Below are 72,089 nucleotides of genomic sequence, written 5' to 3' on the forward strand. Positions count from 1 at the left end.
CCAGCTCTAATATACACTTAAATGTTCATGAATACCGTACAGTTTTCAATTTCCTTCATTTAGTTCTCTGAATAATAATGATCATTTCTTATCATTACCTCTCATTTCTTTAAAAAGAACAGGAGTACTTGAGGCACCTTAGAGACTAACAAAATTATTAGAGCATAAGCTTTCGTGAGCTTATGCTCTAATAAATTTGTTAGTCTCTAAGGTGCCACAAGTACTCCAGTTCTTTTTGCGGATACAGATGAACACGGCTGCTACTCTGAAACCTCTCATTTCTTTGTTGTTGTTACCAAACAAGGCGATGATCTCTAAAAATCTGGGCTAACTGAAACCAGCAAGAATACTGAATTTTCTAATCCCAGCATTTAATATGGCCTGTCGTGCCTGGATATTACCAGCCTGTCTGAAATGCATCTGCTTTTTAGCAAGGTATGAAGGAAATTTTTGCCCTACAAAGGGCATCAGTAACATTGATTGTTCTATGACAGGTTTCAGAGTAACAGCCGTGTTAGTCTGTATTCGCAAAAAGAAAAGGTGTGCATCCGATGAAGTGAGCTGTAGCTCACGAAAGCTTATGCTCAAATAAATTGGTTAGTCTCTAAGGTGCCACTAGTACTCCTTTTCTTTTATTGATTGTTCTGCCTCTTCTGGGCACATGACAGCATGTTCACATTAAGTAAAGAGAAGATGCCTAAATTGCACAATAATCTAATTACTCTCATGTATAAGTACCATTCAAGCCCTCAGCCTCCATACTAATTCAAAGTTCTGTAGTGCTAGCTTGCCCCAGCAGTAATTTACATGATTTACTTTATTTCTTGCTAAAAGGAGGAAACCCCTTTTGTTGGAATATTATCTTCCGCTGTTAAAAGTCAGTTAAAGAAAGAAAAATACAATTGAAGTGGCACAATCATTTACCACAGATAAATGTTCAGTCTTCTTCTGCATGCTGGGGCCTCAGCAGCCCAGGCTGAGCCTTCTGCTGCATTGCAAAGAGGATCCAGGACTCTAACCTTTGGACCTTTTGCAATTTGCTCTGAACTTTCTAAACTATTTGGCTCAGCTGCTTGCAACACACTATATAAATGCAGGGCCAAGTGAGGAGGCTCATTCTCTCCCTGAAACTTGGGTAGAGGAGGTGAAGGGAGGAAGGAGAAGAACTGAGGGGACAGCAGCAATAGGGTCCGGTGCTCACCATGGGCCCTCTGCAGCTCTGGCTGCTGCTGCTGTTGCTGCTCAGCAGTGATGTGCTCACTCGTAAGTAGCTTTTTGCAGCTTTATGTGAAAATCTATTAAAATATCAGGGAGGGAAAAATCTATGGGACTATGAATCACAGAATCAGAGAAGCCAAGGATGGGAAATATGTAATCTATTCCCTTTTTGGGAGTGTGTCCTAATAGCAGGATCCAGATTAAATCCATAAAGGAAATGTTGGAAATGTCACCATTTCTCTGGTTCATTTTTAATGTATTTGACAAGTGTAGTGGTATCATCGTCCTTTATTTTTGCCTAGCTGCTTTTCTTTACAGTGATCATTGCTCACCTGCAAGGAGACATTTTATAGTATTCTGCAGATTTCGTGTGGGTGTTGCTAATATGTTTTACTGCAAGTGTGATGGGATATGAGTGATAAAACATGATGTGTCTGGTAGGAGGCACTGTATGTGAAATAGTGATTTGTATTAAAAGATGACAGTAGCTCTGTAGTAATTTTGGTTCAGTTCAGTAAAGATAGACCTGGTATAATTTGGGGAAAAAAATGAACGTGGTGTGGTGGAGTTGTAAGATAACTCCTTCATTGCCTAGGAGTGTCTGTTTAGATTGTTCAATGGTACCATAGTTTGTAAAATGTTTTGGGATCCTTCAGGAGGATAGAACTATGGGTCCAATCCTTCACCATTGAAATAAATGGGTGTTTAGCAGGATCTGGTCCTATATGCAGGTAATGATAATATTCACCCCCAATGTGCCTTTATTGACTTCACCGGAGTTACACTAAGGATGTATTTGGTCCTATATATTGTTACTAGTATTGTTATTTTTATTAGATTATGTGAAATAAGTAACTTTTTTTCTAATACAAAACAATATGAGTCTGATCAGTTAAGTCAAAGAAAGGACTGTGGGCTTTGAATTAGGGCGCATGGAAGAATAAAGTCTCAATATTCAAACTAACCTTAAGTGAATGCATAGCTTTATGCAATCCAAATATCGATTAAATTAAACACCTTTTTCAACAGATATGTTTACCCTCTGTCATCAATACAGCTGCCTCTTACTTATCTACTTTTCGCCAGTCCACAAATTTTATAATTCAGACACAAAAACGGAGGTCTCTCCCTGCTTCTTAGTCAAGATTTAATAGCAGAGAGTTGTACAGAGGTCTCATATAGCAACACTATCATTATTTTTACAAAGGAAATATTACCGCAGTACAGTTATTAGTCTACTATTCAATATTTTCATAATTTAAAACTAACCTATAATTTTCAGTGTTGTAAAGAAAGCATATTCTGTGATGCATTTGGTCCGTTTGTCATCTATCAACTGTACTACTTCCCCCATCACATTTCTTTTTATCATTATGTTGTACATTTAGTGCCTGATCATACACCATTAATATCAAGGAGCACTTTGCTACTGAGTTCAGTGATCTGAGGATCAGGCCCTTGCTTGCTAATTCACAAAATTCAGTCATTTGCAGTGTTTTTTTAATGCTCGACTTTACCATTTAAGTAGATGGGAATTTTGTCTTTTACCTCAGTGTTTGCAGAACTAAACCCTTAGTTGTTAGTACAAATTAGTGAGGCCCCTCTGTGTCTGCATATCCATCTCTGGACTGTGATGCAGAGTGTACATATGAATTTCTATTTTATTTGTTTGATATTAATCATTTGTAAAAGTTTTATTTTATGCTTTGCTTTTTTACAGAAGATGGGCCTGAAAATGGAAATCCAGCTTGTTCAAGTAAGGGTTCTCCCTTTGTATTCCTTTTGCTCTACTATTGTTTTAACTGACTATACCTCCCAAAGTTTTTGGTTTTTTGTTTTCCATTTCCATATATCTCTTCCTTTAAAACAGATGTTTACTCAGGCAAAACTCCTGTTGACTTCAGGAATTACAGAGTCTCAGGGACTTAGCCCTATGAATTTTAAGACTTTTCATCAGCCTGAAAAGCAATGATTATCACTTTGAATTTTAAAAAAACTTTCCAAAAAGAAATACCACATTTATTTGCTTGATTGATTTTAAAGGTCCATTATTTTGGAAGTCCCCTTTCTCTAACTTTGAAGATTTAACAGGGAAATCGTATGCATTTTATTTCAATGTACACTGGTAATCTCACTCCTGATTTACTCCTTTCGGTTATTGCTACACCCAAGTGTTTTACTCATATAGCTAACTAAATACCTACAGAATACTTTATGTCAATAACTCTGTCAGCCGGGATAATAATTTATTAAACCAACCTAGTCAAGAAACAGGAAATGCTGACTTTATGCACAACCTTTGTAATGAACCCTGGTTGGCCCTGACAGCTTGCTTGGATACAGAATGTTCCTCTGGAGGGTCAGTGTCCATGAGTTGTTTTGATCTTTGTCTTTGATAAGCTTTTGCTTTTTCTTATTTGACACTCTAGCACCATCTACAGGTGCTCAGGATTAATTCATCCATCTGAGACAATTCAGAGAGTTTTTTCTGGGTTTCACTGTCAATTTCTCAACTTTATTTTTATTTACTATTTTCATCATTATTTATTCCTTTTATAACAGATAAGGTTCATGTTAAACACTGGAAATGAAGCAGTAGTTGGAGAGAAATTATGTCTCCTAGAATTAATAAAACAGATATCAGAATTGTGAGAATTGATCAGAGTATACAAACAATTATAGTATGGTGGAGTGTAAGATAGCTGAAGTTTACATGGATAGCCTTCAAACCATTTGTATGATTGTAATTAATATAATTGGCTGATCAGATTAGTTAAATCATTGGGGATGAAGAGAACTATATCATATTAAGTATTTATTGCTATCATATTCATATTTATTAATAATTAAATTAATGGTGTCTAAAATAAAATACTTGACATCAAGGGGAAAATAGATAAGGCTTACAGACTCTGGAAATCCAAGGAAAAAAGAGGTTACTTACAGCAAAATTCTACTCTCATTTACAACCCCAATGATGTCAGAGTAAACTCTCGGCCAGATCCTTAGCTGGTGTAAACTGGCACAGCTTGACTTCAACAGGTCTATGCTGATTTACACCAGCTGAGAATTTGGCTCTCTGATTTGAAATTATTCAATTCGCACTTCCATAGCTTAGTCCGTCTCCTATATTCCTCTTCTAAGATGTATAGCTTGCTTTTAAGAGCTCTCTCTTTTCCCCTTTAGAGCGTAATTCTTGTACCAAAATATAAAGAAAGCAGTCAAAATCCCACCAGATTCTATTGAGACATTCCCTGCTGACATGATAAAATGTGTTACAGGAGCATGGCTGAGAATATAATACACTTCACTGAGCCAAACACAGTGCTGGCATAAAGAGGCAAAACTCTTGATTTCACTGGAGTATGTGTGCTTACGCCAAGATGAAGTTGACTTTCCTTCCTCCCAAGGAGGATCAGGGTTAGTTTCCAGTTCTGCCTGCAGACACAATGGCAGTTATCTGTGAACAGAATTTGGCCCACAATGTCGAGGCCTGCCACTGGAAGATCTCATATCCCTGTGAGACAGTGAAGGAAATTCTGCTTTCATCTACATCTACGTAACCTCACTGATTTTTCATTTTATCTGCAAGCAGAATTCAGTATGCTGTTCGTGGCATCATTTTTGTTCTGTGTTATACAGCACCTAGCGCAATGGGGTCCTGGTCCATGACTAGGGCTCCTAGGCGCTACCACAATACAGATAATAAATAATAATAATGTTAAATCTGAATCTCCTTTGCAGGCAGTAGGGACAGATAGGTGAAATTCTCCCGTGTGAAGAGATCCAGCACAAGGCCTGTGTGCCACTTAAGTCCTCTGAGCTCTTAGGAGAGGCTTCTAAACACATTTCCTCCTGCCTGATGTTGTCTCAAGGACTTAAACAGTGCACAGGCCTGATCTGGGTCCTGTACACATAAAAAAAAATGTCCACTAACATAAAAAGGAAGAACTCCAGGGAGTCCATGAACTCAGGTGTGAGTTTGACTCAGAAAAATATCTCATGTTCCCAGAAAACTCATAGAAACTTTTGGACAGGAGGACGGTTCTTTAGATTCTCACAGAATTAGAATTAGGGATTCTGGTTTGAGGGTTGTTTTTTTCCACTCCATTTCCACATTTATCTTTGTAAACTTCAACCATGTGAAATTCCTGGACAAATTGGCTCTTATACTTTTCTTTGAATTGTGACTGCACAAATTTGAGCTGAACTCTGTTGTTAGCAAGGAAGCAAACACCACTTTTAAAGAAACCTAATACATGCTTTTTAAAAACAATCTAATTAATTGTCTGCATAGAATCATAAAAAGGTGGAGCTGGAAGGGATATTGAGAGGCCTTTAAGTCCAGCCCACTGTGCTGAGGCAGGACCAAGTAAACCTAGACCATCCCTGACACATGTTTGTCCAATATGTTCTTAAAAGCTTCCAATGATGGGGACTGCACAACCTCCCTTGGAAGCCTATTCTAAAACTTAATTACAGATATAGTTAGAACAATTTTCCTAATATCTAGTTTAAATCTTTTTTGCTGCAGATTAAGCCCCTTTTTTTCTTTTCCTAGTGGACATGGAGAACAATTGATCACAGTCCTCTTTACAACAGCTGTTAGCATATTTTAAGACTATTATCAGGTCTCCCTTCAGTTTTCTTTTCTCAAGACTAAACATGCCCAGTTTTCTTAACCTTTTCTCATAGGTCAGGTTTTTAAAACCTTTTCTTATTTTTATTGCTCTCCTCTGGACTCTCTCCAATTTGTCCACATCATTCTTAAAGTGTGGTGCCCAGAACTGGATACAGTAGTCCAGCTGAGGCTTAACCAGTGCTGAGCAGAGCAGGACAGTTACTTCCCGTGACTTACATACAACACCCCAGAACGATATTAGGATTTTTGAAACTGCATCACATAGCTGACGCATTCAATTTTTGACCTACAATAACCCCCAGATCCTTTCCAATAGTATTACTGGCTAGCTAGTTATTCCCCATTTTGTAGCTGTGCATTGTATAGTACTTTGCACTTGTCTTTATTGAATTTCATCTTACTGACTTCAGAACAATTCTCTAATTCATCAAGGTCATTTTGAATTCTAATCCTGTCTTTCAAAGTGCTTGCAACCCCTCCTATTTTGGTGTCATCTGCACATTTTATAAGCATACTCTCCACTCCATCATCCAAGTCATTAACAAAAATATTTAAATTTGGAAGGATTTAGATTTAATTTTTTTCAATTTGACCATACACACAGAAACCAATGAAAAAATATTCCCATCCATAATATTCTAATTTTACCAATAGGTAAAGTAAGAAAAGAGCTGCTTGAGAATTTATTAGAGTTTGATTTAAGGATATTTACTTTGTATATTTTGACATGCGATGTTGACAATTTGTATTTTAATGGCTATAATGCTTTAACTTTTTAAAATCTCAATATCAAATGTCATTAAATAATTATTGTCTAAATATCCCCCTTAATTTCATGTAACAACTGTGCAAATTTAAACCATTTTTTTAAATGGCTTAAAACCCATAATTTTGCAAAACTGTGAAAATTTAAATATTTTTTAAAAATGCTTAAAATAAACATTTATATTATCCATCAAAATTATAAAAAAAAATGGATTCTGTCAAACCTAAAAATATTGAATAGGGTCAGACCCAGGACAGAACCCTATGGGACCCACTAGATATTACCTCCAAGTTTGACAGTGAACCATTGATAACAACCTACCTTGGACACCAGGTGGGTCAAGGAACTATCAGCCCCCTACAGGCCAAAGTGGATGCTATCCAAAAGTGGCCTGTTAGTCTCTAATGTGCCACAAGTCCTCCTTTTCTTTTTGCAGATACAGACTAACACAGCTGCTACTCTGAAACCTGACTCTTTAAGTATGGTCTTTCAACTAGTTTTGCACCTATCTTATAGTAATTTCATCTAGACCACATTTCCCTCATTTGCTTATGAGAATGTTATCTGGGACTGTATCAAAGGCGTTCCTAAAATCAAGATATATCACATCTACAGCTTCTACCCTATCCTTTAGGCCAGTAACTCTGTCAAAGAAGGAAGTTAGGTTGATTTGGTATGATTTATTGTTGACAAATGCATGCTGGCTATTCCTTATAAACCTATTATTCTCTGGGTGCTCATAATTATATTGTTCAAAAAATGTTTAAGTATCTTTCCAGGTATTAAGTTAGGCACACTGGTCTATAATTCCCCAAGTCCTTTTTGCTCATCTTTTTAAAGATAGGTACTATGTTAGCCCTACTCCAGTCCTCTTGGACTTCATCCATCATCCATGAGTTCTCATACATAATTGCTAACAGTTCCAAGTTTTCCTCAAGCCATATTGACTTGGATACATCTAATTTATCTAAATATTCTTTAACCTGTTCTTTCCCTATTTTGGCCTGCATTCCTTCCCCCGTGTTAATATTAATTGTGTTGAGTATCTCATCACCATTAACCTTTTTAATGGACACTGAAACAAAATAGGCATTAAACACCTCAGCCTTCCTGATGTCATGAGTTTTAGTTCTCCTTCTCCACTAAGTGGAGGACCTACACTTTCCTTCATCTTTCTCTTCCTCCTAATATATTTAAAGAACCTCTGTTTATTGCATTTTATGTCCCTTGCTAGGTGTAACTTATTTTGTGCCTTAGCCTTTCTGATTTTGTCCCTACATGCTTGTGCTATTCTTTTTACTCCTCCTTAGCAATTCATCCACATTTCCACTTTTTGTAGAATTTCTTTTTGATTTCCATGACTTTAAAGAGCTCCCGATGGAGCCATATTGGCCTTTTATTATTCTTGCTATCTTTCCTTTGCATAGCTTCATTTATCCCTTACATTTTCTTCTGATGGGGCCTACGTTCCCAACTGTGCTTACCATTGACTTTAATGGGGAAAAAAATCTGAGATGCATAGACTTTAAAGCCAGAAGGGATCATTATGATTGTCTAAGCTGACATGTTGTATAATACAAGACAAAGGATCCAATAATTTGTGCATCAAGGCCATAATTTCTGTTTGAGCTATAGCACATATTTTGGAAAAAACATCCTATCTTGATTTAAAGGCTTCAAGTAATGACATCTTACCATATCTCTTCTACAGATTTATCTTAAAAAAACCCCAACTTATGTACAAAACCAAAGAAGAAATCAGCCATAGGGATATGCTAATATTTCCCTCATTTCTGGCATTATTTCCAGTTTGCACAATGCTATCTTGAACTGTATTGTGATGATCTAAATATGCATCTGTCTGTGCTATTCATAAAAATGTATTTGTTTTTTAATTGCAGAAGATGCAACCAGATTTAAACATCTCAGAAAATACATTTACACCTATGAAGCAGAAATAGCAAGTGGAGTGAAAGGAACAGCAGATTCACGAAGTGGCTCTAAAATTAACTGCAAGGTAAGGAAAGAGGAAGAAAGAACTGACTACAATCAGAAAAAAGATAATGGGCAACATGGGGATTAACAATTGGAAACTCCTCCCCCATATCTTCCTATGGCCTCCATCTCCCTTCCCCCTCCATTTTGTATTTAGTGAATGTAGTGCTTGTGAAATGCACACATTTGACAGCCCTGAAGTCTGAAGCCCTTTATTTTCGGACAGAAAAGGCAGTGACAAGATTGGCAGAGTTTCTTCACTCCTGCCAATGCACCTCGAACCTGACCAGGCTTTTCTACTCCTAGAGAAGAAATAGCAGAGTTGGTAACTCGGTGCATGGCTCATTCAGTATTTGGCTTTTCCTCTGGGTCTGTCAATAGAAGCACTCAACGCTTAGCCACTAGAGCCTAAACTGAGACTGCTAATTGATCAACTGATTTCATGCAGCACACTGAATACTCACCAGGTGATGACAACTTTCAGTTGTCATCTTCCTGGGTCAGGATCTGGTATCCTAGGGGTGAAAGGCTCCATAGGCCATTAGCCCGATAACCTATCCTATTCTCCTTCCAACTTCCTCAAAATGTCACATTTCACAATATTACTTCATTAACTGGGTAACTGGGCAAATAGCTTTTGGGTATTACAGTGTTCTGTCCAGTAACTAAATACTCCTCTGTATAATGCTCAGATTTCTTCACAAGTTTTGAAGCCAATGTCAAGACCACACTGCAGATTGCTGGTTTACAGTGAATATTGCTGGTCTTTGCATCTAGCATGCAGTATGGTGCGGAGCAAATGTTCAGTGTTTCTCATTAGTCATCTTCATGCTTGTTCTGCTTGAAATGTACTCACTTTTGACACATTCCATATGTGAGAAATCTTATAAATTAGAGGCCTGATTCTGCTCCAATTAAAGTCAATGGGAGTAAGATCACATGTTATCATCATTACTGTAAGAATACCCATAAATACTCTGGTCATACCATTTCAAATTTCAACATTTTCTGACAAAAAAGTTTTTGCAAAAAAATTCTCACTTTTTGACCAGCTGTAGTTATAATATTATTTGATTAATAATAATTCTGGACTTTATAATAATGTTGGACCATGTCATACTCACTTTCCTTAGTGAAGTAGTTCTATTGATATCAGTAGGACCAGAATAGAGCAAAGAGGACTTGGTCCATTGTGCATATTTTCAGGAGATAATATGCAGTCTCTCTTTTAAAAAGATTTGAGAGTCTAAGGTCTGTATCCTCAGCTTGTGTAAACAGAACTGCAGAAAGAGCTGGTTGGATAAATGGTCCTCCCACCCTGTGGCAAATTTTGAATTTTTGGCAAAAAAAATCTAAATCTGAAATATTTTGGCCAAAATCCAAACTATTTTAGCCAAAATATTTCTATTCCAGAATGTCAGTGCAGTGTCTTATGGGTGTTGTAGTTTGGATACCTTGTGCTCCCATTTTCTTCTACAAGTTGGGCTCCCTGGTTGGACTACTCTCCCCTATTGGTGAGGAGAGGTTGTGCATCATGGGAGTTGAATGGCCATGATGTATCTGAGGAGATAAAACCCGGCTGGGGAACCCAGTCCTTAGAGGAGAATAGGGAAGTGAGCCAACCAAACTACCATTCCCATGAGACAGCATATCCAAATAGAAGTATTTTGGGTTTGGAGCATTCATTTTTTTAATAAAAAATCAAAGTTTTCCATGGAAAGCAGACACTTTTTCAACAAAAAAGATATTCAATTGAAAACCCAACATTCTGTTGAAAAATAGTTTTAACTAAAAATTCTCTACCAGCCCGAAGTGAGGAATTGATTCATATCTAGTTTGGTGAAATGGATGGAGCAGGCGACCTGGGTACTTGTTCCATGCTTTGCCATTGACTTACTATGTGATCATGGGAAAGTCACGTAACGTGTCTGTCTCTCAGTTTACCCATTGTTAATATAAGGAATATATTATTAATTATTCATATTTCCATAGCTCTTAGGGGCCCAAGTCATAGACCAGGATCCCTACATACTAGGTACTCTACAAATCTATATGACCTTTACGCCACCTGGATATTGTAAGATTACTTAAAGCACTCTTCGGTCTTCACACAAAAACTGCTATACAAGTGCACGGTGCACACAGTGTTACTTTAAAAATAAATTTAAAAACATCTCCTGTATCTTTAAAAATAAGAACCACATAGTTCTGCAGGAGTGATAGTGAGAGAAGGAGAAAACATGTGCTGTGTATGTTTTCAGGTTGAGCTGGAGGTCCCACAGCTGTGTAGCTTCATCCTGAAGACAAGCCAATGTACCCTGCGAGAGATGTTTGGTGTGGATGCTGAGGGAAAGAGTCTCCTGAAAAAGTCAAAGAACTCGGATGACTTTGCCAGAGCCATGGCCCAGTGAGCAAAAACTTACTAGAGCCTTTGCTAACAAACCCATTCTTATTTAATTCGGGATAGACTATGACTTTACAACCTGCCCTGTCCTTTAGAAGGGGCGGTGTATGGCAGTGCTGTCCCAGACTCGGGAATGAACTGTGATGCTGAGAGAGCAGGAGCTAGTTGCAACTCCTTGATTCAGAGCCACCTGGCTGTGGCACAATTTGGGGCTGCATGGCGACAGCCTTGAATTGTGTCACTGAAAGCCTGAAATCAGCAGAAATCATCCCATCCACACTCTGACGCTGGAATGTTCACAGCCTGCTCCCTTCTCTCCCTCATATCAGGAGTGTGGGGAGTGCTGGTGTAGGAGTCAGTGTAGTCCACTCTGAGTTTTCTACCAGAGGAAAGTTCCCCTGAACATGAGGAATTGTCAAATGGACGTCTCCAGCCACTTTCAGACTGCTTTGCTCGGCTTACACGGCACAAAGTAACATTAGCCCACCTAAGCAAACAGCCCAGGCTTCTGCTACTGACCTTTAATGTCCTTCCCAACTTAGCTCCTCCCTACTTACCTGCACTGGTAAGTTATTGTGTCTGCCCCCTCTGGTCCACCAGTGAAACCAGCTTCCATTGCTTGTTTGTCCATGTCTCCACATGAACCTTCACACTTGTTTCAATGCCTCCCTTTATGCATGGAATGCCCTTCCTGAAGATGTCCCTAATGCTATTACCCTGTTCTGCACATCACAAGCGATAGAATTGCACCCAGGGATTCTTGCATCCAGCAAAATAACTTGAGGTTTAGGAGCTAAAGCATATTTGTTAGAAAGATATCCAGTCTTGATTTAAAGACCTCCAGTGATGGTAATCTGTTCCAATAGTTAATTACCCTTACTTTGAAAACATCACATCTTATTTCCTATCTGAATTTGTCTAAATTTAGCTACCAGCCATTGGATTTTGTTATGCATCTGTACACTAGATTAAAGAGCCCTCTAATATCAGAAATCTTCTCCCTGTATAGGTACTTACAGATCCATCAAGTTTACCCTTAGCCTTCTCTACAATAAACTCAATAGACTCAGCTCCTTAATCCTGTCACTATAAATTAGGTTTTCCAGACCACAAAGCATTCTTGTTCCTCTTCATTGAATGTCCTCAAAGTTTACAACATCTTATTCTTTAAGTGTACAGTATACATCAGAACTGAGGAGGTATTAATGGTCAGTAGTTTCCTACTCAGTATTCAAAGAGAAACTAATAATACCAGGTAGAGTCATGGTTGGGGATAGTCTATACAGACTGTACAGAACTGGGGGAAAGAATGGAGCAATATAAAATAATAAGCAGAGACCCCAAGCTCACTATTTCTCATGAAAAAAAGGGAAGGGAGAGATGCAGAAAGTGGTTTATTAGGGAATATTTTAAATGCTGTTTTAAATTATTTGGAATGTGTGTATTTGTACAGTCCTTGGCACAATGGAGCCCAATCTTGACTGGGGCTTTGGGGAGCCACATTAATACAAGTGAATAATTCTATATCTAGATGTACATGGAGCATTCGGCAATAATCAAGATGGTAAGCTCTTGGCTAGCTTGTTTTTATTTTTGTCTCACACCTACTGTTTTTTTGGGGGGCAGGTATGAACTGAAATTTAGCACTCAGGATGGGAAGAAGGTCCAGCTGTATGCAGAGAAAAATGAACCAATGAACATTCTTAACATCAAGAGGGGGATCATCTCAGCACTTATTGTGCCAATGGAAACAGAAGACAACCTAAAAACAATCTCCATGGTAGGAAGCTGAGCAACAGTTAATTTACTTCTTTAACAAATGCAGCAAAACCCACTAAGTGGGCCCTGTCCTGAAGTTCTTACTCAGACAATGGGATTTCAGACTAGACTTGAACTCATTTGGTAACATGAATAATGATGTTAATTTTCCCCGCTCTCCAGGATACCATATATGGGAAGTGCGACAGTGAAGTTGAAGTCAAGGATAGAAAAGGGAACACAGCATCAGTTATTTCAATTAATAGAAACCTGAAAACCTGCGATAACTTCAATCCCATCAGAGACTATGTCAGCCCAATTGCCCTCATAAAGGGACTGGTAAGTATAGCAGGGCAAAATGTTATTTAAGAAAGTGCTTCATTATATTATTTTAGTTCTTCAGAATCTGACCCTCTGCCTTTGCTTCCTGCCATTAGTGGAAGTCAATAGAAAAATCTGAACTTTGGGAAATGAATATCATCTCAACTTCTTTCACATTGTTCTCACAAATACTGCAAAGTGATGTGCGTTTTTTGTTTGGTTGGTTGGATGGTTGCTTTGGTTTGGTTTGGCTTTTTAAGACACTAATGGGGAATAACTGATTTTATATATATATATGTAATCACACTTTCCCATGGGCTTAGTACTGTCAGGTGTGAGGCACCTTGTCAGATCAGGCCCAAGGTTTTCTAGATAGCCCATTAAACTTTATTGGCCAAATCTTCCAACATGCATATGTACATTGTATGTAACCAGCATATGCATGCAAGTAGCTTGATGTTAATGCTGAGGTTTCTGCATGCACCAAGATAAATCCTTTGACAGGCCCCATCCTCAGAGGCACATCAGGGTATTTGTGCATGCAAGTAGGCTGAGTGCAAACGTGCACACACACACACACTGGAAGATTTGTTCCTGGTACCGAATGCTCCCGTGCTTATACTTTTAATGTTTGTTCTTGATGGAAATCTTTAAACCATTTGTAACCATAGGAGGACTGTGAAGTACATCCACTATTTTAAAGTGTCTAAATTATTCTAACCATTGCAAATTACTTCATAATGATAAGGGCCAGTGCTTAATTTGTGCCAGAGCTTGCCAGGGCTGAGTGTGGGCACCTTTAGGCTTGACAGTTCATAGCTCTGGCACCTCTAGGTTTGCTGCATCAGTAATGAATGTAAAAACATTACTTGAGCCCTAATTGCTTGAGCCCAGGCAACTTCTTTCATGACAAATGTACCCTCAGCAAGTTTGCAGATGACACTAAACTGGGAGGAGAGGTAGATACGCTGGAGGGTAGGGATAGGATACAGAGGGACCTAGACAAATTGGAGGATTGGGCCAAAAGAAACCTGATGAGGTTCAACAAGGACAAGTGCAGAGTCCTGCACTTAGGACGGAAGAATCCAATGCATCGCTACAGACTAGGGACCGAATGGCTTGGCAGCAGTTCTGTAGAAAAGGACCTGGGGGTTACAGTGGACGAGAAGCTGGATATGAGTCAACAGTGTGCCCTTGTTGCCAAGAAGGCCAATGGCATTTTGGGATGTATAAGTAGGGGCATTGCCAGCAGATCGAAGGACGTGATCATTCCCCTCTATTCGACACTGGTGAGGCCTCATCTGGAGTACTGTGTCCAGTTTTGGGCCCCACACTACAAGAAGGATGTGGAAAAATTGGAAAGCGTCCAGCGGAGGGCAACAAAAATGATTAGGGGACTGGAACACATGACTTATGAGGAGAGGCTGAGGGAACTGGGGATGTTTAGTCTACGGAAGAGAAGAATGAGGGAGGATTTGATAGCTGCTTTCAACTACCTGAAAGGGGGTTCCAAAGAGGATGGCTCTAGACTGTTCTCAGTGGTAGCAGATGACAGAACAAGGAGTAATGGTCTCAAGTTGCAGTGGGGGAGATTTAGGTTGGATATTAGGAAAAACTTTTTCACTAGGAGGGTGGTGAAACACTGGAATGGGTTACCTAGGGAGGTGGTGGAATCTCCTTCGATAGAGGTTTTTAAGGTCAGGCTTGACAAAGTCCTGGCTGGGATGATTTAGTTGGTGTTGGTCCTGCTTTGAGCAGGGGGTTGGACTAGAGGTCCCTTCCAACCCTGATATTCTATGATTCTATGAAATTAAGCACTGATAAGGCCATGTCCTTTCCTGTAGGTTATAAGGGCTCAGTCCTATGGTACATTCTCAGGCAAACACAATAATAACTTCACTGACACTTAGGACAAGATATCTGCAGGAGTGGTGGCTGTGAAGAGACTGCAGGATATGGACTGAGATATTGGCACAGTTTTTCTTTAGACAAGGATGTGATTTAATTATGAACCAAACAGCAGCACCACTCCCAATGTGCTGTAACTGTTAATGTTGCAGCCCAGTAACCATAGCGATCAGAAATGTGCTTGTTTCACTACAACAAAATATGCTAAATGTTCCTCAAACTATGTTTTACAGAACAGCCCATTATCCACCCTGCTTAGCAGCAGTCAATCCTGTCAGTACACTGTAGATTCAAGGAGAAGGCATGTGGCTGAAGTAGACTGCAGAGAAAAACACCTGTTTCTGCCTTCCTCGTACAAGTAGGTGGCATGTTATATATCATTACCCTTCCTTTGTAAATAGTCATAATGAATGATAATAGGTCAAATTCTGCCCTGATTTACTGCCCATGCAATGGCGGGCAGGATTCAGCACAACTAATTCGGCCACAACTAAAGGACTGTGTTTTTCTTTTATTTACTAGAAATCAGTATGGTATGATGGCACAAGTCACGCAAACTCTGAAACTTGTCGAAACCCCCAAAATCAACAGCAGAAACTTTGATGAAGGTAGGTCTGCAGTACTGAAACATTTTTCAGTTTCACCGTGGCACATTTCTGGCTTCCCATCTCAGCATGCACTCCTCATAAAACATGTCCACTGATCAAGTTAGATTAGCTTTGTTAAGAAATGCATAACCACCTACGATAAAAAAAAGCAGCATATCACTTTCAGGAAATAGCAATGGTGTGTACTCACCTATACGTGAAATAATTCTAGATATGGGGAAACAAATGCACTATTCAGCTACATCAGTACCTATATAAAACTTCATAAAGATCCTGTTATTTAAACAGGAAGGATGCTTCAAGGAGTCAGAAACTAAAATGTCTCTGTGATGTCTTGCCCTTGTGGGCAGCGTTGCCTAATGGTCAGGATTTAGGCCCTTAGATATGCAGTGGTTGGGGAGTGTAGGGGAGCCTGGGCCCTCCCACTCCACCAGGCTCCAGCTCAGGGCCCTGTGAGGGCTATCAAAGGTTTGACATCCAGGAAATCCTTAAGGCTGCCCTCCCTGGGCAACTTCCTACCACCCCACTATGGTTCAAAGTTTGAAGTCTGTGAGAAGAAGGTGTGAAGGGGGTCAGCTCAGCACTGGGCACTTCCTCATGGCTGTGCTTCGCACAGCAGTGCTCTCTATCTCTCTCAGGGTAGCAGCTGCCTCCTCGTGTGACTTGGCCCCCTGGCCAGGTCAGTCTCCAGTCTCTCGCCTGTCAGGGTAGACTACAGATAGCACAAGGGGAATTAACACAAACAAACTGAGTTCATATGAGAATGAGAAGGAAATGCCTCTCCCTCACGGTACATCTGAAGCAGGTCCTTGTTAGTATCTAGGCTTGTTTGTCAGCCTGAGATAGAATTTTGAGTCTGACGTTTTGAAACTCATATCTTATACTAATATGTGTGAAGAAGAATGAACAAAGAGACTGTGTTGCATTTCCCACAACCAGATGGGGCTTTTAGTACAATGAGAAAAGATAAGGGATACAGCTAAAGTGTTACTGGGCATGGTGGGGATGTAATGGATGAGCGCACGCTTAAAGACTGCCTCAACTCCTTATCTCAAGGCAAGGTCAAGCAACCAGTTAGGAGGGGCAATGGGGGTTGTAAGGGGGGGCATAAGAAACACTAAAAGCCAAAGAAAGGCCTGGCCTTGGCCAGAGCACAAACTCACTCCTTGCCCCTTCCGTGGGGTACAAAAGGGATGGAATGAAGACCCCAGCTCACGACCCTCGAAAACAAAACAGGACCATAAGTTGTAAGGGGTGTGACTAGGGGTGTGCACTCCAGGTATATTTAGGGCTGCTAAGGAGGAGGAGCTGGGGATGGGGAATAGGGGAATGGGGAATGGGGACACAGGCAAGGCTCTGTGGCATCAGAGCTGGGAAGGGGGATATGAGGTAAAGGCTCTGTGGTGTCAGAGCTGCGAAGGGGGACACGGGGTAAAGGCTCTGTGGTGTCAGAGCTGGGAACGGAACACTGAGAAACAGACTGCCAGCGTGTAGAGCTATGAATATGATTGCTTGGCACTAACCCCAATAAACATCAAATTGCCTGCACTTCAGACTTCTGATCTTCTGCTTTCTGTCTGCGTGACAAGAATCAGGGGAGAGGGTGAAGGGAAAGCCCTCTAACAGTCTTCCCTTCCCTCAGGAAGTTGTTGTTGGGAGAGGTCCTGCCTTCCCTCAGCCCTTTCCTCAGGAGCTGCAAATTGCAGGTCCACTCTCTTCCCTGGTCTTCCACCAGTGAACTGTTCTGCTCCCTTTTAACTCCTCCTCCAGTCTGTTCATGTCTTGCAAGTGTGGCAGGGCGGGGCTAGCTGAGCCCAGAGCAGCTCCATAATCCCTGGTTGTCCAGTGTGGGGTTTGAGATCACAGTGCTTACAGAAAGAAATAATGCTTTTCCTGTTTGTTAGATAAACTGGAAAAGAAAAGTCTTTCCTTGGAAAGTGCTGATACCAGATCCTTCCGGCATGGGGACGCTGTGCTGAAGGTCCTCCAGGAACTGCAGAAGTTGTCAGCCTCCCAGCAGAACCAGCAGAGAGCAAGTCTTTTTTACAAATTTGTAACTGGACTTAGAGGCTTACACAATGACACGCTAGGGTCTCTTGTACTGAAGATGATGGAGACCTCAAGGTAATGTATAAAAAGTGTAGCTCTCACATTGTGTAAACACAATGCCTGGTAATGTGAATGCAAATTTAATTCCAGAGGTGATGTTCTCCTGTAAACAGTTTTAATCATAGCCTAAAGTAATATCTTAAAATGCTGTAATAGTTGGCGACTGGGAAAGACCGCTAAGAGTATGTGTGTTTGAGGGAGAGACACAGAACGCTATTTAAATGTTATCCCACAAACAAACAAGTCCAGTGCGGTAATAATTTTCTTCAACAGGTTTATTCTTGCCTTCCACAAGGTAGTAATATTTTTCATTTTCTCATTAACTGTTATTTTGATATATATAAATCCTAGTATATTTTGGGGGGAGTAGACTCCTAAGTGTAAACCATACTGCTCAGTATTATATGGGATCAAATCCAGAACTTGTACCAATTGTCCCTCAAATGGTCATGTAATAAATGCTGCATAACTGCATAATAAGCCTTTATCAAAGACATCAGCAATCCCCCTGTGACTCCTCCCCTCCCCCCACAGTCCCATGAATAGGTAAATTAGATTAGACTTTTAGGCTATTCAGGGAGTAGATGTGTTAAAATACACTGATTACAAGCCCTGGCATGAGCTGCTACCACTACCAAATCTCCAGTTGCGGAGAGCAAATTTTTGGAGGTCCAGGACTGGGCCACAAATCTACTGCTCCACCATTTCCCTCCTGGCTGCATTTTATTCCATTTACACATACACAGGAAAAAGCAGCCTCCGTTTAACTCCGTTTAACTACGGCCCGCGGGCCACATCCAGCCCATGGGACCCTCCTGCCCTGCCCTTGAGCTCCTGGCCGGGGAGGCTAGGCCCGGCCCTTCCCCTGCTGTCTGTCCTCCCCCACAGCCACACTGCCACACGGGCAGCACTCGGTGTGGCAGGGCTGCGTGCTCCAGCAGGGCAGTGTGGCAGCGTGTCTAGCTCCAGCCAGGGGGCGCAGCTGCTAGACATGCTGCTCTGAGCAGCATGGTGAGGAGGCTTGGAGGGTGGATAAAGGGCGGGGAGTCCCAGGGCAGTCAGTGGACAGGGAGCAGGGGGCAGTTGGATGGGGCGGTGGTTCTGCAGGGGACGGGGGGCGGTCAGGGGACGGGGAACATGGGGGCTTGGATAAGCGTGGGGTCCCGGGGGGCCTGTGAGGGGGCGGGTGTGTGGATAGGGATCAGGGGATGGGGAGCAGGGGGAGGTTGGATAGGTGTGGGCTCCCGGGGGGCCTGTCAGGGGGCAAGGGTGTGCATAGGGGTTGGGGGACTGGGAGCAGGGGGGTTGGATGGGATAGGGTCCCAGGGGTCGGTTAAGGGTGGCAGATCCTGGGAGGGGGCGGTTAGGGGACAAGGGGCAGGGGGGATTGGATGGGTTGGGGGTTCTGAGGGGAGCAGTCAGGGGGTGGGAAGTGGGAGGGGGCGTATACAGGGTGGGGGCCAAGCTGTTTGGGGAGGCGCAGCCTTCTGTACCCGGCCGTCCATACAGTTTTTGCAACCCCAGTGTGGCCCTCGGGCCAAAAAGTTTGCCCACCCCTGTTTAACTCATTATATTACACTGTATCACTGAGGATTGTGATTGGTTTGTGGATGTGAGGAGGGCGAGATAGTCAGAGAAAGAAACATGTGACTACATGTCTTGGGTGTTCTGTGTTTGTACAGTGCCTAGCACAATAGGTTCTTGGTCCATGAATTGGGCTCCTAAGTGCTACAATAATAAAAATAATGAATAATAATAATAACAGTAATGTAATAAACCTTTTGTTGTCCATAGCTGGTTATGATATTAGCATAATTTGTAAAAATAATATGATTTTAACTGATTTTAATGGCCATTTGTGTGATATATTTAGAGACACACAGCGAAATATGTATATATCACTCACACTAGAAAGCATACAAATCTAGATACAGACACAGAATACATAGATATAAAAGATATCGATGATACAGACAGGGATGGAGAAGGATACGCCTGAACCAAAATCCCAGTTCCAAAACCTCCTCTGGACTTTGTGGAGTTTGGATCTAGATTTGAACTTCAGGTTGTGGACTAGTCTCTACAGTGGACCTGACTGGAAAACTCTTACTCTGAGACACTCCAAATTTCACAAAGTTCTGATTTGAATTTCATGACTCCATAGAGACCTAAAAACATTTCTCAGTTGTAGAAAATATCTATCTTCATTTGAATATAGTTGTAACACACTGGCTGGATGTTTCTTTCTAATGTGCAACATGGACATATGCTCAAGAACATTGGGCTAATGTCCATAATCTCTTTCCCTTTCAGTTCCATCACAGTGCAGGGTCTGATTCAGTGTGGTACCCCAGATTGCTTCGGTTCTATACTTCAGATAATAAGAACTGGAAATGTTGATCCTCTGGTGGCGGATGCAGTCACATACAGCCTTGGACTCCTGCCTTTTCCATGTACCAAAAGAATACGGGAAATTCTTAACATGGCCCAGTACCAGCAAAGTCGAGCTACTTTTTATGCTTTAAGCCATGCTGTTGCCAAGTGAGTATATGTGCATATATGTGTACAGGGAAAATGTTAGGACAAACTCTGACAGCAGTCATTATTTGGAGATTTAATCGTTCAGATTGCTATGTTTGTGCAAATTGACTTAGAAAAGGATTCCCTACACACACCTAAGTAAGGTGTTTCTAATGGTTTTTGGTTCATTTCTGTCTTCCCTTAGATTCTATGAAGACAAGAAAACGGTGACACAGGAAATAACGGATACTGCAAACTTTATGGAGTCAATGATTGGCAATGAGTGCTCTGGGAATGACGAGTTAACCTACCTCACACTTAGGGTATTTTAATTTCCCTGTCTCTTTATATAAGCTATTATTTTAAAATCACAGCGTGGAGTATAGCATTCTTATTGACTGGGAAAATATATTTATTGCCTTGTTTTCATAATCCACAGGCTATTGGAAACATGGGCAAGGCAATGGAGGTTGCTAATCCGAACCTGAAATCTGCTCTGAAGACATGTATCAAAAGTGAAGTTGCGTCACTTTCTGTTCAGAAAGCAGCCATCCAGGCACTGAGAAGAATGACTATCACTGATGAGGTAAATCAGTCTTTAAGAATTTGTACAGTTCTAGCTCATCTCAGTTATATGCTTCAAGTTAATGATTAAACAAAGCAGGTTTCCTCCATCCATGAATATTTTATGCTATTCCCTCATTATCTATTCTCCTGCCTTTCTTTAGAACTCCTTCCTTGATTTTACTGGGTCTGATACTCCTCTCACAGCAGCTTTCTGCTGATATAACTCAATGGGCCAGATCTTTAGTTTGTGTAAATCGGCATAGCTCCATTGTGTTGCACCTGTTTTACACAGGTTTAATTACGTGAGACGAGAATTGGATCTGTCCATTGCTATTGGATGGGGTCTTCAATGAAGTAATTACAATGATGATGTGGCCCAATGACTTCAAGAGAGTTACCTCTGATTTACCCAGGTTTAATTATAGTGAGAGGAGAAGAATCAGGCTCATTGCTTTTACTGGGTGGTTATTTGTTGTGGTAGTGTTGCCTAGTGGGTAATTCACTAGACAACCACCTGGGTTCTGTTCCTGGTTCTACCACTGGCCTTCTGAGTGACCTTGGGCAAGTCAGCCTCTCTGTGCCTCATTTTCTCCATCTGTACAATGGGGATAATGGTACTGACCTCCTTGGTAAAGTGCTTTGAGATCTATGGATGAAAAGCACAGTATAAGAGTTAGGCATTATTTGTATTTGCACTACAGCAGCATCAGAAGGTTTGTTTCAATCACACTGGGGATGCATCGTGCTAAACACTTTACAGAAATGAAGAAAAAGCCCGTTCTAGCTCCAAAGAGCCTACAGCCTACAAGACAGGACCTTTTTTCGTGTTTTAAATAGTTGTTAAGATGCTGTACATCACCCCAAACATTTCAGAGATTGTTTTTCTTGTGTACTGTGAAGGTGAAGTAATCAGAATTACTATGCAATATATATGAAATAAGTAGAGCTGGTTGGAAAATAATTTATTTTTCCCTAAGAAAAATGTCAAGCAAAAACCTTTTCATTTTTCATCTAAAGTTTTCTTCAGAAGTTTTTGGCCTTTTGTTGATAAAATAAAAACTAAAAATGTTTGGGTTTTCAACAAACAACAAGCAACAGTTTTCATTTTCAGTTGCCAGAAACCAAAATGAATTTCAGTTTTGACAAAAGCAGATTTTGTTCATGAAAATTTCCAACAAAACAAAGTTTTAATGATTTTTTTTACCAGTCCTAGAAATAAGGGGTTTCCCCGCTCTATAACGCCAATAAAGTTGCAACAAGGTTACATGGGTGTGATTTAAGGAAATAATTTGACCCAACATGTTCCAATCAGAGACTTGGCAATATCATCTGCTAGCCAGATTATCAGTGCACTAATGTACCTTTCATTGTTGGTGCAGGACCGTGCTGTGCTTCTTAAAGCCTTCCAAAATGCCGATGCTCCAGTTGACAAACGTCTGGCAGCCTATCTCATGCTGATGAAAGGCCCTTCCGCATCTGATCTCAACAAGATCACTAGAGCGCTCCTAAGGGACAAAAGTGAACAAGTGAAAAGCTTTGTCGCTACCCACATTGCCAACATCTTGGACTCTGAGGAAGTAGGCATCGACGAGTAAGTACAATTAAATTGTACATTGTTGACATAGGAACAAAGTTATAACCCTAACTGGAATTCAGATGATCCTGTTCTGTGCTTTTTTCCAAAGACTAATCGTGAACTGAAATAGCCTTATTAAAACAATTTTAAGTCAGAGGGCCAGATAATCAGCTGGTGTAAATCAGTGGCTTCAATACAGATATGCCAGCTTACACCCACTGAGGTCCTGGCTCACCCTCTTACCCTTACCTTACGCTTACCCTTGCGTTTACTACATGAACAAGTACAGAGCATTCACTAAATACAATCAAGACACGTGGCAGAAGAAATCGTTATTGTTTGAAGACTAACTGATTTCTGGAATGTTTACTAATTGTATTCCAATTAATTTCCTTTTTTCTTAGTCTTAAAAACAAAGTACAAGAAGCTCTTAAAGGATCTCAGATTCCAGCAGCCAATGACTTCAGAAAGTTTTCACAAAATTATCAGATTTCCAAACGTATTTCCCTGCCCGGGCATGATCCTGTCTCAGCCAAAGTAGAAGGAAATCTGATCTTTGATCCAAACACCTACATTCCTAAAGAAACCATGCTAAAAACTACTCTGCCGTTGTATGGACTTAGCCCAATGGATATCTTTGAGGTACAACAGATGTCAAATCCTTACACTGTTACTCAGTTTTTACATATTTTCTTTCTGTTTGCTTATACTGACTTGCAGTGACTAAATATTTTATTTTTACAAGCACCAAGATCCTGATCTAAACCCCATTGATGTCAAAAGGAGCCCTACCATTGACTTCAGTGGGCTTTGGATCGGACTGGCCCTTTCTTGGCACCCATTACCATCGTGTCTGGGAGCATTTCAGGCTTAGGTTGAGTCATTCAAGATCTCATTAAGCGTAAAATTCACCCCTATGCAACAGCCCACTTGAAGTGCATTGTCACACTAATGTCACACTTGAGCACTCATATTACGGTTTAGGAGAGATGTAAGCAATTCATAGGTCTTGTGCTGATGCTGTGCGTGGGGGTGAATTTCACCGAAAGAGAGATCAAATGCTTTGCTCCCCAGCTGCATGCATGCATCTTCTCTATAGCTTTCTGTAATTGCAGTGTACATTTTAAAATGTACCATTTGTTCACCAGAGAGTCTCTTTGCTGTAAAACTCCCTAGAAGCAGGGAATCTGTCTCAGTCATTACACTGTTTTGTTGTGTTTCAGATTGGCATGGATGGGAAGAGTTTTGAGCCAACGCTAGAAGCATTGTTTGGGCAGAAAGGGTTCTTTCCCGACAGTGCCAGTAAGGCTTTGTACTGGGTTGACGGCAGAGTTCCAGAGCATGTCTCCAAGGTGCTCTTTGACTATTTTGGTTACTCCAAGAATGACAGACAGGATCAGGTATACTTTCAGACTGTTCTTTGGACAGTGTTTTATTAATATTTAGCACACACATACATCTGTGTGCAGTACTTTCCGGTATGTGTAATGTATTGTATATCTGGACCATTGCCCTCTCGTGGTTAACTTACAGAAAATAAAATCCCTAGTTACACCTAACTAAAGGTGATTTTCCTTTATTGCATTTCATAGAATCCTTTGTTTTAGGAACCAAAGTTCCTGAGTTCTGTCTCCAATAAGGCTATGTGTGCAGATCAGCTGGCAGCCATTATGTAATTGTACTAGGTGTATCAAATTCTCAGACTTGTTACAAGGGGATCTCATTTTGAGGTACTTTTTTGTTGAATTCTCAGGATGTGATGAAAGGAATAATGCTGAACTTTGAAAAACTGATAAAAGAAATGGGAAACAAAGAAGTTCCTGAAGCTAGGGCCTACCTCCGAATCCTGGGAGAAGAACTTGGGTACATGAAACTCAACGATTTCAAGCTAATGGGAAATGTGATTTTAAAGAGCATTAAAACTCTGCAGGCCATTCCAGAAAAGGTATGTTTCTCAAGTGCAGAATGAAAATATTTCACATTAGGTTTTTCTATCAGATATTTTTATATTTATCTTCCAAATAAAGCAGATATTTGAATGGAGTACTAGTCACTTAAAAAGAAAATTATTTAAAATGTAGTGTCAAAATTTAGCCAAAAAAAGACAAAGGCCCTATCCCCAAAGTTATTTAGGTGCCTAACTCCCATTGGAACAAATCCATCTATTTGTGCATCTTGACAACAGAAGAATGTGAGATTCACAACAATGCCTTCAATATCATGATTATCTCTGTATCTTTATTCCATTTGATTTCACATGCCGGGGATCCAATCCAACAATGAGATCCATGCAGAGTCCCAGAGAAGCCAGTGGGAGTCTGCTGAGACACAAGTATGCACCTATTGACTCCAAAGGATCCCATTGCAGGATTGAGACCAATGTGGGAGTAATCACTAAAATCTTAATGCTTGTCTATGGCTATTTTGCTAAAGTGTTAATTATGGAGGTAGAATGTAGAGGAAATTTTTTTAATGTTTTATAATATTAAAAAGGAAAGAAAATGTATTGCACTTTAGGGATATTGGGTGAAATCCTGACCCCACTGAAGTCAGTGGGAGTTTTACCGTTGACTTCAGTCATGCTTGGATTTCACCCTTCTACCTAATCTGATCCACCTAAGTAATTATATTACACCTATCACCATATAAGCAGGTGGTCACTATTGTTTCCTCAGATTTAGGTGAAGAAATTATTGTATTAACTTTTCTTAAAAGCCAGATTTTGATAAATGTTCTTTGCGAATGTTTTTATTTGTGCCTCATAAAGTATATATTTTTGAGGAGTCTTGGTCTCTGTACTGTGTAAGAATTATAGTCTTAGATTATGTGATTATGATTAAAGGATATTTTTAAAAGGTCCTTTATACCTCATCCTAGGATTCATTTTAATGTCACAAAGCCTATATTAAAGTACTTCATTATTCAGTGTTTCTTTATTTGATTCACAGATTGTGCAGGCCATCTCAAAAGGTACAGAGGGTGACTTATTTGTTCACTACATCTTTATGGACAATGAATTTGAGCTCCCAACTGGAGCAGGATTGCAGCTCCAAGTTGCTTTGTCTGGAATTGCAACTCCTGGAGCCAAGGCTGGGGTGAAGATTCAACCAAAGAATGTGAGTCTTAATTCCTGTCATGATATTACATTCCCCTAACAAGTGTGCCATCTCCTTTGGGCAAAAAACAGAGATATCAGCAGGTTGTCAAAGACAATACAGAATATTCCAGAAACAAAGATTAAATTATTAATTACAAAGCTTCCAGGTTGTCATTGGATGAGGGCAATATTAAAATAATAAATTTAACAAAACAAATATTAAAATATACCTGGGTTTTATATATCTATCTAAGATTATTCATCCAAGTTAACCCAAGTTAACAGGCTAACTTCTCTGAAATCCTGAGTCACCAGAAATAGGTTTGAAACAAAATCTCCAATCCGAACATCTCTGAAATTTGGGGTTGTAAATTTTTGAATCCGCATCCAGATTTTGCATCTGGCCCCTATTTTGGTTATCAGCCAAATTAAAACCTTGAGCCTGAGTGGTCTTATACATTGGGAAAGTTTAGATAGATCTTTGGACCCATTCCTATTTGTCAAACCTTTTACTCACTGGAGCTTAGTATAATCCTCCCACTGTAGAAAAGTCTCTTCTGACTGTATTTAAATTGCATGAGGCTCTCCAAACAGCCATTTTTTATTCAAAGTCTCTCTGCAGTGGGAACAGCTTCAACAAAAAGCAAGTTCACTGTCCCTGAGTTATCTCCCCCCATATTTGCTTCCCCACAAATATCACTTCCCTTTTCCGTCAGATTCTATAGTGTGTCTTAGGCCTGGTCTACACTGGGGTGGTGGTGGTGGGGGGGGCAGATCGATCTGAGTTATGCAACTTCAGCTTCGTGAATAACATAGCTGAAGTCAACGTACTTAGACCTACTCACCGTGGTGTCTTCACTGCGGTGAGTCGACTGCTGACACTCCCCCGTCGACTCTTCCTGTACCTCTCACGGTGGTGGAGTATAGGAATCAACGGGAGAGTGCTCGGGGGTCGATCTAGACGCGATAAATCGACCCCTGCTGGATCGATCGCTGCCCGCCGATCCAGTGAGTAGTATAGACATACCCTTAGGGACCAAACTTTACTGAATAACAACATAATTTGATAAATTAATGTACCAATATCTAGATCTAGTCCATCAATAAGAATGAGAACATTACTCTTGCATTGATATTATCAGAACTAAACGATGTTCTTTGGGGAATGAAATATATCATTTTCTCTTTGCCCCATAGATGCAAGCAGACCTGGTCCTTAAACCCTCGATGGCAATTGAGTTTATAACTCATGTGGGAGTAAACATCCCGGCATTTGCTAGAAGTGGCGTGCAGATGATCTCCAACATATACCATGAGTCTGGAATTGAAGCCCGGGTTGGTCTGAGAGCCGGACAATTAAAACTTAGCATTCCTGCTCCAAAGACCCCTACCAAGCTCTTCAGCTTCAGGTATTTGGATCTGGATAAGAATATTGGCTCTTTCAAGATTGCATCCTCCTTTCCTTCTTGCTTTTTTGCTTCTGAATGATAAATATTGTACTGGATTTTATTTTGATGGTGATTGGCTTTTTCGGGGGTTTTTTTTGGATTTCTTTCTTTATTTGTTTTTCTTCTTTGCTATTCTGGAAAATGACCGCTACTGTAAAGCTAGGATAACTTCGTTCTCGGTGTAACGTAGTAGTCAGAGCAAACTAGGGACTGGGAGTAAGGCTTGAAAGATTCCTGAATTTGTTACTCACTTTCATAATATTTGCCAAGACACATAACCTGTTTATGCCTCAATTTCCCCTTTTATAAAATGCTGGTAATAACAATACATATCTATGTGATGGGGGGTTTAATTAATTATCATAATCACTTTGAGATTCTAAGATGAAAGGATCTGTATGTATGCAGGTTATTTATTATATAATAATTATTAATAAATAATTTTATCATGTTCTCACTACTTGCTATTTCCAAAGCCCTGTATTCATAGAATCATAGAATATCAGGGTTGGAAGGGACCTCAGGAGGTCATCTAGTGCAACCCCCTGCTCAAAGCAGGACCAACATCAACTAAATCATCCCAGCCAGGGCTTTCTTAAGCTTGTAATAGGTATATTTTTTCAGAAGGTTTTCACTTGAAAACAATCTCATAAATAAATAGGATTTATCAAATAACAGTAATATTTAGATACATGTCTTGAGAATAACCAGGCTTATTTTTCTTTTCCAGTAACACGTTACATTTGGTCTCTCCAACCAAAACTGAAGTGATTCCACCTCTGATTGAGAACAGAGAGTCGTGGACATCTTGCAAACCTTTCTTTGTTGGTCTAAATTACTGTACTAAAGTAGCTTACTCTAATGCCAGCTACACAGATGCAGCACCATACTACCCACTGACTGGAGAAACCAGGTCAGTCATGTCATCCTTCTCTGTATCTATTTTTTGTCTATCCCACAAAAGTCAACCGTCCCTCTTATGGCTGCAGTACATATTGCTTTTTTTTCATGTACTTTAATAAAAGACAGGCAGGATCAACTCAGAAACAAGACGGATGGGAATTGAGGTGATTTTTACCTTTTGCTCTACTATTTGGATTTGTTAGTTACTAATATAGATTACCTTTTTCCCATTATGAATTCTCTAGGATTGAAATTGAAATACAGCCTACAGGACAAGTACAGGAATACTCTGCAAATGCTAACTATGGGCTACAGAGAGAGGAAAATGACCTGGTAGACACTTTGAAATTTACCACTGAGGCAAAAGGTAAGAATCTAAAGAACAATCAGACTTAGCTCATCTTTGAATTATGACATTGCCATTAAGAAAAATCAGATTAACAAAATTAGCATTGCTATTTACAACATACAATACAAAACAATTTTTGTATCCAAACCTGCAAACGCATGTCCTCAGTTTTACGTACATGAGTAGTTCCAGTGCACAGGTGTTTGAAGGACCATAACTATATTTTGCATCTCAAAATGTTTTACTGTGTTAAATAATAAAATTACATTGATACATGAAAGCAATAAAGAAGGGAAATTACGAGGCACCCTATAAGCAAGAGAAAAGATACGTTGTTAGGTGAAATATGAAAATAAATGGTAAGTCAATAATGCACAGAAATACTGAAAATCTGTTACAGAAAAAGAGTTGCACCAATATCAAATTATATGGAGAGACAAACTGAAGGAGATCAGTGATAGATAAAGAGAGAGAGCAAGCAGAGAGGTCATTAGAGACAATACAGAGACTCCAGTAGGTTGGATGGAATCCTTAGAAATTTGAAAGAACAAGGAGAGCAAATTTCAACTTGTGTACTCAAATTGTTCTCTTCACTGTCTGCTTTAGATATTTGGGGTAATGCTATTTTCAGATGCTCATTTCTTTCATCCTTCCTTCTATAAAAGCCTAAAAAGACATCATTAATGTTTCATTTTTCAGGTGCAAGACAAACTGAGGCCACGCTGACCTTCAGATACAACAGAGACAAGAAGATTTTGACCAGTGATGTGCAAATTCCAAATTTTGATATTGAGTTTGGTACCAACTTCAGAGTCAATGATGAATCTACTCTGGAAATGAGGGCATATACCTTTATCTTAGACATCAGTAACAAGAAGATTCCTGAAGTTACTCTTACTGGTCGCATAAGGTAATCCCAAGACCCTGTAAGATATTCCGAATATTTTGAAATGAGGTAACTGAATATTTTATTAACAGTAGGGTTTTCAGGAGTACGTTCTTCTAGATCAGGGGTCGGCAACCTTCGGCACGCAGCCCATCAGGGTAATCCGCTGGTGGACCATGAGACATTTTGTTTACATTGACCGTCTATAGGCATGGCCCCCCCCCCAGCTTCCAGTGGCCACAGTTTGCCGTTCCCAGCCAATGGGAGCTGCGGGAAGTAGCGCAGGCCACCGGGACGTGCTGGCCACTACTTCCCAGAGCTCCCATTGGCTGGGAACGGCGAACTGCATCCACTGGGAGCTGCGGGGGGCCATGCCTGAAGACGGTCAACGTAAAAAATAAAAAAGAAAAGGAGTACTTGTGGCACCTTAGAGACTAACCAGTTTATTTGAGCATGAGCTTTCGTGAGCTACAGCTCACTTCATCGGATGCATAGCATATCGTGGAAACTGCAGAAGACATTATATACACACAGAGACCATGAAACAAAACTTCCTCCCACCCCACTCTCCTGCTGGTAACAGCTTATCTAAAGTGATCATCAAGGAGGGCCATTTCCAGCACAAATCCAGGTTTTCTCACCCTTCCCCCCCCCCCACAGACACACATACAAACTCACTCTCCTGCTGGTAATAGCCCATCCCTCTTTGAAACCTCTCTTTATAATGCGCATGATAATCAAGGTGGGTCATTTCCAGCACTAATCCAGGTGTTCTCACCCCCCACACACACACACCCCTCCAAAAACCACACACACAAACTCACTCTCCTGCTGGCAATAGCTCATCTTACAATGTGCACAGCAATAATCCAAGTTTAACCAGAACGTCTTGGGGGGGGGGTTTGTAAGATGAGCTATTGCCAGCAGGAGAGTGAGTTTGTGTGTGTGGTTTTTGGAGGGGTGTGGGGGGGGTGAGAACACCTGGATTAGTGCTGGAAATGACCCACCTTGATTATCATGCGCATTATAAAGAGAGGTTTCAAAGAGGGATGGGCTATTACCAGCAGGAGAGTGAGTTTGTATGTGTGTCTGTGGGGGGGGGGGGAAGGGTGAGAAAACCTGGATTTGTGCTGGAAATGGCCCTCCTTGATGATCACTTTAGATAAGCTGTTACCAGCAGGAGAGTGGGGTGGGAGGAAGTTTTGTTTCATGGTCTCTGTGTGTATATAATGTCTTCTGCAGTTTCCACGATATGCTATGCATCCGATGAAGTGAGCTGTAGCTCACGAAAGCTCATGCTCAAATAAACTGGTTAGTCTCTAAGGTGCCACAAGTACTCCTTTTCTTTTTTCTTTTTACGAATACAGACTAACACGGCTGTTACTCTGAAACCTGTCATTATGCAAGGCACTGCATTTAGCCACATGGAGTGGAAATCTATCAACTGCATGAAAAAACTTGTACAGATACAGACAGACATCATCTTCCTTTCCAAATGCAAACAGATGGACATCGTACCAAAAGGACTGAAGGTAAAAAATCCATTACAATCTACATACCACACAGACTATGCTGACAGCTTGTGCCACACGCTCTCAAAGAAACTGCGGAATCACCTGATCAACATCCTCTACAGCAAACAGGGAAAGATTAAGAATGAGCTCTCAAAAATGGATACTCTCATAAAAAACCAACCTTCCACACAAACTTCCTCGTGGCTGGACTTTACTAAAACTAGACAAGCCATTTACAACGCACACTTTACTTCTCTACAAAAGAAAAAGGACACTAAACTTTCTAAACTACTACAGGCTACAAGGGGCCACAGCAATGGTTCCCTCAACCCACCCAGCAATATTGTGAACCTGTCCAACTATACTCTTAGCCCAGCAGAAGCAGCTGTCCTATCTCAGGGTCTCTCCTTCTGCCCCTCCACCCCCTCGAACATGATACAGTTCTGTGGTGACCTAGAATCCTATTTTCGACGTCTCCGACTCAAGGAATATTTCCAAAATACCTCTGAACAACATAATGATCCACAGAGGCCTGCCTACCAACATTACAAAAAGAAGGATTCTAGGTGGACTCCTCCTGAAGGTCGAAACAGCAGACTTGACTTCTACATAGAGTGCTTCCGCCGACGTGCACGGGCTGAAATTGTGGAAAAGCAGCATCACTTGCCCCATAACCTCAGCCGTGCAGAACACAATGCCATCCACAGCCTCAGAAACAACTCTGACATCATAATCAAAAAGGCTGACAAAGGAGGTGCTGTTGTCATCATGAATAGGTCGGAATATGAACAAGAGGCTGCTCGGCAGCTCTCCAACACCACTTTCTACAAGCCATTACCCTCTGATCCCACTGAGAGTTACCAAAAGCATCTACAGCATTTGCTCAAGAAACTTCCTGAAAAAGCACAAGATCAAATCCGCACAGACACACCCCTGGAACCCCGACCTGAGATATTCTATCTACTACCCAAGATCCATAAACCTGGAAATCCTGGGCGCCCCATCATCTCAGGCATTGGCACCCTGACAGCAGGATTGTCCGGCTATGTAGACTCACTCCTCAGGCCCTACGCTACCAGCACTCCCAGCTACCTTCGAGACACCACTGACTTCCTGAGGAAACTACAATCCATTGGTGATCTTCCTGATAACACCATCCTGGCCACTATGGATGCAGAAGCCCTCTACACCAACATTCCACACAAAGATGGACTACAAGCCATCAAGAACACTATCCCCGATAATGTCACGGCTAACCTGGTGGCTGAACTTTGTGACTTTGTCCTTACCCATAACTATTTTACATTTGGGGACAATGTATACCTTCAGATCAGCGGCACTGCTATGGGTACCCGCATGGCCCCACAGTATGCCAACATTTTTATGGCTGATTTAGAACAACGCTTCCTCAGCTCTCGTCCCCTAACGCCCCTACTTTACTTGCGCTATATTGATGACATCTTCATCATCTGGACCCATGGAAAAGAAGCCCTTGAGGAATTCCACCATGATTTCAACAATTTCCATCCCACCATCAACCTCAGCCTGGTCCAGTCCACACAAGAGATCCACTTCCTGGACACTACAGTGCTAATAAACGATGGTCACATCAACACCACCCTATACCGGAAACCTACTGACCGCTATTCCTACCTACATGCCTCCAGCTTTCACCCTGACCACACCACACGATCCATCGTCTACAGCCAAGCTCTGCGATACAACCGCATTTGCTCCAACCCCTCAGACAGAGACAAACACCTACAAGATCTCTATCAAGCATTCTTACAACTACAATACCCACCCACCTCTAAGGTGCCACAAGTACTCCTTTTCTTTTTTCTTTTTACGAATACAGACTAACACGGCTGTTACTCTGAAACGTAAAAAATGTCTCGCAGCCCACCAGTGGATTACCCTGATGGGCCGCATGCTGAAGGTTGCCAACCCCTGTTCTAGATACACAGAGATTGTCCATCATCTGCATGCACCATGTGACTTCTCTCTCTCTCTTTGTTCAAATCCCTCTTTAAAACACACTTCTTCCATAAAGCCATTCATCTATAATCCACCACAGATAAATAAAAAGAAAGTAAGTATAATCCAGCTTCAGAATGGATCCTGCACACTATATATGGCATATATAATTTTGGTTACAAATTCTTTGAGGTAATTCCCATATCTTCTGTTATACTGGTAGAGTGTCAAATGTGCCATTGGCACTCAATACATAATAAGAATAAAAACATCAGAGAGCTATCTGTAAGAATCCTCACTCCTCATGATAAGAATATTTCCTGTAGCATCTATGGAAGAGTTTATAATTAATGGCAGGTTTCCCTTCATCCTAAAATTGTCACAGACCCACAGTGAAGTGAACTGCTCACCTTCTTTAATACCCTTCATTCTTCAACAGAATTCTCTTATCTTGATGCTGCCCCAGGGATGTTCCTCATGCAGAGCTGCCTGTAACACCAGTGGCATTAACAAAGTTCAAGTACCTTGATTCCCTTTCATTTACACCAATGTAAAATCAGGATTAAGTCTACTCAAGTCAGCAAAGTTACAGTGGCGTAAAAATCCTTAAGCTAGAGGAAGATCAGACTCAGTAGTAGACTCTTGCCCATAGCGGGCCAAATGCTTTAGTGTTTACTCAGTTGTTAGATAAAACTACTATTGATATCATTGGGAGTTTATCCTGAGTAAGGATTTTAGTATTTGGCCCATATATACCTGGACAGAAAGAGCTCCACAATAGTATTATAATAATTTTCCGTAATCAATGGGAATTCAGAGCTCTCAATAGCTCAAGGGTCAAGTTCCTAGGTCCAAATAAACTCATTCTTTGTACCACCCAGAATTCCTTTTTGCAGTTTTAAATGCTATAATTGCTCCTGGAAAAGTGCCAGCCATAGTATAGCCAAACAGGTGACATTCACATTTGCTACTATTTTGCTTTCACAGATATGATGGGAAGAAAGATGCAATGCTGGGAGGTGTCATTTCTATCCCTCGCCTACGGACTGAACTCAGAACTGAAGCATTGCTTCATCATTCACTGAACAGGGTTTCTCTTCAGATGGACTCATCTGCAACAACTTATGGGAACTCAATTTCAGAGAGAGTTGTTTTCAGATATGGTATGGGCATTTATCATGACATAGAAACTTCACCCATATGTGAAAACCATATATGTAATCTCCTGTTACATCCGTTATCTAGTACTTCTCTATACACGGTGAGCCATACAAGAGTAACATGATTTTGTTAATTTTTATCCTCCCCCCAACCCCGAATTCATGATTTTCAGATAATGAGAAGATTGAACTAGAGTGGAATTCAGGCACCAGCACGGCAGTGAAAAAGATGTCTGCCAACTTCCCTGTTGACTTTGCAGACTACCCGAAGGCTTTACAGAAGCACGCCAATGAGCTGCTGGACCGGAAAGTGGCCAATACAGATATGACAATCCGGCACATTGTCTCACAATTCATCATGGTAAGTGTGAATATTTATTCTAAAAATATTACAGCTTGATCATGCAACCCTGAAGAGCAGTCCAACACATTTTACTGGGACTGCTTGTGTGAACAGTCACTTGTGTGTGGAAGAGTTGCATTATCAGGTCTATCTGCTCCTCTCCAGAAAAGCACACAATCATGTGCTTAACTTTAAACACATGGGTAGTCCCACTGGATTAAAGCTAACACTTATTTCATACTACTCTGGAAAACACATCCACTGTGTCATTGCAGGCAACCCGTACCTGGCTGCAGAAGGCATCCAAGGATGTTCCCTATGCCCAAACTTTACAAGATAAGCTAAATGGACTGCAAGAACTGAACATTCAGACAATGGGGCTGCCTGATATTACCATTCCAGAAGAACTCTTCCTGAAAAGGTAAATGGAGAAATAAGAACAGTCACCACAGGGAACTGAAACTGGAAATTTGGTCATGTATTTTTTATTTAAAATATGATTGGACTTTGTTTTAGACAATAGCACATAATGACCATAACAAAGAATTGTAAGAGCAGAGATATATAATTATGTTTACTAAATGGCATATATAATTAATATGCAGGGGCCGAGCCTCAGCTAGTGACATTTGCCATAGCTCCACTGAAGCCAATTTACACCAGCTGATGATCTGGCCCATCACATATAAATATATCATGCACTCCATATCCCTTAGCAGAAAATGAATTGTTTTCCTTATGCTTTCTTTCACTGTGGTAACGTGAAGCTAATATTAGGCAAAAGCATCTTCATTGCTTTCAGTCTGTTCGTGGGCAGAATATGGGTTGGGAACCAAGTGATCTTTCTCCTACCGTCTTACCAACTATGCCCATTATTATAACAGTGGGTAATTCTGCTGCCCTACACTACATTTTTGTTAACCATTTCAGATTCAGTGCCTCTGGTTTATTGGCCATTTCTTAAAAATCACAACTTTGTATTTGGGATTCCATGACTTTCAGATTGCTCCTTGGTGCCATTCACTTCCATTCAACAGCACACATTCTGCCTAGCTAATCTATCTGTCTTGAAGTTTGCACCATATTCATCCTTTTGGTATCTGACTGACATTTTGGACCATATCTTATATAACATATTTTCTGATACCCCAAAGGTTCTAATACATTTCCAATTCTTGTGCTTCAGTAAAACTGTTTTGTAGACAGTCATATGTGCCAATGGACTTGGTCAATATTTTCTCCAAGTCTGGAGTGGTCCTTACTGGTATGTAGAGAGCAACAACCTTAATCAAGTACAGCTGATAGAATAATTCATTACAAATAATGCTTGTGAATATAGCCCTTTTTTACTGTTTGCAAATTATTTATGAATCTATCTTGATTTCAGCAAATGTATCTATTATTTGTTAGTATTCACAGAACAGTTTATTCAAACAATTTCAGCCCATGTGTGTTAGAAACTTCACTTTGACTATTTGGTATTCATTATTTGTGCTGTGCAATGGAGCATTAAATTATGAGTATTAATATTCTGGTAGCACATAAAGATTCCAACCCTGGTTGTTCCAGCTACGGAGCACACATAAAATAGCAGACAGTCTCTGTCCCAAACATCATATAACCTACAGCCAGGTTAGAGAAACAGATACAGACAAACAACAACAAAAAGAACTTGCCAAAAGTACTGATCTTATAAATTACAATGCAATTTCTTCTCATTTTTGTCTGTGCATAACAATATCCCCCACTACCACCAAACTTCCCTGTTTACAGCCGCCAGCCAGAGTTTTTCACAGTCACATGGTATTGTTTCTGATACCTGATTAGATGGCTGGAACTTTTAAAGAAAAACAATAACAGGTACTGAAAGATGAGTAATGAGTAGTGAGTAATGATCAACACACTTTCCAGTATGAATTTTTGGACGAATAAATAATGTCTTCTAAAATTAATTAAATTGTGAGATATTCAAATAACCAGGAACTATCATAGAATATAATAATAATAATAATAATGAAGTCCTTGATGTAACACTCTACAAACATATCACTTTTATTCACATGAATATGAACAGATCCCTTTTTCTACTATTCCAAATACCATATTGCATAAGTGTGGCAATGACATCAGAGAGGAAGGGTTTCAAATCAAGAGACACCAATTGGAGCACTTAGGGCATTATTCTGGGAGTTAGGAAAGTGGAGTCTTTTTTATATAGAATGTGACCTTGGTCAAAAGACTTTTTCTGTCTTTGCCTCAGTTTCCTCATTTATAAAATGCATATTATACCTTCATCACTCTTCTCTGACACCCATTCCCATACCAATATCTCTGTTCATTAATGTTCATAAAGCAGACTAAGATCCTCAAATGGCAGATGCAAAGTATTAATTAGAGTAGAAAATCAGGAGCAAAATAAGAGTCTTGTGTTTAACTTCCTTGGAAAAACTCATTAGAGAAGCAACCAGCATGGTCTAGTCAATTTATCTTTGGGGGAAAAGATCTAGTCCCTGCTAGTGACATTTTGTGTGGTGTTGGCCCACTTAATCTCTCAGTCTTCCGATCTGTAAAATGGGGATAACAACACTTACATACCTATCTGCATTGAGGTTTAATTAGTGAATGTATGTGGAGTGCTGAGCTCAGACTAGATGATCATAATGGTTCTTTCTTCCCTTAAAATTAATGTATATATAAATTACCTCATTATCATTATTAATAATAACTACTTTTATGTGTTTCATAGAGTTTTACATAGTGGGTAATTTTTGTGTTACAGTGATGGCCGGATCAAATATATTTGGAACAAGGACAATGTTATAATTAACATCCCATTGCCATTTGGCGGAAGATCATCGCATGACATAAGGCTGCCAAAGACCATAAAAACACCTCAGTTGGTAATGGCATCAATTGGAATAAATGTGCCATCTCAGGAGTACCAACTTCCACTATTTACTGTTCCAGAGTCCTACCAACTCCGTGTGCCTTTACTGGGCAAGTTAGAGGTTTCTACAAATGTATATAGCAATTATTACAACTGGTCTGCATCTTATACAGTGGCTAACACCACAGATAATGTTTCCAGTATGAGAACTAGTTATCTGATGAAAGCTGATTCTGTTTTCGACCTACTTTCATACAATGTGCAAGGTAAGAATTTTTGTTAATAGTATTATACTTTTAAATCTACTTTTAAAATATCTATATTTTATATGTACTATGAAAAGTGCATTCGTTGTCAAACTGTTTATTTAAAAAAAGTTTGTGTAAACTCAAATCTTTTCTTCTTTTTAAAATATGTAATATGAAATTTATTTAATTAGGTGCTAAAAATAAATCCAGATAGTTTAATAAAAATTTCAGATCCAAATTTTCCAAGGGGCCCCAACCCAGCCTCTGAAGCCCTGATCCTGAAAATACTTAAGCATATGAATAGTCCCATTAAGCTCAGTAGGAATCCTAAGTGCTTGCAGAATCAGGGCCTATGTTAGTATTTGCAATTATTTGTGCATACAGTTCAGTTAGCTAAATCACAAACATTTTTATGTGCACAAACAGTTTTCCATGCAAATAGGCAGGTGCAGTTGTATTGCTATTATTATTGTTAATTATTGTATACAGCACCATAGTGTGTGTGTATGTGTGCCTATATGTATATATACAAAAACATATATGTATGTCAACAAAGACCTTACCCTGAAGAAATCACAGCCCAAGGATCTGATCTTGAAAGGAGCTAGGTTCCACAAATTCCTATTGAATTAACTCAAACTCCTATTTGAGAGGTCAATGTGTGCTCTAGACCGTTAGCTACTCTAAGGATTAGGTCATGAAACTGGGATTTTCAAAGGGAGCTTGGCACCTAAATCTAAATTTCAATGGGAGTTAGCTGCCTAACACCTTTAGGCTTTTTTGAAAATCCCAGCATGAAGCATAATAAAGTTGAAGACAATGAAAGAGATGTGTCATGAACACTGATTTGGATGATTTGTTTGGCACATAGTTTGTTCATTTCAAGTTTAAACAATGGTATGGCCTATTTCATCTTATAGATTTATATGTAATATCACAATGAGAGTTAATTTAAAGGCTGTTTTTGAAAATTTAGCCCCAGATATCAAACATCCAGTAGTATAGAAATGTTTAGTATTTACTTTACCAAAACAGTGTTTGCTTTTTGAACAAAATAATATGCAATTCTGAAAGCTTAATGATATCATACATAGTATATCATTTTGTCTTGTAAGTAAATGTAAGATATTTATTATACCTTTATATCTTCTGTCTTCCCCCTTCCCAATCTCCTATTCCAGGTTCTGGAGAAGCATTTTATGATCAGAATACATTTGATTGCAAATATGAAAGTTCCCTACAGCACAGACTCCTAGATTCAAATTTTAAATATATCAGGACAAACAAATATGAACCTACTCTCACTGTAAAACAGACCATCTCACTTGGGGCATCTAGCACTCTGGGCACTCAGCTCTCCTTTTCTACAGATACGGATTTCAGCCAGAAAAATAATTTGAATATCAACAAAGTACAAATGGAAGGGGCGCTAAGAGTTGCTTCAGCCTTTGCTAAAGGAATTTACACTCTCTCAAGCACCTATAACAAAAACAGCCATGAGTTAACTGGGAAATCCAATCTGACGTTTGACTCGTCTTACCTTCACGCTACCAACCAGATAACTGGCAAGCGAACTGGTGATGTACTGTCAGTCACTTCAGTCTCTAATATTCAGAGTGGTATCATAACAAACACAGCTTCACTGAAGTATGAAAAGAGCCAGCTGAATGTGAAGTCGGAAACAAATGGAAGATACCAAAACCTTGCGGGTCTCAACAAGTTTGAATTAATTTTGGCAAAGCAGATGGCTTCAGTTCGCTCTGAATACCAAGCAACTTACAAAGAAAACCGGTATTACACCCTTCTTTCAGGTTCCCTTAATTCCCAGGGTCTTGAACTAAATTGTGATGTTACTGTGAATGATCAAAGAAACCGAGCAGCACATAAGTCTACATTAAGGATTAGCCAGGATGGTTTGGCCAGCAGCGCAACCACAAACCTGCAGTTTAATCCACTAATGTTGCAGAAAGAAATGAATGCTAGAATTGATGCTTCTGGAGGCACCTTGGCAGTTACTGCTAAGGGACGCTATGGTAAACACAATGCACAATTCAGTGTAGATGGAAGAATGGCCCTAATAGAAATAGCACTAGGAAGTGTATATCAGAGCACAATTCTGGGCGTGGACAGCAAAAACGTCTTAAACTTTAGAGTTAATAGAGAAGGACTCAAGTTTTCAAATAACTTGGTAGGATCATACAAGGAAATGAATCTTGAGCACGTGAATGAGCTGAACATTCCTGGCTTATCCTTAACATTTACTTCAAAATTAGACAATACCATCAGCCCTGACAAGTCCCACAAGCATTATTTTGACCTACAACTGCAGCCCTATTCACTCACAGCTAAATTGAACAATGACTTAAAATACAATGAAACTGGTATAACCAACAAAGCACAGTTACGACTGGAGCCACTGAAGCTGACGCTGACTGGTAATGTGAGGGGGGCCTACGCAACAGATGAAGTGAAGCATACATACACCATCACTTACGCTGATCTGGCTGCAAATATTAAAACAGACACAGCTGCAAAAATTCAAGGCACAGCACTCATCCACAAAATTAACCTGGATGTTGCAGGGCTTGCTTCTTCCATTACTATCAATACAAACTGTGATGCAAAATCCCTGCATTTCACCAATGTAGTACGTTCTGCTATGGCCCCATTTACTGTCACTGCTGATGTACACACCACTGGTAATGGGAGACTATTTGCTATGGGAGAACATACAGGACAACTATACAGCAAATTCCTGTTTAAGGCAGAGCCCCTGGCTTTCACTTTCTCCCATGATTACAAAGGATCTACCAGCCACAGCCTAACTCCTGGAAAAAAATACACTACATCACTTGATAATAAAATCCATATGCTTTTAACTCCATCAGAGCAGTCAAGTGCCTGGAAATTGAAGAGTCAAGTGAACAATAATGTATACACACAGAACCTCGGTGCTTACAATGATGCCGAAAAAACTGGTGTGGAACTTAAAGGACAAGCTTTAGCAGACCTCACTATAATGGACTCACCAATTCAAATACCATTAATGCCTGAACCAATTAATTTAATTGATGTTTTAGGTCTGAGGAATGCCGTGGAACAGCCTCAAGAATTCAGCATCTCTGGCTCTGTGAAATATGATAAGAACAAGGACGAGCATGTTATCAACCTGCCATTCCTAGAATACCTGCCCGCTTACTTTGAACAAATCAGGGGTGCGATTCTATCCAAACTGAAGTCTATACAAAGGTACTTTAAAAGCATAAATATAGATCATTATATGAGGAAATACAGGGCAACTATGGATAAGCTCCCACGGCAGGTCAATGACTACATGAACAAATTAGATTTCAAAAGCAAGGTTAACGGCATGAAAGAGAAATTGGTTGCTTTCACAAACGACTATAGAATAACAGCTGATGACCTCCAGAGTGCACTGGAAAATGCCAGAATCAATTTGCAGGAAGCACTGTCTCAGCTGCAAATTTACCTGATACAAATTGAGCAACATATCAGAGATAATTATGATCAGTATGACATTAGAACAGCTATTGAAAAACTGATTGACCAAATAGTTGAAAAAATTAAAGTTCTGGATCAACAGTATAAAATCAGTGCAACGACGATTAACACTATTCAAGACTTACAGTCCATTATTTCTCAGTATGACCCAAGCAAAATAGAAAGCAGTGCAAAAGCCTGGATTCAAAATATGGATGCTGAGTACAAAATCATAGCTCAGGTACAAGGAAAGCTAGAACAGCTCAAGAGTCAGATTCACAAGATTGATGCCAAACGTATTGCAGAAAATTTGAAACAACAGGTACAGTCTGTTGACATTAAAAAGCTTTTAGAAAAAATCAGGAGTTCATTACCAGTTCAAAAAATGAATGAAATTATTGAACAAATTAAAGATATTCTCCTAAATTTGATGGAGGATTATGAAGTTGCTGAGAAGATCAGTGCTTTCCGAGGCAAAATGCATGACATGATCATGAAGTATGAGATTGACAAGCAGGCTCAGTTTCTAATGGACAGGATGATACAATTGTCTGACCAATATAAAGTGAAAGAAACTGTCCAAAAGCTAACTGTTTCCCTGAAAAAAATTGACATAAGATCATTCTTTGATAAAATTGTTAGTATTATTGATGATGCTGTCAAGCAAGTACAAGCATTTGATTATTCAAAATTGATGGATGAAGTCAACAAGTTCCTTGACATGGTTATAAACCAGCTAAAGTATTTTGACTATAATCAGTTTGTAGATCAAACAAACAACAAAATCCGGGAAATTACCCAGAAAATCAATGATGAACTCAGAAACCTAGAACTCCCACAGAAAGCAGAAGCATTAAAACAGTATATGAAGGATGTCAATGCTGCGGTTTCAAAATTCATAGAACAATTAGGAGACACCAAGCTTACAGCAGTCGTTGATTGGTTCAGGGACCTCCTAAGTTCAACAGCGTTTGCTGATCTGAAAGTCAAGCTAAATGAAAACCTGGAAGATCTACGAGACAGGATTTATCAAATGGACATTCCAAAAGAATGCCAGAGATATCTTCAGAAGGCAAGCCAGTTCTACAATACCATTGTTGCATATATTTCTGACCAATGGAACATTGCTTCTAAGAAGATTGCTCTTTTAGCTGAGCAGTATGATGTAAAAAACTGGGCTGAAAAAGTGAATGTGTTTGTTGAAACAGGTTTCAATGTTCCTGAAATCAGAACCAGCATAGTCAACATACCTGCCTTTGAAGTCAGTCTCCGAGCTCTCCGGGAAGCGACATTTCAAACACCAGATTTCATAGTTCCATTAACTGACCTGCATATCCCCTCTTATCAGATCCACATAAAGAAACTTAAAGACATACAAATTCCAGTCAGGTTTACTACCCCAGAATTTACTATTCTAAATACCTATAAGGTTCCTTCCTATACAATTGACCTGAATGAAATCAAACTGAGGATTGTGAAAACAATAGACCAAATGATGTCCAGTGAATTTCAGTTGCCAGTACCTGACATGTATTTTAGAGAACTAAAGATGAAAGATATGCTTTCTTCTGACATTTCTTTCCCAGAAATGTATATACCTGAGCCACAAATACCTGAATTCTTGATCCCTAAACTCAATCTAAATGAGTTCCAGATTCCTAACATTCAGATACCAGCATACCAGCTGCCACGTATTCCACACACAGTCACTGTCCCTACATTCGGCAAACTGTCTGGTACTTTCAGAATAGCTTCTCCATTCTTCACACTGTCCACTCTTGCTGACATTCAGAACACTACAGCTTCCGTAAACAGCCCAGAATTTGTAGCCACTGTTTCAGCTCAAGCAACATCCAGATTAGATTTCCTTGCTTTCACTGTGAACGCAGATGCACGCCTCTCAGCCCCTGAGATGCAGCAACTGATCCTTAAAGAAACCATGAAGGTCACCCATAAACTCCTTAAAGTTGATCACAACAGTGAAGTGATATTTTCAAGGACTTCTGTAGAGGGGAAAGCTGAAACTACTACAAGCTTACGTACTACAAAGAATTTGATGGAAGTACACAACAATTTAGTAGTCCAGCTACAGAGGAAAATTTTGATGCAGAGCAAGACAACATATTCTCACAGACTGAACATTCCGCAAGCTGATCTCTCCAGCCAGGCTGATCTGATGAATGACATGATAACAGAGGTAGAAGCAGGACACATATCATTTACTTCCAGTGGTAAAGGAAACTGGAAATGGGCTTTTCCTGATTTCTCCGATGAAGGCACCCATAACTCCCGTGCCACTTTTACGATTGAGGGTCCCTTTATTGCATTTGCTGCTGAAAACAGGATAAATGATAAATACTTGAAAATCAACCAGAAAGTGAATTATGAATGTGGTCTCCTAAATTATGCAACACTTCAGCTTCAGTCTGAAGTTGAGTCACAACATGTGGGTTGTAGCAATTTAAGTGTACAAGGCACAGGGCAGCTTGCAACGATGAAAGTAGAAATAAAAGGAAATCATGAGGCTAAGCTCAATGGGAGAGTTGCTGGAACCATAAATAATAATATTGCCTTTTTGGTGCAGCCCTTTGAAGTTAGCATATCAACAAACAATGATGGGAATGTGAAAGTTAGTTTTCCATTGAAGGTGACTGGAAAAATTGAATTTCTGAATAATTATGTTCTGGTGCTCAGTTCCTCTGTTCAGCAAGTCCACTGGCAAGCTAATGGCAGGTTCAATCAGTACAAATATTCCCACAGCATGTCTGCTGGGAACACTGAAGACAAGATTGAAGCTCATGTGGAAATGAATGGTGAAGCCAACCTGGACTTCCTAAATATTCCTCTATCAATTCCTGAACTTCACATTCCTTATGTTGGAATCAAAACTTCTCAGATGATGAAAGGGTATTCACTTTGGGAACAGACAGGCCTGAAGGATTTATTGAAGACTACAAAGCAATCATTTGATTTAAATCTGAATGCCCAATATAAGAAGAACAAAGACATGCACTCACTCCCTCTTCCCTTAAAAGCAGTGCATGAAGCAATTAATCAGTACGTCATCTTCTTCAATAGACATTTTGAGAAAGGAAGGGACAATGCCTTAGATTTTCTCACCAGTTCATATAACAAAGCCAAGATAGAGTTTGACAAATATAAAGTAGAAACTTCAGTCAACAAACTACCACGGATTTTCAGGATTCCTGGATATACCATTCCTATTGTGAACATCGAGGTGTCTCCCTTTACAGCAGAGCTGCCAGCATTTGGTTATGTGATCCCCAAAGAAATAAGCACAACAGGCTTCACCATCCCACTTATTGGGTTTTCAGTACCGTCTTACACATTAGTCCTACCGTCGCTGGAGATGCCAGTCCTTCATGTCCCCAAAGATCTGCGCATACTTAAGCTTCCTAAATTCACAGTGCACAGCCCATCAAACCATATCTTGATTCCTGCCTTGGGAAACATTACCTATGACTTTTCATTTAAATCCAGTGTGATTACCTTGAATACAAATGTTGGGCTTTTCAACCAGTCCGATGTTGTTGCTCGCTTCAGTTCCTCGTCTTCTTCTGTCATTGATGCACTGCAGTTTAATTTAGATGCTACAACAAGCCTGACGAGGAAAAGGGGTTTGAAACTGGCCACAGCATTGTCCCTGAGTAATAATAAATTTGTGGAAGGAAAGCATGACAGCACTGTTAGCCTCACAAAGAGGAACATGGAAGCTTCCATGACAACAAACGCAAAGATCAGCATGCCAGTTTTTAAAATAAATTTCAAGCAAGAGCTTACAGGAAACACTAAGTCCAAGCCTACTGTTTCCTCAGCAATGAATTTAAATTATGATTTTGATACTCTTAGATATGGTGCCAGTGCTAAAGGTGCAGTTGATCACAAACTTACTCTAGAAAGTCTTACATCTTACATTTCTGTAGAAACAGCAACAAAAGGAAATATCAATGGAATGTTATACACCCTAAATCCATTTTCTGGGATGCTAAGCCATGAGGCAAATACCTACCTGAACTCTAATGGAGCTCGCTCCTCAGTCAAGCTGGAGGCTAATTCTAAAGCAGATGGAATCTGGAATGTGGAAATGACAGAAAAAGTGGCTGTTGAAGCATCTACACATCGTGTTTATGCAGTCTGGGAGCACAATGGGGAAAACTATGCACAGTGTACCCCTCTTCTGAGAACTAGAGGGACTCAGAGCTGCAGAGTAAACTTAGAACTGGTTCCTTGGAGTATGTCAGCATCTCTTCAGCTACAAGCTACTCAACCAAATTCCTTCCTGGACATAGCTTCAGTTAATCAGGAAGTCTTAATGAACATCAACACTGAAAACCAGAAACTTGGCTGGAAGGGTGAAGGCCAAATTCAGTCATTATCTCTCAGTCATGATATGCAGTTATCAAATGAAAAATCAAAGGCACAATTTGACATTTCTGGGTCTTTGGAAGGACAGGTCAATTTCCTCAGGAACATTGTGTTTCCAGTTTATGAAAAGAGTTTATGGGATATCTTGAAACTGGACCTCACTACAAGTGCTAACAAGAAGCAGTACTTAAATACTTCTGCATCCATAGTTTATACAAAAAGTGAAGACGGTTACTTTTTCCCTATATATGTGAACAGACTGGCTGACGGCTTCACAGTCACTGTTCCTGAGATGCAACTAGAAGCTCCAAATCCAGTTCTCACAACTCCAGAATTTCAAGTTCCTTTCACAACCCTGCAAGTTCCATCATATACCATTGACTTGAGAAATATAAAAGTTCCACACATGCTAAGCATAATGCCTTTTGACATCAATTTACCCTCTCTGCCGAGAATGAGATTCCCCAAAGTAGATGTAGGAAACAAGTACATTACACTGGAAGAATATAAAATTCCTTACTTTGAGGTGACAGTACCTCAGTACCAAATAACTCTATCTCAGTTCACTCTTCCAAAAAGCATTTCCCTTGGTAATATGTATGTGGATCTGAGTGAAGTGGCTAATAAGATTGCAGACTTTGACTTGCCAACAATTACAATTCCTGAGCAGAAAATAGAGATCCCACCTCTCAAAATGTCTTTGCCTGCTGGAATTTATTTCCCTGCATTCGGTGCTTTGACTGGATCTTTCAGAGTTGCTTCACCATTGTATAATGTCACCTGGAAAACAGACCTGAAAAACAACACGGACTCTTTTAGATATTCCATTGATTCTACCTCCAGTTCAACACTACAGTTCCTGGAATATGACCTGGAAGGTAAGATGAACTTTGGAATTTCATACTCCAAAATTTGAGTTGAAAATGTTAACATTATTTTTTCCAAATATTATTTTGTGTTTGAAGTGCAGTTGTACTGTGAAAGAGGGATGTAAAAGAGGATCCCTTTTCCTTCTCTGTGTTCAGTTTAGTGACAACATAACTTTATATCTTCTCACTCCTGTTAGCTCTGCTTAGTCAGTACAGCTAAAAGAAAGAGAGCTAGTTTCTATTCCTTCTTGCACATCATCAACCCATTTATTTTTAGTAAGTCTCAATTAAAGGTTCAATCTTTTACACCTGTACAAATCAACCAAAAGCTCAGAGGGTTGCACAGGTTTAACTAAGGGCATAATTTGTTCTGTAGCAATCTTTTCATTCACTTGAAAGGGCTCTGGATTAGTGAGGCTCTATCACTGGTAGTAATGCAAAAAGAAAAGGAGTACTTGTGGCACCTTAGAGACTAACCAATTTCTCTAAGGTGCCACAAGTACTCCTTTTCTTTTTGCGAATACAGACTAACACGGCTGTTACTCTGAAACCTGGTAGTAATGCAGAATCCAGCTTGACTGATCCCAAGCTCAGTTTGTAAGGCTGGCAGTTAAAAAAATACCCATCTTTTTGCTTGGAAACTGAGCACATTTGATTTAAAAATTATTGAAACACACACTCGGAATGCCACAAAAACATTTTTAGAGCCACTTTTTTGAGCGCTACCAAACTTCAAAGTTATAGTAAAAACATGAGGTAAATTTAACATGACATGCTGTAGAAGAGAAAACTCAATTTATATTCTGTATCAAGGGCAAAAAGCAAAGCAAAAGGGTCTTTTATATCCAAATTACAATAAAAGACATGAAGAAGGAATTATAAACTTCCCAATTTTTATTTCCCTATTTTTCCCTACTTTTCTAGCTACAGTACATATCTTGCATTTTAAAATGTCTGGGACAAAACAGATACATGCATATCCTTTTGTATTTTGTATTGTGGGCATCTAACTTCTTACCACACAGTGGTGTGTGACTGTGGAACCACAGTTATGTATCCAGCTGAAATACAGGATACCATGTGATGTGGTTTCTGCAGTGATTCCAGAAATTCAGACAATGCGAAATCTCTCTTTTGCAGCTGTAGCAACTAACAGATATGAAGGTGGTGTGTTTGTGACAAAGGCAACAGGCAGCTTTTCACATCGTGACATGAGTGTGGAGTACAAGGAAGATCTGACCATGCAAGGATTTAGGTAAAGATTTGTTCATGGTGACATGGTTTCCTACAAAGCGCTTTGTGGTAATTATAAAGAATAAGTGTCCTCCCTTTGCTCCCTGGGCTACCCCTCACCACTCCACTCCCATTAGATAACTGGGAATCTGGAAAACACTCTTTTTGCATCTGACTGTTCTGAATAGCCTGCCATTTCACATAACTGGTGAGATGTAACTAAGGTTTTCCTATAATCAGAGATCCTGCTTTTCAGCACCGCCTCCACTGAGGCTCTGTTTCTGTGAGCACAAGTCATTGGAAACCTAATTTTTCACCCACAATTATTTATGTTCAGAATTACAGTGACCTGGATGTCCAACTACCTGATTTCATCTGCTTAGTAACAGTGACCGCAAGTAACAATAACTGTGGGCACAAAATTTTTACCTACACTTATTTGTGCCTGCAGTACGCAGATGGAAAAAGAAGTAGACTAGTTGTAAAAATCTGACTTTATAAGCCGTAAGAATCAGCTAACAACATTAAGGGCCTATTTTGCAGTCCTAATTCAAGCAAAACTCCTGACCAACCTCAGTATGGAGTTTTTCCTGAGAAAACAGTGTAGGATATGACCCTGAATTTGCATATGTGTTAGTCAGAGTCCCAAGATAAAATGTTGATAGTAAAACTCTTAGTTTTCTTTTGCTTGCTTTGGCTTTGTTTATACTTGTATTAATCACGAGAGATACTGTAAGAAAACATACTGCAATATGTATTTCTTTAGGAGCTGCCCTGTAACTTAGCATTCACTTGTTTCTTAAACACTGTTTGTTCTTGGTTATATCAGAGTCTTGGCCCAGACTGTATCACTAAATATCAGCAGCCCAACCTTTACCGATGTTCAGATGCGTTATTGGGGAGATAGCCACAGGATCTCCTCATCAGTATCTTCACCTTCTGCGGGCACCCTGGGTTTTCGTGTTGAGATGGACACAGATATTCTCCGGGGGAAAATTTACTACCAAACTCAACAGGTAGGCAAGGCTTGAAATGAAGCAAAAAGACACAATGGGGCTTGGGATTTTACCTTTTAAAGTGACTGTAATGCTTACTAAAGGAGTTAGGATGATAGTTTTGAAAACTGACCTCTGTCCAAGGAAAAGATACCATAAACCCTGCAATGTGAGCTTCCTTTACTCCATCCAATCTCATCAATATGACTTAACCCCAGTCTGGAAGTAATATCTCTGTAAACACTTTTAGAGGTAAGAAAATCATTCAAGCACCCTACCTATTTAGCCTTGGCAGAGCCTTGAGATCACAAATATGCATCCATTAGGCAGTGGACAGAGGGCATCAGACTAATTGGGTATAAACCACTGTACAACCATCAGATTATTTTATGAACTAACTGAGGATTGAGTCGGTACAGCAGGTATGGTGCATATGTTGCTCTATAATGCACTGCACTACTTCCTCTTTGTCCTTTAAATCACTGCAAAGCAATTTCCAATGCATTGAAGGTGTGGGAATGTGAAGGGATATTGATTTGTTCTTCATTGACATCTCTTGTTATGTGATTTTTCTTCTGTTGGGAAAAATGGATTGCATAACTGGCATATGTAAGATCGGTGTTCATAAAATTGAGGTTCTACTGTACTTGTAATTACTGTAGAAATGCCCAAACTAGAAACAGCAACCTAGAAGTGATGGTAATGAGATACTGAGCCTAAGTTCTAGCTCCCTGTCAAGGATCTTGTGTGGAATCGTTAACACATCTCAGGTATATTGTGAGGCACAGAGCTAAAAGCCACTTACTGGGTTTGGCAATAAAAAATGCCATTCCTGAAAGTCTACCACAATAACTTCAAAATTAGAGACTTAATATTCCAAGATTGTGATATGTTAATTTAGATAGCACATAAAACTCACAATTTAACTTGTGTAAAATTGAAATCAGGGAAAGGCATTTACTTTCTTAGGGTCTGATTTAGCAACCCTTAATCATACTGAGTAACATTTATGCTAGTAGTATTGTTGATTTAAAGCACTGAAGGATCACAAACTTGTAATGCTTTTGTAGTAAGATAGTGGATCTCTTTCAATTCATCATGTAAAATAATTAAATAGAATCTTAACACTAGTATGACATGCTTAGTGAATGAGCAGAACTGACACCTTTCCAAGTAATTCTTGCATCTTGCTTTGATACAATTAACAGGTAATACAAAGGAATCAGAAAGATGTTATAAAAAATAATGAGACCAAATTCTGACCTGATTTACTTTCTTATTCCACTATTTTTAGGTGTAAGGACAGAATTTAATCCAATACAGCATTTAAAGACATGCAGACACATGATAGACAAAACTGAGTTTATATTAAAATGAATTGAATGCAAGATAAGAAAATGCCTATTTAAAATCTCTCTATAATTTAGGGTCATGTTTTTAGAACAGAAGTAGCATGTAATAATATTTTATTTGTTTGAATTGGAATCTATTTTTTCACTTATACCATTTTGGATTTTCAGCCTGCCTCTCAGATTGAAACTGACATATTAAAAAGTGAGATATCATTCAAGAAACCTGACCTGATTCAGATCAAAACTAACTGGAACGATGCTGCTGCTACAGACATGCTGAGCAGTCTAAAAGAAAAGGTACCTACAATGACGGAGGCTCTCTATAACGGTATTAACAAGTACCACCATGAGCATACAGGGATGGGAATCAGTGCTGCCACCCTAAAGCTGAAGAACATCATGCAAAACAAGGCTGAAAGAGCATACCAATTAGCCACAAGAAAAATAGATGAAATGGATCTTCACCTCAGAAGAGCTGCCTACCAGGCCACTGGGAAATACCAAGAGATGACAGTCAAAGCTAAACAGTTATATCAAGAAGCAGCAGATCAAGCAGACCAGATTGACTACCAGCAAATAAGAGCAAAGATTTTTGATGCTACAATGGAGGTAATAAGGGAATACCACAAGAGGATAAAGCACCTGATTGACTCAACCATCGAATTCCTGAAGATCACAAAATTCCGGGTCCCTGGACTGGCTGAGAAGTACACTGGTGAAGAACTCTATGTAATGGCTACAGAGGAGGCAGCAAAAGCTACTGATCTATGCATTTCAAAAATGCAGGAGTATTTCAACGTTTTGATTGTATTTGTCAATGAGACGGAAGTTAAAGTTCCTGCATCTGACAGAATTCTCAAAGGCAGTGAAGTGCTTGATCAAATTAAAGAAATGCTAAAACATTTGCAGAACAAAGCCAGACAGATATTTGCTACTCTTCAGGAGGCTGACTTTGCAGAAAAGCTTAGGCAACTGAAACAATTAGTGCAGCAAGTTTTCCAAAACGTGGAAGAAATTATTAGAAACTTACAATCGAAAAACTTTGAAGAGATTAAAGTTCAAGCACAACAGATGTACAGTGATACCATCAACTCAGACTATGCAGAAAAATTGAGATCCTTAACAGAGAATATTAAAACACAGCTTTCTCAGTTAAAAGACTGTAGCCAGAAGACATTTCAAGAGATTTCAGAGAAGCTACATCAGATTCTTCTATATGTAAAAGCACTGCGGGAAGAATATTTTGATCCAAGTTTAGTTGGGTGGTCAGTCAAATACTATGAAGTGGAAGACAAGGTGCTAGATTGGTTAAAGAATCTAATGGATGCTCTAGTGGACTGGCATGCCAAATACATTGGAGATACTGCTGACTTGGTTTCACGTCTGACTGATCAAGTACGAGAATTTGGGGAAAACCATGGCCAGAGGTATTATGATCTGGTTACTGATGCTGATGGAAAAGGAAAACAGAAAGTCATTGAGCTCTCTTCTGCTGCTCAGGAAAAGATCCGATATTGGTCTGAAACTGCCAAAAGGAGTTCTGCTGAATATAACAAACTAGTCAAAGTGAAAATACAAGATGCCTATGACCAACTCAGCGAAGCCTATGAAAGGCTAATTAGTGCGACACAAAAATTAATTGATCTGACTATAGAAAAGTACTCTACGTTCCTCCAGTACATCACAGAACTTCTCCATCATCTTGAGAAAATGACAACTGATAGCATAAGGCCATACATAGCTGTTCGTCAAGGAGAGCTTAGAATAGATGTGCCTAAACCATTTGACTGGCAATCAGTTTATCAAATGCCCCCAAAATTGAGGAGGCACTCAGAAAAAAATTGGAAATAACACGCATGTTGATTCAGAAAGGCATGGACCAAGACTCCAAGACATGGATAGAATTGCAAACATTTATTGACCAGCAGCTTGCTGATGAGCAACTGAATACTCAGCAGATTATGGAAAATATACAGCAGCACATAAAAGCCTGAATGGACATGTAGAAGAGAAAAAATCACAAGTTTGTGTCACACTGTATTTAAAAGATGACAGCAATCAACATACTGGAACTTTGGGAAGATACTGTCTGAGTTTGTACTTGTAAATGAAACTGAATAATCTACAGCAGGTTATTTTAATGTGCTTCAAAAGCCAATAAATGAATTCTTTATTATATTTTGGTGTTATTCATTATAACCAGTTTTACTTGGGCCATGAGCCTGATCCATTAGGAACAATGGAAGCCTTTACATTGACTTCACTGTGTGTTGGACCAAGTCAATACTATACAGTAAATTTTGTAAATAGTCTCGAAAGCTAGGGTTTCAGATAAAGGTCAGATTTGTGAGCCTGTTAAAGAACAACTTGGAAATTCAAATGCAATTATTTCAAAGTATAGAAATTAACCACAAAATTACCCCCATAGTTATCTCTGGAAAAAAAAGAAAAGGAGATGAATATGTGCACTGCAAACAAACCAAAGAAGAAAGTAAATAAATTCTGGGATTAAAATCAAGAAGGAAAAATTCCTCCCATTGTAAAAAAAAAAAAAAAAAGTCAGATAGTTTCCTCAACTAAATTATAAAAATTAATAAATATATAATGCTTTGTTAAAAACAAATAATAAACAAAACGTGTATCTAGCAGTATTATTTAGAAAAACAGACCATGAATTTCAGGAAAAAATAAATTATTGTTCTGGGCTAATGTGGTGACCCAGAAATTTAGGGATTTTTCTGATTTTTTTTGCACTGAAAAATTTTAGGTTTTTCATCACATTGTGTGACTATTTTATTATTCACAAGTTTTACTGCCAACATTGATCACCATAGGAGTCAGAGGGAGTTTTACTATTGTCTCCCATGGCCTTGGGGTCAGGTGTCATATGAAAGAAACACCAAAATATGAAATTTCAACTCAAATGCTGGAGTCTTCACTCAAAAATATTTCCATCTCTGAGAGAACGTGTGGACATTTTTTTTCAGGTTTATATACAACTGTTAGAATGCTCTGTAGATACTCCTTGCAAAAAGGCCCAGAAAAAACTGAAATAATGGGCTTTTTACTCTTTGTTGCCTCATTCAAAATAAACTCTTTTAAAATGTCACTAGAAATTTTGTGAGTATGTTTATTTTGGTGTAGTTAGTTCACCCCGCGTTTTTTTTTCTATGTTTATTCATGGGAAAGGAGTGCTTTTATACAAGGCTTTGTGTAGCACACGTTTCTCATGTGCCTCTACATCACCATGATCAGGATGCTTTTGGAGGCAGGGTTCATTCAATGGTGTAATTGTGAGCTATGCCATTATCAGATACCATTAATAATTATACCATTAATAATGGGAATCAGATGGGCAAGACTAACCCAGAGAAACAAAGAGTCAGCCACATCCAGTCGAGTGCATACATCCATCCAGTCGTGAGGAGGGAAGACTTACCCTTGGAAAGTAAAACTGCAACAGTTGAACCATCCAGTGTTCCCAGGGATCTCAGTCATGACAAGTAATGCAGTAATGCTCAGCAAAAGAGCTGGGTTGTGAACTGTAAAAGGAGTTCTTGCTTCGAATAGGACTAACCTAGGATCCGGATACCTTCCCACCTCCCTCGCTTCCTGAGAGTTGGGAAGATTCATAGATTCATAGATATTTAGGTCAGAAGGGACCATTATGATCATCTAGTCTGACCTCCTGCACAATGCAGGCCACAGAATTTCACCCAGAACATTGCTGTAAAAAGCCCTTTTCACGACATCTACTGAGTGCCTGAGTGCTAGCAGACTTTTGATTCAGTCTCATGACCCTGGCTGCAAGAAGCCCTTCCACATTCATTTATAAGGAATATCAAGCCTGTGGGTCACTGGATCTTTATTTTACCAGAGATTATCTAACCCATCACACCAACCCCCAAAATGTATGAACCTAACCAGATTTTCCAAACACATCCTGAAACTTGCCGCCCTCATAGCAAAGATCTACAAGACAAAGGGCAATAGAAAGACACCATCAACATCTTGGGGGGGATTTGTATCTTTTTTCGTTTAGTTTTCTTTCCTCTTTCTTCCTCATGCCTATTTATTTCTGCCTATCATCTATAGCTCTTGGGAGGGATAACAATTCTACACAAGGCCTAATATGTCAGGGATGGGTAAACTGAATAATATATTTGCCAACTAACATAAATACTGGTGTATTTGGCAAGACAAAAGTTTTCTAAGAGCAAACACAATAGTTTACACACCCAACAGTGCTGAAAGGTTAGAAGGTGATTTCCAAGTCTCATAACAGCATTGCAGCCAATGGATTAAAATTCTCAATTATGAAATCTCTGTGGTAGCCATTTTGCAGTCATTCTATGGTTGGTTTAGGGAGTGTCTGGTAGCAACATGCTGCTTTCAGAGAAGAGCTCTCACTATAAATAGCATCAGATTTCCACACCAAAAAAATAATTTCAAACACTCTGTGTGTGTGTGTGTACACAACAGGAAGAATGAACTAATTTTCCATACAATAATATGTTACCAACTGAGGATAACTTTAAATTCTCTGGCTTTTTTTTTTTAGATTGTATCAAACTTTACTTTTATTTCCTGTGTAATATTTTACAGAATTTTGAACTAAACCACAATTATTCAAATTATGGTACAATTTGCTCCATTTATGAAACTTTAGTAATATAATCCCTTGAAATATTAGTACTCCCATCCTGTCCTTTTTTTGAGTCTAGTTTGTACACTGAGAAATTAGATATTTCATTAAATAGCATTATGTGGAAGATACATATCAGGAATGAACAGCTATCTGGGACTCAATGACATTGTTTCTCTTTGCCTACAGTTTTTTATTATCTGAATTCTCATAAATGCCGAAGGGGCTTTTCTTTATAATTTACAACAAGTATTAGACATAGAGCAGAGTTGGTTGTAAAAGTTTAATTAAACGAAATATTTTACAAAGAAATTCAGAGAACAATATGCCCTGCTCTCAACCAAGTCATCATAGAAATAACATTGACAGGAAACGTGTGTGTTCCTAAATGAAAAATCACTGCAAGAAGCAGGAGAGCAAAAATATTCCTGAACTTTAGGCTGTGCAATGTTACCTAGAACTAGCTTTAAATAAGGAATATAGGAATGTGGATAGACCAATAACCCATAGGGTATAGTATCTGTCTCTGGCATACGGCAATTTGTTTGGCATCCATCACTATGATTAATCGACACCTTACAAGGTTTAAGCTGAGAGAGAAGGTGGGTGAGGTAATATCTTTTATTAGACTGCAGACAAAAGGTTTAAGATGAGACGTAATTTCTCAGTAAAAGAGACCAAACTCCATATTACTCTGCTGCCTGAAACTGTATCAGTCAGGTAGGAAAATACAATGTACGAAGGGGAATTCTATGTTTGTTCTGGGCATGGGACTCCTACTGAGACCCAGAGTTGGATGCATTTCATTGATACAGAGCTGAATCCTGACACTTAAAATCAATAGCAAAACTTCTATTGGGTTCAATGGAGCTAGGATTTGGCCTGTTGTGCATGTATAATTTGAGAATCACTTTGGGATCCCACTGTTTGAGAGAAGTTATATTATTATACTGCATACAAACATCTAGGGAAAGAACATTCAGATTGAAATGTCATGCATTCACAAGTCGAGAAATGCAAGAATGAAGATTGCCTGTACGTTGTTAATTTGGCTCCCTTATGCAGTCATATTATGTTATAAACATATGTGACATAAACATATCACAATTCAGGGCAACTGTACCTGTATTCCCTAGTACTCCAATGGCACCCACTCTAGCCTTCAGGCTTCTCAGCCATCACCTCCCATGGAGTAGAACACCATCATAAATAAACTATTAATTCCAAACAATTCCTGCATGGTGTTGCAATATTTGTCACCTCTCTTCCATAGAGAAGTTACATACAATCCCAGTGCACAATAACACATAAACTTAATACCATAAGGTCTTGCAAGGATATTGCAGGAAATTGCCATATCTGTCACAGTACAGTCTTGCCCAATATCACATAGGGATTCCAGGAATAGAACCAACTCTCTGGGGTTCTTCTCCAGTGCCCTAAATACAAGAAAATATCCTTACTCTTCTTGCAACTCTCTGCCTCTTGTGCACTGAATTAGAGTCTGCTTGGGCCTAATTTTTAGACCTGACTCAGCCCAAGCCTCAGAAGGTCAAGTCGTTTTCTGACCTGACCTCAATCCTTCCTGTAAATCTGAGTCAGCGCCACAGTGCCTCCTACCTGTGGGAGGCAATCCTCCCACTACCTGTGAGGTTTGTGCACACCAGCAGCTGCATGCCCAGCTCCTGCTGTTTTCCCCTTCTGGTGGTGCTGTGTGTGCTGCAGAGTGAGAGGCACTGCTGCTCCTCAGCACACTCATTCCACAGCCACAGCACACCTGGCGCAGCAAGGTGGCTGTGGCCAGCAAGAGCGGGCCATGCAGCCTTCTCCAACCCCATGAGCGGGAGGAGGCAAGCTGACCCAACCCGAGCCCGAAAGGGTCTGGTTGTTTTTCCACCCAACCTGCCCTGGACCAGACACTTGCAGTCAGGTCCCGTCGGGTTCAGGTTGGGTTGTAGGGCTCTACACTGAATGATGCAGTGCTCTATGTGCTCATGTAATTAAAGGCACATGATGTGTCTGAACTCTGTGGTGAATGAGTGAAGAACTCTGGAATTATGAGAATTCAATCCCCCCCCCATTTCTCAATTTATCGTCATATAATGAAAAAGTAGTTACACCATATCACTGCATAGTACATACCCTGACATTCTGGCTGAACCTATGACAATGTAGGCCCTGATTCCGCTCTCAGCAACGTGGATGTAACTACCGCAGATCTGAATATTTCTTACCAGTGTTATAAAATGCCATGCCAACACCTAGCAACCTCCACATTGCATTATACTGCTAGAAACACTTCTGTGAAGCACACAAATACTCACCTTCCCTTAAAGAAACATCACTCATGTAAAAAGAAAAGGAGCACTTGTGGCACCCACACTCATGAAAAATCAACTCTCAGAACCTCCATGGTGCATGCGTTGCCGAACAAAGAAATTACATAATATTATTGGCTCCCATGGCCCACTATTCCCCCTGTTCATCAGGGTTTGTAATCATCACATGTCAAGCTATATATTAACCTGGGGCCAATTCCTGCAGAAGCATTCCGTCAAGGCAGTAATATTCCTCTCACTGGGACTACTCACATGTGTAGACAGGGCTGGATTAAGGCAGTTTGGCATTCTAGGCATCCCGCAACACAGGGCCTCACATAGCTCCATCCCCATGTCCTGCTCTGATCAGGAGAGGCAGGCATACCCACTTCCTCCTGCCCCAGGAAGCAGGGGTGGCAGCAGGGAGTAACTCAGTATTTACCCCGGCTGCTAGGGACCATCTGATGGGGTGGGTAAAGTAGGCCTGCTATGTTCTTCATCTGCCACATACAGTGTTCTCTGCTGGAGTGGTGTTGACAGAGCCCCAGGGAATTGGGTTTTGAAGTTAACATCCTATTGAGATGTATGGTATGTATGTATGGAGATGTATGGTTTCCCACTTCCCTGAGCCATTGTTTTGGACAGGTGTCCCTGCATCAGACAGACTCAGGATGTATTTTCAAGCTTTTCTTCACAACCGTGTAGGCTAGAAACTTATTTTTTTTAAATGAAAGCTGAGATTCTGCCTTCAACATATGGCTCCAGGAGCTGATGCCCTAAGGATGTGCCTATAGAGCATAGTCTGGCCCTGTGTGATACTCCTGTATGAGTTTGCATAATCTAGTCTTTAGAACATAACCATTGTTATGCCTATCCCAAAAACCTTAATCCCAATCCTGTTCCTCATGTATTATTCCCCTTTACATCTATTTACATCTATCTTGTAGATAATATTGGAAAATACATATGTGGGAACTGGAATGGTGGTCTAGTAGATCACGCACTGGAGTAAGTGCAAGGGGATGTGGGCTCAAGTCTTAGCTCAGCCATAGACTTTCTGTACAACTTTGGGCAAGTCACTTAACCTAGCCTGTGTCTCAGTATCCTGTTTGTAAAATGGAGATAATGCTTCCCTTCCTCAAAGGGCTGTCATGAGGATAATGACTGTGAAATGCTCAGGTACATTGGTGCTGAAGGCCAGATAAGTAGATAGAGACACTGTAATGACAACAAGAAATCAGTAGTTATACGGGTTTATCTCTAGTATCATTATGTTCATTGTTCTAGAAACTTGCATTGGACTTCATGTGCTAAATCAGTCAGAAGCTCTCTATTTAACCCCTTCCCCCATCACACGTACCAAGCATACAGCATATAAAAAAACTCACGCCGATAAATGATCCAAGGAATGGCCTAAACTGCTGCTAGGAGTTAATTTATATTGTGGTTTCTCCATCCGCTTTTACCTTTGGAAATAATCTGCCACCCATTTCACTTTTTGGCTGAAGCATAATGCACCTTTGTAAAGACACCACTCTGTCTGATAGAGATGTTTCTTTTTAGTCCGGGATTTTTTCCCCCCTAGAAATAACAAACAGCTATCTCATTTACCCTCCACAAAATGCTGGCCACTTACTGTGTGTAACTAAGCCCCATTTCATCTGGTTTAATGTTTAGCATGGCATGCAAACTAGTACATTACAGGGGGCAGATGATTTATTTAATAAGAGGTTTTTTCCATAGAAAAAAGCAAAGTCATTGCAGAAAGAAGGCTGTGTACGATGTAAAAGCACAGCCTGCAATGATTGACACAAAAAAAGTCCTGCAGCATATATTGGTAATCCTGATGCTAAACTTAACTGCTTTACCTCCTCTTTCTTTTCCTCCATTACTTTGTGTCTTGACCCCCTTCTCCATAGCTCTCTTCTAGGATTATTGTTCATTGCAGGCACCCTACCTTTGGAATGAACAATTCCCATTTCCTACAGCCACATAGAAACAGCAAGCCCTGATGTCCACCACGGAATATAATTATATATGAGATGCACAGTTTGTTTTGCTGTAGCTAAATTAATGTCAGCATTTCTATTAATCCAGACCACAATGTTTTTCACAGGGGACAATGAGGGCTTGGAACGTAGCTATAAAAAGATAGATCATGAAGTATTTTTGCATATACGGGTTGAGGTCAGGGTATTTTTCCCATCCTCTGTTCCCTAACCCTATGCAGCAACAACCACCACCATCTTTCAGCTACTGAAGGGATTCCAAATATGGAGTGTTAGTAGTTTGGGGCCCAACCCTGCAAGATGAGGATGCTCAGCATCGTTCGGGAACATTTCCGGGGTTGTTACTATGTAACAGGACTGGTGTGTTGAATAGTGTGGGGACTGACAAGGTCGAAAAAATTCAGTGCATTTTGCTAAGAAACAAGGCATTTGCTGATGGTGTTAATTAGCTGGAGTTTGGAATTAATGGTTTCACAAGGATATTTGGCAGATTTTGTTTGTTTGGAGGGGGGGCGGTAAATCTTGTCTCATACATATACAGGCAGGAAAATTCTATGTCACTGGAAGAGTTTTTCTCTTCCTTTTACTAAGCTCTTTGTGATAAATTGCCACACTGGGACAGAAAAACCACCCACCTGCTTCAAAAGCCTGGGCTCAGACCTTGGCTTTGGTTGTTTCAAAGGAGCACAAAGCAGCCAGAATGCCACTTTAAGAAAGTATCCCAGGAATCCCCTGTGATAGGGTAATCACTGAGTGCCACAAAGCTGGTGTAGGCACCTCTGTCCCACCTGTTTCTCTGCTCTTTGACATGGGAGGTGGAGGAGTTCATTGTGCTCTGCCAGATCCTGACCCTGAATGCAGATAGGGCTCCTCTAAGTTATACTAAGGTTGCTCTAAGTTATACCAGGGGCAGTTTTAGCTCTGGCTAGCCTAGTATCAGGGAAGTAGAAATGTGGTGTAGATGTACCTTGCTCACAACACTTCCTCAACTACGCCAAAGACAATCTCAGCACAGCTGAGGATTGAACTCCCTGTGTCAGAGAGAGGCCTATAGCTGATACGTTTCTCATACATTCCTTCCTGACTCAGGCCAGTGACCAGCCCTGAAGCATGATCACGGGTGATCCTTGACATATATATGCCATGTATCACTGGAACTATTTAATTATTGTTCACATCTAATGGCATCTCTCTCTTCAGCTTGACATGTTTTCAAAAGATCCTAGACCCCCACTCTAATTGAAAACCAGGAAAAAGTGACCATTGTAAAATGATTTTTATGGGTACAAATTGGCTCCCACATCACTGTAATTTATCTTCAACACATGTAGTAAACTGCTTTTGGAAAAGGAATGCTCCATAAATGTGATCTTTTGTTTTGACATTATACATTCCTACTTTCAACTAGATGCTTTTGGATGATTAATCTAAGAATGTTGCTCTTGCAGTCAACCAGATAAGGCATCTTTGGAAGGAGGAGAGGGGGAATGTCTACAATTATTTGGCTAAAGCAGTATCGATACTTTATGAAATTGTGCCTTTGTTTTGAAAATAAACACATAAACTTGGCTCCAAATGAGAGTTGTTAGAATTTGTTTCCATTATTAGAAGAATTAGAGTAGGTCTTCACCTAAATGCATTCATGGCTAAAAGCCATTATGGATTTCAACTGGTCACCATTTATAAGTCATCATTTACTGGCAGTTACCACAAAGGGCTAGCAGAATCAACCACAGTTTTCTTGACTATTTAGAACAGGTGCCTGTGGTATGGTATGTGTGTTAATAGTGTGTTAAGTAAGTAGACTTTTTAATTGCCTTTACTGCACTGAATTTTGCAAATCAACAAGTGCAAACAGGTACATTAAGAAAACAAGGAAACTGAGCAAAATGTTCAAAAGCACTCAGCATTTGCCAGTTAATCTGATCATTGAACATATATTCTAAGGGCTCTATTCTTCTTATCTCACAAATTCTACCCTTTGACTATGCCATTGATACAGCTGTGGTAGAAGATATCAGAGGCATATTTCTGCTAAACATAATTGGCTTTCAGTCCATTCCTACATCCATCAATTAGTTTCTCCTTGTGCATTTTTGTGCTTAACATGTGCTTTGCTCTGGCTGTCACAGAGCTAGTCAATTCTTTACTGAATATAACAGATATTAGTGTCTTATATCTAATGAAGGGTTAACTGGGGAAGATATAATAAGAATTTACCTTACCCTTTCCCAGCATTTGAATTGAACCCAAAATATGTTTTGCAAAATGTCACTCCAACCCTTAGCTAACTTTTTTTTGGATGTGCGTGGAGTGGAAGTCTCCATATTATTATTTTATATGTATTCCATTGACACCTAAAGGCTCAGAAGAAGATCAGGTCCAGTAGCAAGATCTCTCTGAATCTGGTATCAGAACTTGCCCTTACCTCAGTTTCCTGTTAGTACTAGTCGTTCACTGGCTTCCAGCACTGTCAGATCTCTGAAGCGATGTAGCCCTCTGCCTAAATCCCAAAGTCCTTGCCTTCTGGAGTTTAACTCAAAGTCTAACATAAACCCAAAAACAAATCTCTCCCCCCAGGTTCTTCCACTGGGCACAGCCCTTCCTCTGAAGGTCTGTCCTCTGTGACCTTGTCTTTGGCCTTCTCTTGGGCTTTAATCAGTCCCTTATTCCCCTCGTATGCAAGGGTCACTGTACTCCCTCAGAGGGTGGCCATATGGGGGAACCCATGCCCATGCTCACCCTCTACTATGGGTTCCATAAACAACTGGTCTGTTTGACCAAAATATAAAACTGCCCTGCCTTCTCCTTCCCAGGGCATTTTTCTATACACTGTCCATCCAGGGCTCTTCATCAGCCCTTTCCCAACTAGCTTTTTGCTCTCAATTAAATAATGACTCCCAAGTCTACTTTCCTTAGACTTAGGGTGACCAGATAGCAAGTGTGGAAAATTGGGACAGGGGTTGGGGGTGGTGGTGGTAATAGGCGCCTATATAAGAAAAAGCCCCGAATACTGGGAGTGTCCCTATAAAATCAGGACATCAGGTCACCCTACTTACAGTCCTCCCTAACTGTCACTAGAATTGCTTTCAGATCTACCCTCCCCTGCTGAACTCAGCTTTCTCTTATCTCCCAGCTGGCCTGGTGTAAGCACATGATTCTTGTCACATGTCTATCCTTTAATTCCATTCACCCGTCGAGATGAGCTATACTAGCCACAAGTGAAGCTGAAGCCAAAGAGCCAGATCAATCTGTGATGGGCCTTCAATGTGCTACATATTCAAACAAACAGTGAGAGACAATCTTTGCCACAAAAGCTAAGTCTAATTAGACAAGACAAAAGGTGGGAACAAAGAGGGGTAAAATGATGTACACAAATTTACACAGCCAATCCCCTATGCCCTAGCATGTGAATCGTGCTGTAGTTCTCCAATTCCAGGTTTTGGCTGGGCTTGAGAGAAGGTCTTGAAATACTGCAGGAGAGGCTATTCTTGTGGTATTTTAACTGGAAAATCATAAAAGCAATTAATGAGAGTATAAGAGTATTTTGAAATTTCCAGGTTGGTTTCTAGAGCAAAGAGGTTTGGATAAGTCCAGATAAGCTTTGGACAAGCAGCCAAACCTAGTGATGCTGAGTAAAAATGTTCTAACACTCCTAAGTGACTTTGAAGCCCACTGAATGTCTTAGGCACATTTGAAAATTTGACACACTTAACATAACTGAACCCAAATGCTGAATCACTTGAAGTTGGACTGTCTCTAATAGCAAGTGTGATCACCATTTTCTGAGGAACATACACTGTTTTCACCTAAAACTGTAGAGTGCAAACACCTTAGGTAATATAGAGGAATCATAAAATCATAATCAGTAAGGCAGAGCAGTATGATTCATAGCAAGTCAAGGTGGAATTTACAGCTGTGAGAACCTTCTTCTTACTTGAAAAGACTTCAGTCTGTACACTAGACATCTAAGGATCTTTCCGGAAGGCTATATGTCTTCAAGGGCATGGTGCACTGAGGGATTCACAGAGCACTGGTTCTGTGGATGAGGGGAAAGCAGTGAATGTGTTATTCCTTGACTTTAGCAAAGCTTTTGATATGGTCTCCCACAGTATTCTTGCCAGCAAGTTAAAGAAGTATGAATTGGATGAAAGGACTATAAAGTGAATAGAAAGCTGGCTAGATCATCGGGCTCAACAGGTAATGATCAATGGCTCCATGTCTAGTTGGCAGCCGGTATCAAGCCGAGTGCCCCAAGGATTGGTCCTGGGGCTGGTTTTCTTCAATATCTTCATTAATGATCTGGAGGATGGTGTGGACTGCACCCTCAGCAAGTTTGCAGATGACACTAAACTGGGAGGAGTAGTAGATTTGCTGGAGGGTAGGGATAGGATACAGAGGGACCTAGACAAATTAGAGGATTGGGCCAAAAGAAATCTGATGAGGTTCAACAAGGACAAGTGCAGAGTCCTGCACTTAGGACGGACGAATCCCATGCACTGCTACAGACTAGGGACCGAGTGGCTAGGCAGCAGTTCTGCAGAAAAGGACCTAGGGGTGACAGTGGACGAGAAGCTGGATATGAGTCAGCAGTGTGCCCTTGTTGCCAAGAAGGCCAATGGCATTTTGGGATGTATAAGTAGGGGCATAGCGAGCAGATCGAGGGACGTGATCGTTCCCCTCTATTTGGCATTGGTGAGGCCTCATCTGGAGTACTGTGTCCAGTTTTGGGCCCCACACTACAAGAGGGATGTGGAAAAATTGGAGAGAGTCCAGCGAAGGGCAACAAAAATGATTAGGGGACTGGAGCACATGATTTATGAGGAGAGGCTGAGGGAACTGGGATTGTTTAGTTTGCAGAAGAGAAGAATGAGGGTGGATTTGATAGCTGCTTTCAACTACCTGAAAGAGGGTTCCAAAGAGGATGGATTTAGACTGTTCTCAGTGGTACCAGATGATAGAACAAGGAGTAATGGTCTCAAGTTGCAGTGGGGGGGGGTTAGATTGGATATTAGGAAAAAAAAATTCACTAGGATGGTGGTGAAGCACTGGAATGGGTTACCTAGGGAGGTGGTGGAATCTCCTTCATTAGAGGTTTTTAAGGTCAGGCTTGACAAAGCCCTGGCTGGGATGATTGAATTGGGGATTAGGTCCTGCTTTGAGCAGTGGATTGGACTAGATGACCTCCTGAGGTCCCTTCCAACCCTGATATTCTATGATTCTATGTGATAGATAGGACTCCAACCACAGCTCTCTGGTCTTGTTACTGTATGGGTGTACCTGGGAGAAGAAAAGTCTTCTTCCCCTTTCTTCTCCCCACACCTAGGCAATTTAAGCCACGGTTTAGTCCTCAGTAATTTGAAAATTTCATCTCAATTATGAATAGCAAAGATGGATACCTAAGTAGATAATTGTATAGAACCCATGTCTTCCTGTGTGTCTCACAAATTCACATGAGGTCCCCTGTAGAGCTGGGCAAAAAAAAAAGATTTTTTTAGTTCACTGGCAGTTCCTACAATCAAAAAAAGTCTGTTCGACCTGAAACAAAAAGTCCAGTTTGGGTCAAACAAAACATCTCGTTCAGTCCAAAATGCAGGCCTAGAGTCAGGAGGGGATAGTAGGGAGAAGGATTAAGTTAAATAGTAATTGGAGCAAGGACATGACGTTGGGTCTCCCATGTCAGGTGCGTGTCTGAACGACCATGCTATAAAGTCTTTCTGACTTAACTCTCTTTCTAGACCAGTGAATGTTCAAGTGTTTTATGCAAAGTGGAATAGCTTCAATGGGAGAGACTGAGAAAGCTCTCCCCCAGATATCTCAACTCCTAGTGGCTAGTGCACTCTCCTGCAGTGTGGGAAATGGTAGACCCACATTCAAATCCCTTCTCCACATCAGGCAGATGCGGGAACAGAACTTGGCTTGGCTCACCCACATCTTAAAGTGAGTGCCCTGACCAGTAGGCAAAACTTAAGAGGGGGGACCACCTCCTCCTCCAGCCATTTTGTGAACCTAACCTGACATTTTTCTTTCTGGCTGTGATTGGGTGACTACCCCACACTCACCCTGCAGGGCTTAATGTAGGCGACATGGCCACTGCCCAATGGGTCCAATTAACCCATTAGGCAGCTGATTAATGAGGCTCAGCCGGTCAGGAATTGGTGGGGCCTAAAAAGCCCAAGAGCTGAAAGGAGAGGAGGTTGCTTGAAAAAAACAGACACTCCCAGGAGAAAGGGAGGAGTGAGTGGAAATTGCAGTCACTCCCTTGGAAGAAAAAGGAGGCTTTTGGGAACTGGTAGCCCTAGGAAGGAAAGGGAAACCAGTAGTAGAAAGCAGTTCAGGGCCAGAGCAGTGAGGCCAGAGAGAGAAGGCCCAGACTACTGAGCTGAGGGTCCCTGGGCTGGAACTCAGAGTAGAGGGCGGGCCGAGGTTCCCCGACCAGCCACAGGGTGAGTGGCATCAAGGCATGAGTGAGAGGACTGCCTAGGACTATTGAGGGTCTAAACCTTCCTTGGAGGGGGGAATGCGGTCAGTGACACAGCCAGAGGGCCGAGCCACAAAGAGGATGCTGTGGTTCCTGAGGCTGCGAGAGGAGCTGAGGGCAGGCGGAGTGACGGTATGCAAACTGCAGACAGGGGGGTATCAGCCTTGAGCTAATCATCAGAGTACCAGAAGGAGGTGCCAGTCTGGTGGTGAGCAGTGTGTCCCGTGACACTGGCCAAAACTATTCGTAAATTCTTGGGCCAACTGAAACTGCATTTTTCAGCAAAAAAACTGTTTGAAAATTTCACCCAACTCCAGTGCCCAACCATTAGGGTTAGTATTCTGGTCTCTGATTTTAGGTGTGTAAAAGCTCATGTAGCTTGACAGTTTCCTATTGGCCACAAAGATATACAAGCTTTTATATAAAACATATTCAAACACTGTACAGTACTTGGCAGTAACTGATAGTCACGAAATCTCCTCCGCAAGCCCAGATCTACATTTTTCCGATGACTGCTGGAATGTCTGAGCTGGAATGAAAACTCCCACTTTCAGTCAAACCAGGCCCACTGTCAGGGATCTGGACTGCACATGTGGAGTAGGTGGTGGTCCTAGAATAGACAGAATACGTGGAAGAACAATAAAATGAGCTTTTCAAATACAATACTTACTATCTACTGCAATTTGCTGTCTGTGGCCAGGATTTGGCCCTCTGTCTGGTATTTGCCCCATTTGTGATCTCAGATGTGTTGCTGTGTGGAAGCATGAGGAAGGATTGAGGCCTGAATGCATTATACTATCACAGTTATGTCTGGGGACGCACGGAGCAAAGGGCTGGTCCTCGTGTGGTGTAAAAGAATCTAAACAGAAGAAAAGAATCATTCTGTCCAAATAGCCAAGGGCTTACTCTCGAGAGTACTGCCCCTTCTTGCCATGAATAGACAGTGTACAGGTGGACTCTTATAATGCTAGTGTTATTATGTCTTGCTGCTCCTTTCCCCTCATTGTCTTTAGAGGGGTGGTGTGAAAACAATCTGAGAATCCATGAAACAAACATGAAAGCAGCACAACAACATGTAAGTTGACCATCAGCTTTCTCTTTTCCTTAACTATTCTTCTTTCCAAACACAATAAATTGTCCTCTGAATTTACAGTCAGTATAGTTTATTTTTATTACATTTCCACAAGCAGCACTGAACTATGTCAAAAACTTGTAACTTTCAAAGGAAAGCCACAAGCCACAGGCTCTTTTCCTACTGTTCATGTTTGCATCCAACCTGCCAAGGGCAGGAAGAGTCCACTACCTTCAAACATTTGCATACCAGCAGGTTGGTTTGGGTTTAATGTTAATGTGGTTAAAATAGCTTCATTCAGATTTGGAGCAATGCTGACTCAAATTAAGGGGAAAAAAATTTACAAGTACAATTTTTCCCCAATATATCTTTCAAAAAACAACATGACTTCCATCATACTATATTCAACATTAATAAGGAGATGGCCCTATAACCTATTGTACACTGGTTCATGTTACCAGTACCCTTAGGACTTTCAGTTGTTTGGGGCTGGCAGTGCTGCAAAGCCCATATTAGGCTTTGCATGGAGAAGAGAAAGGATGCCGTTTGGCATCCCTAGTAGAGCAGATTGTGAGGAAGCACCTCCCAGCAAAAGATATTGAAGCTGTTGCAATGAAGCAGTTAATCAACATTGAAGTACTAAGCAGAATGGTATGCTTTAGTCAACGATTTGGAAGTGAGAACCTCAACTTGTTGGCATAAATAATTACTAGGATTAAGTCTTAGTAAGATGTTTGTCTGTCAGGAGCAAGACAGTAGAGTAAGAGTGATGTCAGAGCTTGTCTGGTGTTCCGCTGTTAGTACTAGCTATTATCGCGTAATACACTTCGCTGAGCTGATTTCTTCGTGTCCAAAATGAATCTCTCAGACATTCTCCATTGGCTTTTAGCCATCAACTCATACTGGAACCATGGAACTCTCCCTACTCTCAGGCCTCTACACAGAAGAATGAGTTAGACCAGTGGTTCCCAAACTTGTTCCACCACTTGTGCAGGGAAAGCCCCTGGCGGGCCAGGCCAGTTTGTTTACCTGCCGCGTCTGCAGGTTCGGCCGATCGCGGCTCCCAGTGGCCACGGTTCACTGCTCCAGGCCAATGGGAGCTGCTGGAAGCAGCGCGGGCCGAGGGACGTGCTGGCCGTCGCTTCCAGCAGCTCCCATTGGCCTGGAGCAGCGAACCATGGCCACTGGGAGCCGCGATCGGCCGAACCTGCAGACACAGCAGGTAAACAAACTGGCCCGGCCCACCAGGGGCTTTCCCTGCACAAGCGACAGAACAAGTTTGAGAACCACTGAGTTAGACTAATGGAGGAGTAGGAACTGTGAGGCTGATGAAGTGGAGGAAAGCTGCTGACTAGAGCTGTGTGGTAATCCAGAGTTTGTCCATTACAAAATTTTAGGGTTGTTATAATTCCAATGATTTGGTCCAAGTCCACTGAAGAACTGTCTTTAATTTCCATAGTTCCAAGCGAAATGTGTGTTGGTTTCCCAAATGTACACCTTTCTTATTGAATATGAGTACAATTTTCACCTGCCAAATTGGGGAAACGTTTTTAAATCAGACTGAGGAAACAGAAAAAATTGGAGAAACCAATATGTTTTCATTTTTTACAAAACCATGATTTCTTTCACCAGTTTGTCCATTGCTGCAATATTTTTCATCTCATTCAGACCAACATGCTGTCTAATGTCAAGGATTTAACTGAGCGAGGCACCCACCAGACTCCACTCCACTGCCATGAAACATAGCCACTGGAAATAAGAGCGGGAAGGTACAAACTATCGTCCATATTTTCCTCTACATGAAAAAACCTTACTCTGGAAATTTAAACATGTTGAGTTTCCTCTAATTCATTTGGGGCAGAGGGGAAACTTCTGCTCCCCCCCCCAACAGAAAATAAGTTTTACCCCCTAAATTTGAGGTTGTCTCAAGATCTTCATGCATCTCAGAACCCCCACAAAGGTCAGTGACATCTGAGCTGAAGCCAATTGTCTCCATGCTAATCCTTATGGGGTCTTTGATGGGGTTTACAAATTCCACACTGGACACATGGAGTTAATGAGCTAATGTGGGCTCAGGTGTCTAGGCCATGTTGCACTTGTGAGAAATGTCAGGATTAGAGTGAAGAGGGAGAGCCCCAGCTCAGTTAATGACAGGTCAGGGAAGAGAGCAGACCTTCAGCACTCAGCTCCTGAGGAGAGGGCTGACTGATTTCAGGAGCTCCCCAGCCAACTGCTGCCTGATGACCTCTCCCTAAAGAAAAGGAGGCCCAGATACAGATGCCTCTTGAGAGGGAACCATTCCCCTCTGTTACTGGTGAACTCAGCCTGTTTTGTGTGTATGTATTAATACCCCTTGGTTTTGTTTGTTGACTACCCTGGAAGGAGAGAGACTTTAAAGTGACCTGGCCAAAGGACCAAGTCACAGGAAGAGGCAGACCACTGCAGGCCAGGATTAATGTCCAGCAGGATGTACCTGATGGAAAGAGAACTGCTACACCATGCCCGGCCACAAGGAAGTACTAGTGGTGGGTCAGCCCCTTCATGGGGAGGGTCTTCACTACCTTATGGCAGCCCAGCTTCATCGGGAACCATCTGTTCCCCATTGGCAGCTGCGCCAAAACCTTGTAGGTTTGTTGTACTGGACACAGCAGGAGTTATGACTGGTTCAGCCAGCACTGATGTGCAGACAGGTTTCCAGTCAAAGGAACATGCTGCTCCGCATTCCCTGTCCTTGTCTTCACTTGTGAGCAAGCTAGCCCCTTCAGCAGGGATGGGCTATTGCGCTGTCTGGCAGAGCACACAGTAGAGCTTCTCCTCTTCTCCCACCTTTCCCGGCATCGTTCTGTACCTATCTAGTTACCTGTCTGTCCTAGATTTGTGCTTATTGCTGTAGCATCAAAGCGCTGTAGCTCAAGATGCAGCACATAGCAGAAGGCAGCATATAATCCTGTGAACATAGCAGAGCTGAGCAACCTCTGGAAGAGATCAGGACCAGTTCATACAATGCTAAAATGCCTGAAACTGCAGTGAATTGCTGGGCCATGAAAGCTTCACCTGCCCAGGAACAAGTTAATATTAATGTGTTTACTGCTTATGTGCCAGTCCCACATAGTGTGGTGAACAAGCTAACTGGGACAATTGGTGTAATAACTTGAGCACCTAAGGCCTTTAAAGTAACCCTGGGAGTAGTATCTTGTATGTTCCCCCTACTCATGTTTAATAAGAATCCATCTATTATTCCACTAACTCCTTCCACATGCACATACCAGTTCTAGGTAGATTCCCTGTTCCCCATCCAAACAGAGAAAGGAGTTTGGCACAGGTGTGTAAGCATGTATAAAATAACTAGATTGCATGTTACATCTTGGGTCTTTGAATGTGTGGCCCAACTGAATAGCTTTGCATAGAGCCTCTGAGTTGGCCCTGAGACAGCTTGTAAAGCACAGTCAAATGAATGTGATTGAGAATACTGCTGCTGCTATCATTCAAGAAGCACATGGTATCAGAACATTGAAACAGTGGAATAAAATGTACCCTACGTTATTGCTATAATGATATCTAGCTTAACAATCTATGACTTTATTAGCGTGAAGGATCCTGGCAAAGTTTAAAAAGCCTCAGCCGAAACATTGCTGCTCAGTCAGATGATGGCACTATAGACAAAGTTCCACCAGCAACACTCCACACTCATTAAAATGTGTGTTATGCCGTTCATTATTCTGGTTTCATTCTCTGTACTGATTTTTCCCTGGTTACCTGGTTGGAAACTGTACCCCCTGATAATTCATACACTCACACAGACAGCCTATAACAAATGTTGCTAAGAGAAGGACTGCCACCTGTTAAGAATCCATGGTTTGGGGATGCACTGAAGTGTGCTCTTTTCCCACACTAGTATTTTAAAAGGTTATAGATCATGTGTGCATAATAGGCAGAACATTAGGTCACTTGTCTCACTTACAACAATAATCCATTTTGATATGGGTCAGGTTGACACAAAGAATCCACCCATACCAGGTCTATTGACAAAACTGATCCCTTTCCCCCAAACTAATGAAATTTTCAACTAATGGGTACTTAAGTTAATAAAGTGTGCCACACATCTGCTAGGAGCCATTTGTAAAATAAAGCACTGGAGTTCAATTTTGAGATCATTGACATAGTGTTTGAGTGGCATCCCACAGGGACACAGCATGGCACCAAATTAAGGAGAGTAACACAATAAATGTGTGAGAAATTATGTTAGTATATAAACAGTAAGTGAGAGTGACTCTTTCTTTAAAGGAAGTATAATGCTGTTTGGGGTTCACACCATCACTAATGAACTGAGTAGGCCAAATCCTGGTACCGTTCCCCCTCCATTCCCACCCCCCGCCAAAGTCAATGGGAGTTTTGACAATGACTTCAAAAAGCCTAGGATTTGGCCCAGTGAGTTATTTTCAAGGAAACTGGAGCACAACTATTCTTAGAGCTAAAAAAATCTTTTCAATGTGTATGTCAAAAAATCACCATTCCATGTTACACAGGTCATGGCATGCTGAGGATAACAGAGAACAAATATTTCAATAAAGCTAGGAAAGGCTGGGAGTTTTTTTAAATTCCTGAAATTTAGCCAGCCCAGTACAATGCAAGCCAAACGTCACATTAACAATAATGAAGCCCTACGCCTTTGCAGCACTTATGAATTGAAAATATGTCCACATGAGAATTAAAGATGGTCCTGAAGGGTAGCTTGAATTTGATTTCTCAGCTTTTCAATGAGCTATGGCACCTGATCCTAGCCATAGAATGGCCCAGGATATCAGATATTAAGATGGTAACTTTACTGACTAAATAAAAGCTATTTTAGGTAAGTTGAAGAGTTTTGAAAAATGCATTATTACAGATGGTGAATATTTTTCAAACAAAAAATGTTTTTCACTCAAAAAGGGTCTTGTTTAAAAAACATTTCCTTTTATATTTCATGTTGAATATTGAATATTTAATATATTTTTTAATGGAAAGCATTACTGAGAATTGAAAAAATTGATAACATGTTCAATGTTTTCTGTTAACTTTTTTTTGGCGGTGAGATTGGAAAAAAATATTTTTGAAAAAGCAAAAAAATGGGCACACCTTGAACACTTCAAAATTGAAAAAGCTTTGATTTTTTAAAAAACAGGTTTCCATTTTTGGCCAGTTATACTTGTTATTTACAATCTTTCAGCCTCTCGGGGCTTGTGCAGAAGGATACAAAAGTAGTACCAGCAAAACATTAAAACTCTCAGAAACACTCCTAAAGTAAATTTTTGTTCAAATGAGTAGCATATACAGAATACATGAGGGTATAATGATGTCAAATGGTTTTATTGACACTCATGGAATGATCAGCATAGCTTCGCTATGGCTTTTCAACACCAGTAATGTGCCCACCCTAAACTCACGCTGATGAAAGCCTTATAAGGCACAGATCTCCCAGGGTATGTCTACACTGCAATTAAAAACCTACAGCTGGCTCGTGCCAGTGACTCTAGCTTGCAAAGCTTGGGCTAAGAGGCTGTTTAATTGTTAGGTGCAGATGTTTGGGCTTGGCTGGGGCCTAGGAGCTAGCAAGATGGGAGGATTCCGAGCATCTCCACCACAATTAAACAGCCCCTTAGCATGAGCGAGAGTCAGCTGACACAGACCAGCTGTAGGTTTTTTAGTTGCAGTGTAGACGTATCCCAGGCCTTCTCTTGCCCATATAAACTGCCGCTTCCAAAGTAGAACCGGTTGAAATTTTGTGAAGTTTTGATACGGGTTTGTTTCTCTAAAAAACTGGAAACTTTTAAAAAAATATTTTATTAGGATTTTTTCAAAAATTCAAAATGTCAATGCTTTTTTTTTTTCACAAAACAATTGCACCATTTTTTGACCAACTTTAATGCCAAAGGCAGTTTCCAAACTTAAACAGCAGGCCCAGGTTTTTATTGAAAGTCTCATTCTTGTCATGTTTTAATGAGACATCTGCCATTTCAAATTCCAGTCTTGGAAAACAAGATTTTA

General features: G+C 40.4%; 1 protein-coding gene across 1 annotated transcript; it reads left to right on the top strand.

Annotated features, from left to right (window-relative positions):
* Window positions 1-1,126: 1,126 nt before the first annotated feature.
* APOB (apolipoprotein B) lies at window positions 1,127-52,649 on the top strand. Its single transcript, XM_074947525.1, is given in 30 exon segments — window positions 1,127-1,263; window positions 2,939-2,974; window positions 8,528-8,643; window positions 10,883-11,028; window positions 12,652-12,805; window positions 12,967-13,122; window positions 15,246-15,370; window positions 15,535-15,620; window positions 17,525-17,744; window positions 20,043-20,270; window positions 20,455-20,572; window positions 20,689-20,835; window positions 22,196-22,407; window positions 22,797-23,034; window positions 23,616-23,792; window positions 24,146-24,337; window positions 25,341-25,508; window positions 26,687-26,898; window positions 27,668-27,850; window positions 28,086-28,207; window positions 28,889-29,099; window positions 33,554-33,729; window positions 33,900-34,087; window positions 34,345-34,490; window positions 36,849-37,222; window positions 38,386-45,969; window positions 47,101-47,215; window positions 48,023-48,209; window positions 49,709-51,349; window positions 51,352-52,649. Coding segments are annotated over 30 exon segments (13,902 nt in total). The 5' UTR covers window positions 1,127-1,202; the 3' UTR covers window positions 51,535-52,649.
* Window positions 52,650-72,089: the final 19,440 nt, after the last annotated feature.

This window comes from Natator depressus, chromosome 3, assembly GCF_965152275.1.
Source record: "Natator depressus isolate rNatDep1 chromosome 3, rNatDep2.hap1, whole genome shotgun sequence".
NCBI classification, from domain to species: domain Eukaryota; kingdom Metazoa; phylum Chordata; order Testudines; family Cheloniidae; genus Natator; species Natator depressus.